Source organism: Hibiscus syriacus, unplaced genomic scaffold, assembly GCF_006381635.1.
Source record: "Hibiscus syriacus cultivar Baekdansim isolate YM2019G1 unplaced genomic scaffold, ASM638163v2 tig00110691_pilon, whole genome shotgun sequence".
NCBI lineage: Eukaryota > Viridiplantae > Streptophyta > Magnoliopsida > Malvales > Malvaceae > Hibiscus > Hibiscus syriacus.
In genome coordinates this window covers 395,766-467,854 of record NW_024062826.1, presented here as the reverse complement: position 1 = coordinate 467,854, position 72,089 = coordinate 395,766, and the positions used below count along the sequence as shown (strand labels likewise).

Sequence of the window (72,089 nt, the reverse complement as noted above, 5' to 3'; positions counted from 1 at the left end):
CGCAGGCCGGTGGGATAGTCAGTCATACACCTCAGGGTCCTTATTCTATGGAGGTGCTTCATCGTCATCAGCTCCTCATCAACCTAATGTAGCTGCTCAGGACGACGACGACGACGACGATGATGATGATGGTGATGGTGATGATGATGACAGGGAGGAGTCACAACTAGTGATACGAAGAAATCCTCCTCAAGACCGACAGCCACCGCCCTGCGGAACACATTCGCGTCGCAGGCATCGATAGATTTTTTTTTATATATTTGTATTTAGTTGTTTATTGGACTTTTTATTATTTATCATTTAATACTTACTTTATTTCATTAATTTGGTTGGATTTATTTTAATTTATTTTGTTAAATTTGTTGTAATTTTTGTTAATGTATTTTGGTTAATTTTGTTTATTACCATTTAATATCAGTTATTGTAATTTGATTATCATTTACCATTTAATACTTATTGTAAGTTTGTTTTATTTAAAATTATATTCAAATACCAAATTGTTATTAGTTTGATAAAATTTAATAATTGTGTTCGATAACTTTCTTCAGTTTGTCACTTATTATCTCTTTTATTATAATCACATATAACGCCAACGTCCAATCTCGTATTCTTGTATCGTTTTTTTAATCTTCATCAGCGGTTATGCAATTAAAGTACAAGAATTATTATTTGATAAACAACTACATCAGTTCCTCATCAATTGTTACTTGATGACAACAGAAGTGGACATGTTTTTCTAGTGTGTCTTGGGTTTCTACAATGCCCACATCTTCTGTCTTGTCTAGATCTTTCTCGAATATCCATATCACAATGAATTCGATTGGATTTTGGACGACCACGCTCCCTCAATATAGTCGGATTTGGTACAATCGAAAGCCAATCCTGAACTTCATCAGGGTTTTTATCATTACCTATGGGGGGAACTCAAATTCGTATACCTTAAAAACTTTAGATAGTAGGTTTACGGGATCCACAAAATAGTTATAGTCTTGACGTGTATGCGAGTAAGCTGCTATCACATGAGAGCATGGATACTTCAGAGCTTGAAAAAACCTACAGTCGCACATTCTATCCCTTATATTTACTCTTAACGACACAGCTTCAATCCCTTGAAGAGGTCGTGGCAACTCTGTGACATGAAACATTTCATGTCTTCTAGAGAAGCTTGTTACAGACATTCCATTTGATGCATCAATTTTTTTGTAGATCTGCAACTAATCTTGGGTGATAGACATGACCGCCTTGCATCAATGTTTGAGCTTGTCCCCCGAGCTTCGCAAAAAGTGCCCCTAAACAAAAATATGTAGTTTTTACCAAAGCCGCTACAGGTAAGTGACGTGCACCCTTTAAGGTTGAATTGATTGCCTCAGCCAAGTTGGTCTTCATGTGTCCATATCCATATTCACCATCATATGCGTTCGTCCATATTTCTTTATCGATGAGGTTGATGTAATCGTATACTTCCTCATTTTTCGCCCATAAATCTTGAAGCATTGATTCAAACATTTGAGGAAGTAGTTCGTAACCTGATAAAAAATGTATAACTTACTAACTTGCTTTCTTTGCAAAATTAAAATGATCGAAAGAAAACAAACTACATCAGTTTCACTTACCCATGCTTAATTGACGCTCATCATTCTTCTTGTATCTTCCATGGTAGTTCGCAACAATATGTCAGAGACAATACCTATGTTGGACAAAGGGTGGTTGCCACATTACATTGCTGCTTTGATCCCAGCTCCGCGATCTGAAATGACACAGATTTTTCCCCTCGTGATAACATGTGTACGTAAGTTTCGGAGGAATAAACCCAAGAATTTGTATATTCTCATTCAACAAGAGCAAAAGCAACTGGAAGAATGTTGCGATTTTCATCTTGGACAACTGCCAATAATAAAAATTGCTTGTATTTTCCATACAAGAAAGTCCTGTCGATATGAACCACAGACTTGCAATATTTGACAGCATTAACGCACTATAGGTAAGTCCAAAAAACCCGGTAGAATTGACATCTATCGCGAAGAAATCGATCACTATGGTATGCATAAGAGGTTTCGAAGTCAACAATTGTCTCAGGATTCAACCTCCGCACCAGCCTAAACCAGCCTGGAAGTTCGTTGTAAGATGCATCTCATTCGCCATGAAGTATGACAATAGCATTTTGTTTTGCCAACCAAGCTTTTTTTATAGGAGACAGTGTACCCATACTGCGATTGTATAGCTGGAATCAACACAGCAACAGCTATATGAGAGCTTGCTTTTACCATGGGCATGATGACTTGGCATATCACTTCAGAGTCTAAGTTGGGATGATCTTGGTTGACCCCTCCAGCACAATATGTGTGAGGACCGTTGTATACTGTTAGTTTTCATCTGTTGTTTTTCCTCTTCCTCTTCGATACGCGAACCATCCAATTACATCCGTTTGCGCGTCGGGCACAGTAGCATACATATTTTTCTATCGTTGAGCGGTCGACTCTCAATTGAACAGAATTACGAATATTGTAATTTTTTATAGCCATCATCGCTTCTTCTTTGCTTGAAAACTCCATGCCTAAAGATAACTCACTATTATTTATTGATGAGTAATATCCATAGTTACCGAGATGAGGCATATCCGCAAATTCTGGTTGTACATTGCACCATAATCAGCTTTATACATGTGTGTTGGAGAGTCAGTTTGTGCCACATTTAATGGAACTTCATCTACATTATCATCATCATCGGAGTTGAATTGCGGTGATTCTGGGTGAATGAATAGTCCAGTCTCAGCACCATCCGCACCAGGCTCACGAAGCGGTTCTTCTGGTGGAGATAATGGTTCCTCCATGCTCTCCACATTTAGGTCGAATAACCTACTACTTGCACTTCTTCCTCTTGAACTAGAAGGCATATCGATATTGAGATCGAAAAAGCTCGCAGTTGAATGCCTCTCCCTGGAGCTTGAAGTCATCGTGTCAAATGAAAACTGCACAGATTGTTGAGTAGATAGCATCTCCATATTAAGGTCAAAGAAATTTGCAGATGAATGCCTTCCCCTTGAACTGGACGCGATGTTATCATACGGATTGTTTGTAGACCCACCTCGGTACATATCGAAAGGAGTTACGGATGAATGTCTCCCCATTGAAGTTGATGAGACGGCACCATGATGAGGATTTCCCATTATGTTGTTCAAATCATTACACATTAATGTAGTCGGCCTGTCAACTTGTTCAGCCAGCCCATAGTGGGAGCTTAGTGACTGACCCCGAACAACACGCACTTGAACAAACTTTGCATACATCTCAATATCGTCATCTGAATAATTACTTTGAGAATCAACCATCATTTCAACATCATCATTGTTCAATAGTTCGAATGCTATATAAGTTAATGGCAACAATGATGTTGGAAATATGTACTGCAACGACAACATTCTTCTACTACTTTCAACATGAATCTTCCTCGAAATCTTCGTTATCAGCTCCTCAATAGTTATGTTTCTCTTGAATGATATTTTAACACGCTCATTTGATACGAAAACAACGTCGGTTTCATCTTCTCGAATTTCTCCATCATAATAAACAATACCTTAAGGTCGCACCATTCTTAGAGTTTAAAAGTGCGACAATATTATATCTGCAAAAAACAACTGAAACAAACCTAATTAAATAAATAATATATTAACGAAAATATAACACAATAAATGTTTTACACATAAACGTAAATAATTTAAATAATATAATTTTATATTATTACCTGCACCGCAAAAATATTTCGACGTATGCTCCCGCTTTCTCCTTGAACTGGCACAGAAATTAATTGAAAACAGTTACTATAATATTTTTCAAATAATTATAATAAACAATAAGTATAATAAAAAAATTATAACAAAATTACCTTATAACGAAAGATCGAACTAACTTCTGAATTAAATATAAGAGGATTGTCGGGTGTTATTTACTGGTTGAAATGATTGTTGTATTAATTTCTTGGTTGAGAGGGAATTGGGAGAGAGTTTAAGGGGAGAGGGTTATTTATAGCCAAGAGATGATGCTTTAAAGCCGAGAAGTGGGGGTAAATTATGCAAGGCGCGGTCCCTACACCGCGCCTTGCATTATGCATGTCTGATAATTGGGCATGTGATAATTGAAATGCTCGGCCCCTGCCTCGTGCTATAGCCCTACGTGGCGTAAGGTGTATCCCGGGGGCCGCGCTTTAGACACATGTGTCCATGTCAGCATAAGGCGCGTTGCAAGGGCGCGCCTTACCCCACGTGGCGCCAGATCAACGTAAAGCGTGTTGCAGGGAGTGCCTTACTGCAAAGGGTGTTAAATCAAAAAAAAATAGTCTGAAGGGTATCTGACAGAGAAAATTAATGCTAAAAGATGATATTTCGTGAAAAAGGCCCCGGGTAATATATATATATATATATATATATATATATATATATATATATATATATATATATATATATATCAATTAATTAACGAACTTGATCAGAACAAAATTTTTAGATTCATTAGTAGTCTTTTCGAGAGTCCCATTAAGGATTTATAGTCTTTAGTAAATAATTTTAATGTGTTAACGTATTGATATAGAATAATATTTTCGAAGATATAATATTTTTAAAAGTGTAACAATACTCTTATTGCAAACTTTAAATGGTTGTTTCTACTTGATTATGTTAATTTGCCGACAATATTTCAATTATTACAAATTAGTTCAAAATAAGTATCCACATATTTCATCACATATTAAAAATATTAGAATATTGTTATAAGGATCCACCCTAACAATAACCTTGAGTTCAGATTGTCACATGTGCGTACTACCACCCATAATAAAAGTTTTAAGAAAACTACATATGCAATTTTAGATTTAAAATATTTGACATTTATTAATTAATACTATCAGACTAGATAGTTTATTATTTGTATTATATGTATAAAATTTTATAGTATAATCGTATTTAAATTATTTTATTTCAATATAATTCAAATAAACTAACAGTATCATAGCACAGTTGATAGGAATGACGCTTAAAAAACCTAAGGGTGCGTTTGGATGGGGGAATGTGGGATTCTCCCAGGAATAGAATCTACATTCACCCGTTTGGTTGGCGGGGAATGTCATTCCGGTAATGTTTTATTACCAATAGTGAATTTTTTGGGTATATTATCAGAAATGTCATTACCTCCCTTCCCTTAGGTATTGTAACATTATCGACATTTTGGACTAAAATGTCCTTAATTTTTTTCTCAAAAATATCATTCTTCTGTCATTGAATAATAAAAATTCTATGAATGTTAAATTACAAATTTATACTTAAACAATTTTAGATTTACAAAAAGTCTATAATTAAAATTTTATATGAAGTTCAGGGGTTAAAATAAAATTTTACCATTTCATTAAACCATTTTTATATTTTTAATTTTGTAAAAAAAATATATAAATTTTATGAATTTAATTTTTTAAAGAAAATATATAAATATTTTTCAACTTGTAATATTATACAATTATATAATAAGGATAATAAGAACAATTTGGTCAAATTACATTTCAATAATCTTTTATTCCTTTAACCAAACACGGTAATCTTACATTCCTGCTAAATCAACCAAACACAAAATACAACATTCTCAGTTGGTAGAGCACAAGGTTCTTAACCTTGAGGTCGTGGGATCGAGTCCCATGGAGGGCATTTCATAATTTGGAGGTCTCCTACGGAAGTTGCTCTCAACTTAGTGTTGGGGGTAGCCTACTATCTTACATCCCCCTTACCCCATTACATATGGGAACAAGAGACAATCATTTTCAGTAATCCTATTCCCTGGTAATCTTTTATTCCCACTGGTAATCTTACATTCCGTGATCCAAACGCACCCTAAGGATCATGGGTTTAAATCTCTCCATGTGTCGCTGGGTGAGGGTGTTCAAAAAAAATTATAACCGTTAATCGATATAATCGTTATATCTAACATGTTTTCTATTTTTTTTTCTCTGATCTGCTGCTTTCTGCTTCTTTTTCATCTTCTTCTTCAGCAAGGTGTTTTTCTTTTTTAAAATGATTCGTGCAAGTTTTGGTGGAGAGGTATTGTCAAGGTAGGGAGCAAGCCTCTCGTATGTTCCTCATGCAAGTTAACTCTTACTTTTAAACTATTAAATTTCTTAACAGAACAAGTGACATGTAATTTGCATTATGTGCTCGGTGAGAACAATTAAACATTATCATCTTATATTTTATTAAATAAATCAAATAAGATAATACATATTCTTACAATAATATTAAATTATGATAATCTTATTTTGAAATATTTTCTTACATTCTATAAACTAATAGCGTTGTAATTAATTTGTATGATAACTTCTCTTGATTTTATAGGATGGAAATGGAAAATTATTGGTTCTAAAAGATGTTACTCAAAAGGTTTGATTTGATATATGATGATAGGATTGGTGTTTGGGCAAGATGTACTTCGGTTGCCAGTGCTCTGATGGATTTGATTTGCTTATCACAAGTGCCACTGATATTAGTTCTAATCAACCACCATTAACTGCTATCTAATTTTTTTTTATCGGTTTCAAAATTTTATATTAATTAATTTATATTAATCCGCGTCATACATATAATTTTAATAGATAAATCTCTCAGTATGAATTTTTTATATATATAAATACTCAAACTTAAAATCATACTTAAAAGATATCAACATACTTATAACTTAAGCCAATATCTGTTTATACTGCTGCACAATCTTCATTTACTCTTTTTTTCCCCTTTTTTTTCCACTTCTTTTCAGCTTTCACTTATTACCGCATCATGTCAAATGGCTAAGTTTGTGATAATTTCTTTTATGTAAATAGAACAGAAAAATTTAAAATTATAATTATAATATATAATCATAAGTATAAATTAAACACATAATTAAGATATTTTTATAATTATTAATATGAAATTAGTCACTCAAGATTATATAAGGATCACAGAAGAAAAATGTTAAGAATTCATCTAAAAGAACTCGAACAAAAAAATATGTTAATAGATCTGACTGCATCGGTAAATAAATCATAACAATGGATCAAACAATTGAAAGAACATCAACAATCACGAATCAGAGTCCAATGTCGTGAAAAAATTATCTTCGAACACAAATTGCATATTCGAATTCATCCAGGTTCAAAGCATAGAAGATTAGGAAGATAATAAATTAACATCATCTTGATCAGTCGAGGTGATGCCAAATCCAATCTTGAAAAAAAATTATTAAAATAAGGGTCAAATGATCAACAGTAAAAATCGAAAATATGCTAAAAGACATAAAAAAACAGGTCATAAAGATAGAAAAATCGTGTCATGAACGTAGAGTTATTAAAAATTAAAAAGAAAAATAGAATAAAGATGTGATATAAGAAAATAGATGAAGAACAAGAAATATCGACAATCGACAATCGACAATCAATATGACAAATCACAATTTATAGTTAGACGACGGTAGATCGATGTTTAAACTCTTTGTTTTCTATGAGGGAGGATGATATGTGGAGATGAAAAAGTCATCCCATTCTCTCTTAGAGAACTTATAGTAACCTTAATACAAGTGTCATACGTAGAATTATCATGGTTGTCAACATGTGAATAACATTTGTCGAATTACTCTCGTATGTTTCTATAAAAGTTAAGACTTATATTTTGAGTAGAGTCAAGTTTAAAAATTATATATTTTAAATTGTAGATTCTCAAGGCATATTCAAAGAATTTGACTTCAAATGATAATTTTCCACCTAATTATATTTCTTAATTTCATACAAATCTTGAATTCTAAGAAAGTATATGCATGAAAAACCAAATATAAAAGTAGGACACAATACGATACAATTAAACTATTTATAAATAAACTAAATAACATATAAATACAATCAAATATAATATATAATGTCAATAAAATCTTGATTTACTGATAAAATTGAAATCTTAACATTGACTGCTCGAATTTAAATCACATCATCATGTAAAAATGTATGTACGTGTAAATTTTGTCCCACCCTTTATACAATTTTTTATTAAATTATTTTGATTTAAGTTAAGATTTGCCTTTCCCTCTCCTTATGTAGAAATTATTAAATGGTTTCTTGTTATTTATTCTAATTTTCATAACTTGATTATGATCTTTGGAACTACACTCTATTATATTCAGCATAAATGAATAGTATGTCATTTAAAGTTTTAAATTTTTTAATACGTTACTAAGCTTATATTTAAAAAGTAAAAAATTACTAAGCATCATGTAATATACAAATTAGAGAAGTCTAAGATGCAGGGTTGAATATCCCATCAAATACAGCGAATGAAGATCAAGTGGGAAAGTTGGCATTTTCCCAAGAAGCCTTGACTATAGTCATTGTTAGGAAGAATTCATTTGTAGTCATTATCACACATAATAAATGCAATGATGTAACCTCTTATCCATAGATCAAGAATTACTTTCAAAGGGAGAGACCCTTAAGTGGACTACACACTTCTTTCTTTTCTTTTATTGCACTTTCAATTTTAAGGATTCGTTTTGATCAATCTAAATCGATCCACGTTATATATTTAATTTTGATGAATGAATCTCTCAGTAGAGATTTTTTATATATACAATGATTCGAACTCGAGACCTTTATTAAACAATATCAAACTACTTATAATTTGAACCAAACTCTATTGATATACACTTCTTTCTTTAGATCCCTAATTTAAACTATTAATTTTAAATATTCATATATTTTAAGTCAAGATAAGATTTAATTATACAATATAAAATTTGTTAATTTTATATAATTTTAGAACCGTTGAATGAATGGAAAGAGACTACTGAGACTACGAGTAAAAGATGATAAGATATTTACTGAAACAAATAATGAATTAATCTCAGTCTTCTATTTTCACTCATCCAATGATCCTAAATCTTTGCAAAATTAAAAAAAATTACACTTTATAAGTGAATCTTAAAGTCTTCTATTTTCACTCATTTAACGATCATAAATATTCACAGCACTAAAATAAAATTATTAATATTTAGAGGCTTTAGTAGTATAAATAAAGGTTATTCTCTATATATATATCTTAAATTCGAGTAGATGAGTCTACATGGTGTAGGTATAATCAATAAATTAAGAATATATAAAGCAAATATTGCTTTATAATCACATCCTAAAACTATTAAAAAAATATTCACATTTATTGTTTTCCCACTCAGCCCTTAAATATTACAATACTAAGCTTATTGATTTAGGGTTCTCAAAAATCTTGAGAAAATAATTTATAGTGAACAAATTTTGTTCTTCCTTTTGTCCTTTATTACTATCGATCCAATTTAAATATATTATATTAATTATTTTTTGAATGGTCTGAAGTGATTATAAAATAATATATATTAAAAAAATTAATTATTAATAATTTTATATATTTTGAAAATAAAATTATTCAAACTCAAAACTTAAAAAAAGACAATTATTTCTTTAATGATTGAGGTTCCCCTTAACCATTGGCCTCTAAGCGACGAGATTATCACTTGTATACTCCTGGTTGGAATTAAATGGAACTTATGACCTTAGTGGACCGTTACATCCTAATTATATTGGCCCAACTATTATTTTTGTGGTCCATATGCTAAAAATAATTTAATTGGATAAAAGTCTTATTTATATTAACATAGGCTTTATATTCATATTTAAAAGGTATAATATGAAAATTCTATTTGAATAGTCACTTTAATATCTATTTTTTAATTAGTCCTCATCATTTCAATTTTGGTCTAAATAACTCTTTTTTAAATTAAAATTGGTGATTGACAAACAAGCAATAATCGTTATTGACGTGAATACTCAAACAACGATATATACAAATATATATGAATGCATCAGCAAATGAACTACAAAAGGAATGAAAACTACTAAAAGACCATCGAAAAATCACATATTAAAATCAAGCGATGTGAGAAAATTATCCATGAACGCAACTGCGCATCTCAATCCAATATGAGGGTCCAAAGCAGGAAAGATCGTCATGATAACAAATAAGTGACATCTTGATCAATCGAGACATCATCAAATCCAATCCTAATAAAAAATTAAAAATAAAAAGAACGGCCAAACGACTGAAAGCGTGCCAAAAAACAGAAGAAACATGTCATAAAAGCAAAGAAAAACGTGTTATAAAGGTAAAGCTATTAAAAACTAGAAATCAAAAGGAAAACAAAGATGTAATGTAAGAAAATAAGTGGAAACAAGATTTTATTTTTCCTTCCTCTGTCACCTCAGTTATTGCAATGTATTTTTTATTTCATCGTAGAACTTTCATTGATGTCTCCCTATATCTTTGTTTCTAGAAAGAAAAAAATCAGAACTAAGAGAACGAGGATAACGATATCTAGATTTGATTTTTATTTGTTTCATATATGAGATGGAAATGAAGACGATGGACAATGAAATAAAATCAACAAAAAATAACTAATAAAGAAGAGTTTGGACAACATAGTTTGAAATGAGGAAAGAAGCAAACACTAAACCAACGACAATCGATGGACAAAACAACAATCACATCAGTGGTCGAGTGATGTCGAATGATGATAGTTGAGGGAAGAGAATGAATGACGATTGTTTTTTATATTGAAAATTAGGGTTTAGTGTTTTATAGTCAAGGCAAGAGAGTGAATGACGGATGGTTTAATGTGTCACGTCAATATTTTATTATTTTAATTATGGACGTTCATAATAAGTGATTGATTTGTTATAAAATGATAACGTTAGTAATCATTTTGTAACTGTTGAAATTTTAATAGGGAAAACAAAATTTATTCAAACTTTAGTGACCTTTTGTGTACTTTACCCTTTTTTAAATAGTTGAGATGATTATAAGTAGTTCCTAGTTAAAATCTTTCTTAATTATTAATAATGTACACATAGTCTACAAATATAAAAACTCAATCCCGAATCATTTAACACAAATAACACTTCTTACTATTACCAGTAAGGACACTTAATAATTTCAATTCATATATAATTTATATAAAATAAATATCAAACTTAACTATTCAAGAGTAAGGGGCTGCTTGTTTATTTCAGAATGATTAAGCTGAATTGAATGATTCAGAGGCTCTGTATGAATTAGCTCTGAATGTGACATGTTGTTTGATAATGGCTTTGAATCATTCAGAATGTACTTCTGTATTAAATCATTCAGCATTGTTTTGTTGAATCAGTCAACACTGAATCATTCAGAGGTACGAAACAAACACGCTGAATGCTGAACGGTTTAACATTCAATGCTGAATGATTATATTAAGAGACAAACAAACAGCCCCTAAGTCTTTTTTATTATAAATAGTTTAGAATGATTATGAGTACAAACCGTTCAAATTACACTATTGCTAATCTATTCTCTAAACGACGCCGTTTATTGGGGTAAGATTCCAATCTTATCCCTCTCACGATTCTAAATAGATGGTCAAACTTGTGTTTCCCTAAACTGATAATTGAAACTCGAGAAACCAGAAATGGAGAATCCAACTGTAATCAAGCTAAAGCCAATAGAAGCAACCCCAGAAAGCTTCAAAGAATTCGGACAAGTCATTGAAGCATCCCCTGATGGAGAAGAGTGTGGTCCAAACGATGCTCAATTAGACCTTTCCAAAGGAATTCCCAGGTCTAATTCAACACTAATCCTTCATTTCTGTATGTAATCCGTGTTACAAATTTGTGTATTTGTCTTATATTTTCTGGGTTCTGTTTCATGCTTGGGGTGTAGAGGAAAAGTAAGATGAAATTGGAAGCTTAAAGTTTTATGGATTTCAAGATTGGGTTTTCAACCCCCCTTTTTTGGGTAGAAATTAGATGAGAATCCATACAAAATGAATTTTTCAAGTCAATCATTTGAACATATTTTTGAAACTCTTTTCAATTAGAAAAGCTGAAGAATCGGGATAACATAAGAAATTGAGTGTACTAATTATCTAGTTGTTTACTTTTGCATGGAGAAGTTGCCCACAGTTTGATTGGATCGTGTACTGGAATCCATCATTTTCCATAGATTGGTATTTTAGCTTAAATGTTGGACTCGTCACATTCTTTTCATTACAATGACCTGACAATGCAATTGTAATAGGTTTTACATCATGAACCTTCGGAACCGACCGCATAGGTTTTCGACGATTACGCATCATGCGAGTGTGACACAATGCCTTGGATCTATCGGAGGTCATGTTTGGTATCTCGGAGTTGCTAAGCCATCCTTGGTGGATTCGAAAGAAGTTGAGAAAGAAAAGGGGAAGATGGCGGTGCAATCTCGTTTTGGTCATTACTACGTGCCTCCAGCCATTGATGATGTTCATGTTTTCAGAATTGCAGGTCCTAAGTTTATTAAACTTAATTGCGGAACATGGCATGCCGGGCCTTTGTTTAAAGCAGATGCAATGGACTTCTACAACTTAGAGCTACACGATACCAATGTGAGTTCTTTCTGTCTTAAACTATTTTTTCTTTCTTCGATATTTTCAGCTAAAACTTATGCTTCTTTTAGCATTCATTACAAGTCAAAGACAGGAAACTAACACTTGAAACTCTGGCTTGCTTCACAAAGTCTTGAATTTCTCTAATAAAATTAGTTTTTTTTAATTCATTGAATAAATAACTTAATCATCATTGGTGGAAATAAATTCGAGTCATAAAAGAATGATCTATGGCTGCAAAAAAAATTTCATTTTTCCGGTTTATCCATTGAGTCGGATTACTTGTTTATTAACATTGGACATGAACGATGTTATCCAGACAGGGTAACTGTAGGATATATGTAATCACATATGCTTTGTTATGCCAATTTTTTTTCTTCATTTTTCCAGTTTATACATGGAGTCGGATTACTTGTTTATTAACATTGGACATGAACGATGTTACCCAGACAGGGTAACTGTAGGATATATGTAATCACATATGCTATGTTATGCCAATTTTTTTTTTTTTTATTGAAATGCCCTTGCCTAACATCTAAGTCGAACACATTCGGACATCGTAATGGGGATTTGACTTTCCAAGGAAGGACCCTCTAATTTCTAAATTCCCTTGAAAGACGTATCTATATATCTGATACTTGAGTAAGTCAAGTTTTGTACCAGGTGTGTATACATATATATATATCACTGAAAAATATTACTAAAACATGATGCAATATGGAAAAATAATATGAATAACACTTTATGCACAATTATAACACAAACCCGATATACAAGTGCATCGATTGACAGGCTATTTGAAGATATTTTTCTGGTTATAATAGGTAGTGGATCATACAAATCACTCCTTCAAGGAAAATGGAGTCATGTTTTCATTTGAAGACTAGCCGTACCTTTCTTCATTGTTGAGCTCATCATCAATGGAAACGAACTGGTTCGAAAGGAATTGCAGATGCCAGAGATGTCTGAAAATTGTCATTCATCATTGGAAGCTAGTTCTGAAGGAATTGGAAATGTCCGATCATTTTCAGAGTTGTGAAAACTTTCCATATTATTTTATAATTTATAAACACGTGTGGATTTTGTTCTTGTTCGAGTTTCATCCTATGTAAACCGTTCTTCGGACTTATTTTGGTTTAAGTTCTATTATGTGTGGGCGGGTGGGTCTATTGGTGTTAATAAATTCTCTGCTTGTTTGGTTTGTTCATCTGCCTGTTGTTTCATGCTTTCATGGGCCTCTGATAGGGGTATACATGAACAGAGCGTTCAGTGAATTATTTATTTATGTTTATTTATTAAGCTAAATAAACGAATATGAATAAAAATTTTAAACTATTGTGAGAGAGAAAACTCTTTGGAGAATTCTTTAAGCTATTGTGGGAGGTAACTCAACACCCTTAAAGAATCACTAAAAAATGATCGAAGGCATCTCGACACTCTCAAGAGAAATGCTTCTAAAAGGGGTGGATGTATCTCAACGCTTTGTGACCAGCAATGGTGAAACTCATATTGTTAAAGTGGAGGCATCTCGACTCTCTCTTGACTTCAGTGGGGAAATTCCTTTAGTTAAAGTGGAGCGGAAGTATCTCGACACTCTTAGCCAGAGACGATACATTTGTCTGGATTTACGTTGTCAGTTACTAGATTAACATGAAGTCAATATATGTTATTTCTTCTTGTCTTTCCACCATTCGAATTGAACATTAAGGACATATGACTTTGAAAATCAAAGGGACCCCCGCCCATATATTTGATTTCTCTAAGTCAAATATAGGAGCAAAAATTTTAAAAAAAATATAATAAAAGAATCTCATTTCTAGCTTCTAAAATTTTGATGGACGAGTAATCATGTCGAAAGGCGACAAAATTACTTTCGACAAGAGGAATAAAATACTTTTATTTCAAAACCATCCAACAATATATAATGTGAATTTGTTAGAGTTTGACTTGAATTTAGAGTGACATAAATTATTTAATGTACAAATATGGTAAAATAAGAAATCCAGTTTAATTAAAAGTAGAAAATTTTATTAAAGTAGATTTATATTTTATATTGTTTCCTTTGTAATCAAATATATATATATATACATCCTGTAAATATATACTAAGGATTAGAGTTAGAGATTAGGTTGTCCATGAGGATTCCGCTTGTATTCTTTTTCTCTTGTCATTAGTGATTTTTTCCCTCTTCTGCTAGTAATTTTTTTCGAAAGGTTTTTTCATGCAAAATCTTGGTATCTATTTTATTGAGCGATCATTATGCATATCGTTATCTTCTAATAAACTGGTATCAGCATCCGAGTTGTTTGACTTGATCACAATAATGCCATTTTTGAAATATGAAATTTCACCGTTGGGTCGCAACACTAGATTAAAGTTGTGGAAGGTAGAGGTACAAAAATTTCTAAGAGCTCTCTTATTCTGATGAAAGGGAGAGAAAGACTGTCAAATTTTATATTCTGCAGGATTCAACAATTATAGAAGATAAACTGCTATTTTTTTCTTTCGTGGCAGAGGAGGATTTTGTGTTGAACAAAACAATCGTTGGCACAATTTTGAGAGCAAAAAAATTGTTATATTCCATGAGCATAACAAATTTGAGAAGAAAACGAAAGTTCAGTTCTATGGGCATAACAGATTCAAGAAGAAGAAAATTCAATTCTATGAGCATAATAGAAAAATTAGAATTACCATTAATGATTGAGATGATGTTGTGCATGATATTGCTCGTAATGAACAAGGTTTGAGAAAAATTAGCACTTAGGATTTCCTTACCGATGTGAAGACTAAATTCAAGTTTGAGCAAACTTTGGATTCAATTGGTAATCATTGTTGAAAAATACCCCTCTAAGGGATTTCATGGAAGAAGTGGAAAATATGTTATCAAGGTGGAGAACTTGTTCGTTGAAGTGAAGAATTGTTTTTGTTGAGTTTGGTTGTCTTGTCAAATTTGAGTGTTTTGTCTCAAAACCTTTGTACTTTCAAAATTTGCGTCAAAGTGGATATTTTTTAGAGTTTGACTCGAATTAAAAGTAACACAAATTAATTAATATATAAATTTGAGAAAATAAGAAACCAAATTTGATTAAAAATAGATTTATACTTTATATATATTTAGTAATCAAGTATATATCCCTATAAATAGATATTAAAGATTAGGGTTAGAGATTAGATTGTCTATGAGGGCTCCTCTTGTATTCTTCTTCTCTTGACATTAGTGAATTTTCTCCTCTTCTGCCCGTGATTTTTTTTGAATGGGTTTTCTTCGTAAAATCTTGGTGTTTATTTTATTGAGCGATCATTATGCATGTCATTATCTTCTAACAAGATTTACTTTGTACTTTGTTTCATGATTTTTGAAAAGCTTCTTGAAGAACTCGAGTAATAGAAAAAAAGATGGTGAATGTAGATTATTGTGTTTGGTGGTCGAATAAAGTGTTTAAACTATGATCATAAAAGGTAGCTTCTTTAGATTTTTTTGATTAAATTAATATTTTAATTAAAGTTTTGATAAAATTGATACTTTGACTAAATTTTAAGGGTAAAATTAGAAATTATTATTTTAATATGTTATACACTACTTTAACGAGAGTTAATGTTAAAGTAATATTTTTGTGATAAATCAATAACATATATGATTAAATTATAAATGACCATCTAGCTCAGTTGGTAGAGCACAAGGTTCTTAACCTTGAGGTCGTGGGATCGAGTCCCACGGAGGGCATTTCATAATTCGGAGGTCTCTAACGGAAGCTGCTCTCAACCTGGTGTTGGGGGTAGCCTACTATCTTACCTCCCCCTTACCCCATACATATGGGAAAAAGGGACAGCCATTTTTATTAAAATATAATTTTAAAAATTGAGTGGTCTGAATCAGAAAAAACAGAACAAAGGTTACCACTAGCCTGTAATTTACCAAAAGTAAAATTATTTCTACTTATGGTCAATTTGTTTCACTGAAAATATTTTTCGAAAAATAAAATATGAAAAATGAATTACATTTCTAGAAAATATTTTACAGAAAATATTTTTCAGTGTTTGGATGGTACATTGTAAAATGTTTTACACTGTTTGTTTAATTTTTCTAAAAACAGTTTTCAAAATTTATTTTTAATAAAGAAACATACATATTCGATATGTTTTTATTCTTTACCTTTTAGTTTTATTAAAGGTTCATTTTATTTTTTATATAATTATATTTTATAAAAATTGTATTTTTATAAGTACATCAAACTAAATATTTAGATAATATTAATAATTTATGTTGATTGTGTTATAAATATACTATTTTAGGTTTAAAATCTTCATGATGCTTATTTATTCATATTTTTAGAAATGAATTTCAGCGTATAATTAATATTATGTAAGTTTATTTGATATAATATTAATAATTTATTAAAAATATATTATAAAAGTTTATAAATATTATGTAGGGTTAATTAATAGTACACCACATTAAAACAACAATAGTACATAACATTGTAATAATAATAATAGAATCAAAATGTATAATTAAAGGGTTTATCACATTAAAACAATAATATCCAATCATAATAATACAAAGTCTAATTCATAATTAGTGCTACAACACATCAAACCCCCTTCATAACAAGAAAATATACTAGTAAAGCAACTCTTAAATCGACCAAAAACCCAGAAACAGACACTGGGGAAAACCCACAATAGTTATTCATGCTACGACATAATTTTTTTTTATAAGAATAGTAGGCCTCGTTATCGAACTACTAGAGTATCTCAACGGACATTTGAAAGAGAAAAAGAGATACTCAAGAAACCAAATACACCAAGGGTTCAATAATACCAATTACAACCAGAACAACTAAAAAACTAACGACAAAACCATTATAACAGCATGCACAAACTATTTAACCTATCCCTATCTTAGCAGTTCATCCGTTTCCCAATTAGCTGCTCTCATTACATGCCTATCAGTAACACCTTTCTCCACTACAAAGGAGACAATGTCTTTCACCACTGAGTTGAACAGCGGGGTGCAGGAAGTAGGGCTCTTAATCCACTCCAAAGCCATCAAACAGTCGAATTCTAAAATGAGCTTACAACACGCTGAACTCCCCCACTCCAATGAAGAGCAGAAACCTCTTTTCATTGCCAATAGTTCTGCCAAAACTGGAGGATCTGGACCAACACTCTCGGAAAAAGAACCCAACACCACACCTTTCTATTACCTCACTTAAAAGCTACGACAGAAATATGATAAAATGTAATGACAACAGCTCAGTTAAAAGCTTTTGTTCAACAGTTGAAATTACAGATAACACAAGTTTCCTTTGCTATAACCTCACTCTGAAAATTAGTGAGGAATGAATTTCAATAAGGATATAGAGTGAAGAAGCTAGAAGAATCCAAGATTGGTTCACACTAAGCTCTTCATATGACCTTTCAGGTTATAGCCTTATAGGAAATAGCACCTTGGAAGACGAGACATTTAAACACTGCCGAGGAAACATGAGCAACTAACTTGGCCATTGGAAAAGCATTCAGTAACTAGAAATTCTAATTTGAAAGGATAAAATTGATATCTTCAATATAAATAAGAAGGTAATGAGGAGAGAAAGAGTCAATCTATAAGGAAGGCAGAAAATCAGGCCAACTACAGCCTACAGCAGCATTATAAGAATAACAGCCATAACGATCCTTTACCTTGACAAAAATGTTGTATCTTTTACACGAACCCTACTATTTCTGATGCGGCCAAGTATGGGAAACTCTGCTATTCCCAACGTTTGTTCTCTCTGTTAACCAGAAAATTAAATGAAGGAAGATTCAATCACACAAGTACAAACCAAATAAAAGGAAACCCAACATAATAAACTAAACAGAAACCTTTACCGCAGCAACATTCATGGAGAATAAAACAGAAGTTAGTTTTTCATTTACCTCAATAAGATAGGGCAAATCAAACTTGCAAATGTTATATCCAATTATAATATCAGGGTCCACTTCACGAATAAACTCCTGCAAGGAAAACCTTCCTATTTAAAAAAAGGTGCGGTGACAGAAAGATTTTCTTTTCATGTAAGACTAATGTGAGATTACCTATGGTATTCAAGGAACTGGTTTTGTAAAATGGAAATTGATCTTAATATTAGCTTAAGAGCCACTGAGAAAGAAAAGTAGATTGCTGGATGTAAACTTAGGCTTACTGGTAATTTTCAATGATTTCTTCAAGGCACTTATGTAAATTGCAGAAAAGCCTTATATTTGGCTTGAGAAAGCATGTGTTTTCAAGTTTTCGCATTTTCGGAAGTTTCTCAATTCAATACAAATGATTTTAACAAATGGAATAGAAGAAGACAACATACAGGTAGAACAAGGGTGAACCGGGAAGTTGCTTAATAAATCTATTAAAAGGTTTAGAACATGTTTTGAACAACTAAAATAAGAAAGAAAAAAAGAAACACTTATCGAGAATTTTAATAATACACACAAATGGATACCTTCTTTTTTATGCCCAAGTATTAAAGTAAAACAGAAGTTTTAAGAACAAAACCAGTACCCTCCTTGCAAAGTAACTAGATTTGCTATCTGGTAAGAAATAAAAGAAATTCTTCAGAACTAGCGAAAGAAAATGATCAAATAGTTTTCGATCAATCCTTCATCAACGTGAAGTCAGGATCCAAAGAACCAACATACATTTTTCCCGAAATCAAAAGGGTCGATTGCAGATATGAGAAATTTTTGACTGAAATTAGCAAATGGGTTTTCCATTACAGATCTATCTCAAACAAGAAGAACCTAGAAGATAAAAAGAGAGATTTACCTGAGAAGATGACCTGGATCGCGAATGATTTTGGGACAATAATTGCCGGTGAGAAGGAGGCCACTGGATCGCCGGTGAGAAGGAAGGGAAAATGACGAGCGTATGTTAAGGGAAAATGACTTCTCGTTTTCTAAGGTCCCGTACGGAATATCCAAATGGGTGGAATGTTTTTTTCCCGGAATTAAGATACTTACGTTTGGATGTGTAACATTCCCAAATACCAGTAAAACACCAATATCAATAATGCTATTTTTTTTGTTTTTCCGGGAATCTTAATCCCCATCTCCATTTATTTATTCCCGTTCCAGATGTCTAAATTATCCTTCTCTCTGTTTGTTTGTGATTGAAATAAAATCTTCTTTTCTTCGATTTGGCGAGAGTTGTTACAAGGAGATTCCATCACTTGTCCAACGAACTTCTTCTTCTGTAGTGCTCCACGAAGACATCGCAGCTAATGACGATGAGAACGTGAAGCAGCTGAAGGAATGCTCTGCTCTGTACTTACCCTTGCAAGTTAATAAAATCCCCCCTCTTTTTATTTTTTGAATCATACTCTAAACCTTAGTTATACCTCAACTTTTTTTTCTCCTTTTTGTAGGATTATCTTGTTAAGAGCAACATAAATTGGAAATCTTGTCAAATGGGTATGCTTTTAATCCTTTTATTCTCTCGTTTCTATTAAAAACTACTTAATTAACTTGGCTCTTTGACCAATTTTCTATTTTTTCCCCTTAATTTTTTTATTTTGCAGAGGTTCAGGCTTTGAAGGCATGCCCTGAGAGGAGAAAGAAAGAAGTGTGAAGTGAATTTTTTATGTTGTAAGAATGATGAAAATTACCTCAACAACTCACAATTTCATAACAATTTTGTATTTGTTTTTGTTTTAAATTTGATTTGGCCGAGTAATGTAATGCAACAACCATTAATAGACTTCATTGTTTCTTGATCTTGAACAAAAGACCCTACTGAATAATGCTTAATTCTTCCACAGTATTTGTCTTGCTTTAGAATATTAAAAATTCTCAGTGAAAATCAACACTTCAAAGATAATAGAGATAATGAAAATATGCACAACTTTGATCTCTATATATCCATCATTAGGGAATTACTTGACATGTGCAAGTGAGACTACTACAATATATACTGCATTATCTCAACTTTTCTATGTACAAACTTATCTTTTTGTTTAATTGTGATTCGTCTTTTTCCCTTATATAAGAGTTTTATTATAGACAAGTAAGATTTTGCAGTCTACGTCAATGGGGCAAACCTCGTCCTTGCTCCAAAGGAAAATTATCTTCTCTTCCAGCAGTTAAAAGATGCAACAACTCTAGCTAGTGTGGAAATATTCTTCTTGCTTATCTCCCATGTTGCAATCCTTTATATATGAAAAGGTTGAATTACAAGTGATCTAATGATCAATGAGAAAAAATGTTGTCATACTAGGAGGGGTCTCTTACTAAATGGACAGCGTAAAGAGCGACAGTTATCGCTTTGTTCTATGAAGAAATGCAAGGTATTCATGGAGCATAACACCTTGCAGCATGATTCTTGAATACCTTGCATAGTGACATTCCTTTCATAGTCAGGTGAAACTTGGGAATCTCCCGATTTTTTATTCTAGAAGTGTGATGATGGCTGCTAATTTTCATTTGCCGCATACGGATGACGGACTGCAGGGGATGAGGCGAGTCTGTAGAAACTTGAAGAAATGACTTATGTTACTGAAAGAAAAATTACTAAATTATTGTAAACTTGTATGCATCATCAAATTGAATGTTTGCCTAGACCTAGTCCAATTATTAACTTCGTTAACACCCTCTGCTCTGAATCTGTAAGTTGTTTTTGCCGATCTTCTATTTGCTTCAGGTTAAAGCTGTTGGGTGATGAGGTTTACTGATGTTCTTACTTGATGTGATTGAAACAATATGGTTTATCATTAAGGTCACCTTCTTCATTGATTAGTAATCATGGATATTTTTCATTAATTTGCTACTTATTTAAAGCTTAAAATAATTATTAGTATGAACACTCATTTTTCTTTTTCTAGCTCTTTAGTATTAGATGTTGTTTTACTGTTTTCAGAGAGTTGGTTGCTTTTTGTGTTATTAGCAACAATTAGTATAGTCAGATATTATGGAATATTAGACTACTGGCTTTGATAAATTACACTGTTTATTTTTCAGATTAATCAAAATATCTTTTTAGGTTCTAATTTTACTTTAGAACACCTCAAAATCTGCCAGAGTTTGGAGGTACACGGAATAAGAACTCCTGACGATGTTTGTTTGTTCATACGTTGCGTAGGGGTTGGTTGAATTGATTAGTCCTCTTTCACATCTATTTTTAAGTTCAGGTTTATAATCGATCCATTGCCATAGTTAAATTGTCATGGCTGATAGTATTCTTATGTTGTTGTCTTAAGGTGCATTCATGAACTATCTTACTTGGGTTCGGGTGTGAGTTTCATAAATGGATGATGTGTCCAATTCATAATGTTTGATATATTTAAGTATTCATATGTATTTGGGGTACTTGGAGTGTCGCATCCCTGTACATATGAGAAAAATAAAGAACCAAAGCAGAATAATTCTTGAATGTGGTTTTGGATACCACTATTTTGACTCCAAATTTTTTCAGAATCTCAAAATGGTACCGATACCATTGTCTGGTATCGATACGACTATATATAGAAGTATCGATACTCCTTGGATGTTATCGATACCGTTGCTTTCCAACGGTCAAAATATTTTAATTAAAATTAAAATAATACATTATATATTTAAATACTCAAGTAATGTATTATCAACAAATAGAATTTTTATATAAATAATTTTTATTTAAATATTTAAAATTTCAATTGTTAAAAAATATAGAACAAGGACAATTTGGTAAAATATACATTCCAGTAATATTTTATTATTTCAACCAAACACTGTAATCTTACATTCCTGCCAAACCAACCAAACACAGTAATGTAACATTCCCAATAATCCTATTCTCTGGTAATATTTTATTCCCACTGATAATCTTACATTCCGTGAACCAAACGCACCCTAAATGGTAAGTTGTTTTACGGTGAGAATGAAAGATTTTTACGTTGACCGTAAAATAGAATACAGTTGGCTTCCCTGTTTACTGGAACAAAATAAAATGTTTTCACTCCAAACAAACAGACCCTTAATTCGGTACATTAGAAACTACTACGTGGCTAATAAAGCTTTGATTTGTCACATTTTAAAATCACCTCAATTCTACAGGTGTCGATGAAATAAAAGACATTCACATAAATTTCAACACCAATTAATGACGATTATCATTTCCCTTATTCAATGATCTTTGTTTCACAATCACATACATTGTTTTGAAAATTGGACCGGACCGACCGGTTCAATCGAGAACCGCTGTCTTATCCGATCCATTATATTCCGGTTGAACCGATGCTAGTGAACCGCTTTGAACCGTTCGAACCGGTTTTGAACCGTTCGAACCAGACCGGACCGTGAACCGATTTAAGTTAAATTTTTTATTTTTATTTAATTTTTTAAATAATTATGACATCATTCGATTCTTATAATTAGTCTGACCGATTCGACCGATTAAATCAATAAACCGATAACACGATCGGTTTGCTGATCGGTCCGATTTTGAAAACCATGATCACATATATAAAACACAAACCCCAGCCTCTGGTCTCCGCTCCTATTGAAGATTTAATGAAAAAAAAAACATCTTAGAAATCTCAATTTTCAAATTTCTCCAAATCTTGAACCCTAATCCCCTTATTTCTTCCCCAAATGTCTGTCTCCATTCTCCAACCGTAGTAATACCCAGGTAAGGACTCTTTCATTTCCTTTTCCGATTTGTTCCCTTATTGAACATGAAAGATGGTGGCTTGGAGAATAAAAAGGAACTAGAAAATTCAAAAAAACAATCAAAGTCTTCCAAATTTCGTAGCAAAAGTGATGATTTTGCCCTTGCAATTGCTAAGGTTGCCGTCGCGCAAGTATGCGAAAGCGTAGGTTTTCAGAGTTTCCAACACTCTGCTTTAGAAACATTGTCAGACGTTACTGCTCGATACATTTATACCCTAGGAAAAACTACGAATTTTAATGCTAATTTGGCCGGGAGACTGGAATCGAATGTCTTTGATGTTATTCAAGGGTTGGAAGAGTTAGAATCAGGTTTAGGGTTTGCCGGTGCATCCGATATTAATCGATGTCTTGCTAAGTCGGGGTTTGTTAGGGATATTGTTCACTTTGTTGGTGATGCGGCGGATGTGCGGTTTGCTTATGATGTTCCGCGGTTTCCGGTTGTTAAAGAGCGGAAGGGAATGGGGAGCTTTCAAGAAAAAGGAGAAGAACCTCATGGGGAACATATACCTAGTTGGTTGCCAGCCTTTCCTGATCCTGAGGCTTATGCTACTGAATCGACTGTAGGGAATGGAACGACCAGTGGCTCCGATGGAGTGAAGACTGGGTTAGTGAGGATTGAAAGGAAGATAGAGTGGCCGTTGTTGAACTTCCAGCAGCAGTTTGCTCGTAATGGGAATGTAGGAGATTCTTCTTGTGTTGGTGGAGATTCTGGTAAAGCCTGGGAAGTTTCTAACAGCAATCCATATCTTGCTGCACCTCTGCATTTTGGGGAAAAGGAAGTGGATGTGTCACCTGTTGTTCTTCCAACTAAGCTTTCAAATGAAGTGGCTTCGAGAGATCCGGTTTCAGAAAATCGTTTCGTGGGAAATCATGTCTCTGTGCTAGAGACATTTGCTCCTGCTATTGAAGGAATAAAGAGTGGGATGTGTGAATATAGCAGCAAACAGAAAAATGTCCTCTATAACCAGAGGCCCACGGTTCATTTTAAGATTGGAATAGGGAAGAAGTCTTTAAACACTGCACCAGATTTCATTTCCAAGAACAAAGATCTCCAGAAGATTGCATACTGGTTTGAAAATGATAATGAGAAAGATGACAGGAAAAGAAGAGCAGAGAATTTTATGAAAGAATCTATGGAATGTTCTCAAGAACCAGGTCAGTTGTAAAATAGGGTTGTTACCATTTTTATGGATTTTTCTAAGATGGCCCCTAGAAATGGACAATGAAAGCTACCAGATAGAAGTCCTCTACTTTGACATCTTTCTTAAGGATTCTTTTTAATTGAAATTCTTGTTTCTTCTTTGGTGGTCTTAAACTGATCATGGATTCATCAGTTTCTGTTTCAGCCTGAATTTTATTTGTACACTACCTTGAAGCTTTACACGGTATTGTATTAGCATTTGTTATTAGTGAATGCAGTTTAATTTTACATCACTTGCTTTCTGCATAATTTGGAGAACAAACATGATTTGCTGTAATCTATCTTTAACACACATGAATAATATTTTAGACTTATCAAACTATTAAATAAATAAAGGTGGATAATAGGGTTGTATAACACAGATTATTCAGATACCAAAAGCTAGTGGACCTCATCATTTTAATGATCGAAATTCTACTAATTGTGAACGACTTTGCCGATTTGAATTTCCTCAACAATTTATCTTCCAGAGTTAGGATATTGCTTCTGACACTAGAGTTTGTTATGTTCAACTTCATCTTATAATTAGTAAATCCCCAAAGACGAAAGGTATCTTGTTTAGTATATTCATTCTATAACTTAATTTGAATTATCATCGAACTTAGACTGATGCTTTATTCAACAAAATCTGATATATATATATATATATAATGCAAAGGATAAAGTTAGATAAATGACGTAATGTACTCAACACACTTTAAAGCCCGAGGGACAATCTTGGGAATGAAATTGTCACCATCAACAATACAAGCCTTAAACATCCTGGCTGGTGGGATTGCAGTAATAATCTCAGATTCATAAGTGAAAATTCCCATGGTTATATTCTAGTGATTTTGAGAAGTGTTTAAAGAGGTTTTTGGGCCGTTGACATGTAAATCGGAAGATGATGTATTTATAGACTCTGAGAATAGTGAAGAGAGCTTGCAACTTCGATCCTGGTTTGCATAAGGATCTTACGATTTCCTTGATTTGAAGCTCAAGGTTCTTGAATGCAGTCAATATCAGAAGAAAGATCATAAAGAAAGATCTCAAATATTTAAAATACATATGTAAGACCTTAAATTCAAATGCTTGGACTATTAGGAATGTGGTAAATTCTAAATATAGGTTTGCATTTGATATATAAGTTACTGCTATCATTTCTGGTTTCATCCTTGTATGTCAGTTCGTGCTCTCTGCTTGGCTTTGAAGTAAGATATACGTGTAGTTGTGGTTCTTTTATTTCTCTGATTAAGCACGCAACAAAGAGTAACTTGCTTGATATTCTTGTTTTGTATGGACACCATCTTTAGCAATCCTTAAGTTCGTATATGTTCTGCTTCTCACATGTATGTCGTGATTACTAGTAAAGAACAAATAAAGTGACTGTTTGTTCGGTTATTAAAGTGGTACTGCCGAGTCATCGATAGCTTCACTACAGAGTTTTGTCCTTCAAAGATTCAAAAGATTTGCCCACCATATCGTTATTAGAACTGATCAATGCTCTCTATGCCCGAAAGTAGTGAAGAAGAAATGACAGTGGTGCTTTTCAAGCCAAGAACAAAGAATAATGGTTTCATACAGCACGTGATCAAATCCAATTTAATCCTTACTCTTCTACATTATTGGAGTCCTAGTCCCTATAATGGTGATTATTGGATCAGACTGTGTGAGTGAGTGTTATGTTGTAGCAGAGTTCGAGGACAAGGATTTTTTCTTCAGGCTTTAAATGTTTGAAGATCATGTTAAAATTAGCTAAATGTTAGGTGTTGGGTTTGTAATGGACAGCAACCAATGCATGGAGTACAAGCAAACAATATCTGAAGTTTCTAAAACATGATTATCTGCTCTTATCTCGTTCTCCTCTTTATATCTCTTAATTCCATCGTCGTTGTCTTCATTTATTTAATGTTTGTGATGATATACAAGAATGGGAGAAACAAGGGACAAGTACGAAGTACGAAGTGGAAGCCCCTCACTCTATCACTTCTGATGACTGGGTAGGTTTTATTTCATGTTCAATGTGAATATTCTGTCTACTCTACTGAACTCCTAAACTGTTGTAATATATATGGAGAAAACACACCATGTGAAATTAGGGTTTATTTTGATATGCTTGTTGTTGAAGAAAATGCTTACCAAGTTCGAATTGGCAGAAGCAGGATAACAAATGGGATGATTTAGAAGACCACATGTTCACCACTGAGGCTTCTATTAGAGAGTGATTCCACCAATCAAGACGAGAGTAAGGCACCATGCTGCATTGCTTGAAGCCAAATCAGGAGTTTGATAAAAAAAATACGGTTGAATCTAGGGATGATACTAAAAGTTTTGCTCAACCGCAGTCGGGAGAGGATGAATTGATGGAGGCCAACGAAACAGTGATCCACTTCGGTCGGATGATGTCGAGTCGACAGAAAGCGCAAATCAGCTTCCGCGGTTAGAAGATGTTGAGTCAACAGAAAGCTCAACCAAAAATCGAGTAGACGGAGATGGTATCCATTGAAGATGAGTTGTGAAAGCTTGAACCTGAGTAGTTTACTAAAGATTGTGTTGAAAGAGAAGCAACTTGAAGGACTGGAACATTGTGAGGAAAGACCGGAAGAACTCAAAAGGGAAGAGAAACAATTGGAAGAAGTGGAGACACAATATGAACACCCGTTCAAAGAAACGGAATTGAAAATGCAGAAATATCATCAACTGTCCCTCTCTGGTACCAACACCAACTCTTCCAGGAATTCCACATGTTCAGGAACCCCAAATCAATCCTATATCGACTTCTCTATTAACTTTGCTTGTGCAGCTTGGATTGCGGAACCCCCCCAATCTATCATATATCAACTTCTCAAATACATCAGCTTGGACAGGCACAGCAGTCAACTTCTCATACACATACAGCAACTCTTCCAGGAGTTCCGCATGTTCAACATCCATTACAGAAACCCACAGTCAATCGTATATCTAGTTCTCAGTTAAGTTCGCTTGACTAGTTTGGATTGCTGAACTGCCCAATCCACCATATATCAAGTTCTCAAATACGTCCATTGGCGCAGCTTGATCCAGCACAGCAGTCAACTTCCACAACAAATGTACGGATATTGGCGCATGCTATGAACGTAGCGCAGCCTGGACTGGCAGCAGTAAATTTCCCCCCTTCAAATGTTCATATATTTCCGAGTGTCAAGTACAGAATATGTCTCTGGCTGTTATTACAAGTCAGTTGAGTTAGCGGTTACCGTAGTGAAACTTTCCTGTAAATAGCCATGCATTATACACTGTAAATAAGCATGAAAATGTGAGATTTCTGTATAAATTAACTTCAGAAATTATTAATACATGATTAGAAATCCTACTTCAGAAACAGTTGCCTGCTGTTGTAGATTTGCTACTTCACTACTGATAACTTCACATAGTAAGTCTTTGAAGATCAACCTCTCCATATCTAATACTAACCATGGAATTTTGCTCCGAAAATCTGTCCAATCATTCAAATTCTTTTTCCAAGTACAAATCGATTTACCTATTCTTAGGCATAGCATCTAACATGTTAAGAATATCGATGTTGTCCTTAATGATTTGACACTCGAACTCTTTCAAGATGTTTCCAATACAATTTTAAAAAAAACGGAATAACATAATTGTAACTCTTAGACGTTATGGCCATATCTTGAAATTCACATTAACATATATATTGACAGAAAATATAAACTTTTCGAACTTCTCAATAAACATCGTGTCAAGTAACTGAAATCAGAGTATAATAATATCCCAAAACAGTTTCAGATTTATAATATGTAGTGGCAGAAAATTAGTGTAATCTCATAAATAAAACCAAATGTTCATAAAATAATTTATGCCAATTATAAAGTCCAAAACCCCATAAAAACATAACATCTCAAAACTGGCACAAATACATAAAACAATCAACTCTGATTGAAGAATTTATTAAAAAATAAGTCAGAAAATGTTCTACGGTATCTAGAGAAATATACTATTTGTCGATCCTCCAAGTACCAGTCGAAGTCTTATAAGTTGAACGAATCTGAAAAACTAGAGACTAAAAGAGTGAGCTATAAAGCTTAGTGTATCTTCTAAGTGTAATATATATTAATATTAAAATATAGATAATTCAGTCATGATGTAATACACAACATAATAGTCATGAACAGTAAAACCAATTATTCATCATCAAAATATCATAACAAAAGTTCTCACAGCCTTGCCTTTCACAATAAATACACAAGATAGGGACATTACCCTCTGAAGAGGCACTCAGGACCTCTATAGATGGACCTGAAATAGAAAATAAAAATCAGAATGGGGACCTTACTCTCCGAGAAGGCACCTGAGTTAACTTTCGAAGAGGAACTCAAAACAGAAATAAAAAAATATGATGAAAATCTTCCCTTCCAAAGAGGCACTCAAGACTTCCGTAAATAGTCTCAATACAAAAATTTACACCATTATATAGATCATACATAATACAACGTTAATCGGGAACTAGATATACTTGTGTAATATATAACAGAAAAACAGAACATGCTCACAGTCATAACCATACAACATAGTGTAATTATGAACTGTCACGCACTCTAGGTGATCTAATAACAAGTGCATCAACTAAACACATCATGAAAAAAATAAACATATAGTACAATTCAAGGGACACACTTATATCGGCTAAACGATACTAGCTAAGCTTTACGCTTTCCACGTTTGATAGTACTAGGTCTTACAGAATGAAAATATAATAACAATGTAGTACTATATGAGTACAAAAATAATACATACTTAAATGAAAACGATTAGTAATTCGCCGTTAACAACATTTATGTGTATCTCGAGTTGAACGTGTGAAATCGAGCTGAGTCAGACGGAGGTGATCTGGGTCTACTAGAAAGCGGTACAGAGACATATGATTACCTTTAGAATATAATATTAGAGAGTAAGACCATTAGTTCTAAAATTTAACATAAATGTACTATAAAGCAACGTAAGAAACAAAACGAGACTTTTGAGTTAGAATTTGACAAAACATACCGTAAAAATAGATTCGGAAAGTAGAAAAACATAATGTCAATGATCAACAGAAAAAGCTAATGATAAACGACTAAAGTGAACAGTTAATAGGCCAACAATCAATGGGTCATATCAGTTTAAGTTATTAGTTTAGGTCTTTTCGAGTCCGTTCAGGTTTGGGTCAGATTGGTGTAACTCCCCAAATTGGTTTGACCGGTTTGCTGGAATCCACTCCTACACGGGCAGCGACGATGCTTGTGGCGCGTAGAATGACCTCTGATGACCGGAATCACACCAAACTTTCTAGATTTGCATTTTAAAGTGTGGAGAGTCCCTTACCTAGGTTGTTTCGCGGCGAAGTACAACAGAGATGCACTATTTTGGAAAACTCAAAACTACACCTCCTCCCAAAATGGTGACAACGAAGATTTGGAGAAAGGAAGGATACCCGTTGGAGACAATAAGATGAACCGAACGGTACAAGCAATGATACTCACAACAACTTGATCGATGACGAAACGACAAGCAACCTAAACTTCAAAGTGAGGGGTATGAGAGAGTTTTAGGCAGCTGGAGAATAAAATAAGGGAAAAAAGAGAAGAAAGAAAATGAAGAATATGATATTTAAACACCCTAACCCTAGGTACAATTACATAGTCAGTCTTCCATATTTTTGAAAATTTGAAAATAAACACCAAATTGGTTAACACTTCAAATTTAATTCCCACTTTGGGGTGTGACAATAATGGTTCCATAAAATCATACATTTCAAGCATCACCATGTTGTCCACATGAGACATATAAAAAAAAACTTACCTTATTAACAGTGTATTGAAGATTAGGTGAATTTACCATGAATTCACTATGGTGCAAAGATGTCTTTGTAAAAAAAATCATAAAAATATTAGCATGTTAATTATTTTTATTTTCAAACTATAAACACTATTCTCGTGGTCTTCTTACCCGACTAGGTACTATCTTCAACAAAAGAGTCGCCATACATACAAAACTTTAAAATAATAATGGCAGAAACATAGGTTTTTTTATCGAAATATCACCCGTACACATGATAATACATGTCAGGCACCCTCTTTTAATATTACCGATCTAGCATCATTTCTGACAAAGCGCGGATCGCCATCCGCGCTTTCACGGGGTTCTGTCCGAACTGACACCACGTAAAGAAACGTGCAGATTCGCCATACAAGGTAAGGCGCGGATGACACGTACGTAAGGCGCGAATAATGATCCGCTCCTTACACGTTGAATTATTAGTACTCTATTATTACTTGAGCAGCTCGGCTTTTAAACCCCCTCCCTATAAATAAGAATTCTCTCTTAATGCAAACGTCACCACACCAAAATTACTTGCTTGTTTTTGCTTTTATAAATTACTTCTATTTTTGTTGTAAGGTAAAACTATTTTATATTTTATTATATTTATTTTATATATGATTATTTGAATAAATTTTATTGTACTAATTATTTTATATTATTTTTTGCTGTTGCAAAATTAGAAAGTGGGATCATACATCGAGATATTTTTACGGATACTGTAACATTATGAAATTATGTTATTTAAATTATTGTGATTTTTTTAAAAATTCGATTAGTTTATATTTAGTTTATATTTTAATTCATATACTATTTATTATGTTATTTAAATTATTGTGAATTTTTTTAAATTTTTAATTTTTTTACGGATACGGACATAAAAAGGGCATGCGATACCACGCTCAAGACTGGAGAAGAAGGAGACATACGTCGATAGCATTTTTTTCGATAGTCAGTAGCTCAACACATTTCCCTATATATAAATGTCAAAACTGCAGAGCCCCAACTGAGTGTGTCAGTTCTGCGAGGTGACGCAATTACATACAATGAACTTGGTTGAGTGATTTATCGGGCATCAAGATCCCTCCTATGAGCTGTAATATGCAAGTCCGTTCATATATTTTAACCTGCTCTTCGGAGGCATCGCGACTCAAATGTTGGAAAGTTGTATCCAACCAATTTAACGGTATTCAACTACCGTTGAAATTAAGCGGGACACCTCCAAGATACTCCTCGCACAAGGAATGTCAATCACGTCTGTCACCCCAAAAATCACATCCCCACCTAGGGGTGTAAACGAGCCGAGTCGAGCTCAAGTATTGCCGAGCTTGACTCGAACTCAAAAACTTTAAATGTAAACTCGACTCAACTCGAAAACTCGCAAGCTTAAATTTTTCAAGCTCGACTCGAACTTGAAATAGAATATTGAAACTCGACTCGAACTCAAAAAAGCTCGAAAAAACTCAAACTCAAAAAAAATTCATGAGCTCAATTAAAGCTCGTTTTTGAGCTCGATTCAAGCTCGTTTTTTAGCTCGATTCAAGCTCGAAGGGTTTTGTTTTATTATACACTCCACTTTACCCCTTATTCCCAAGAACCACCGATGTGGGATATAATTCACATGACCAACTCAAGTTCAACCATGCTGAAAAGGCAAACGTGCGTATTTTTCCATTCCCGGTTGCTCATCATATGGCCTCTCCATTACTTTAAGCATCCTCCGGACTTCTTCGAAATCACCCATTTCAGCTGCATCAATAGCACTCTGACATAGGTAGTTCCTGGAACATATTTAGGGTTCACCGAGTCCATAGAAGCTTTCCTCTCCTCATCCGAGATGCCACTTGCAACAAGCTGAAGGGAAAAAAGATCTTGTGAGATTTCAGCTATAATCAAGGTTATCACTTGAATAAGGGCATATTCGTATGACCAAAAACCAATTATACCTCTTGAATGTAGAATTGTACCGCACAAGAGTAGCAGAGAACACAGAATCAAGGACATGGACAAGGAGGGGAGTAATGGGAGAGACAAAGAGAAGGAATGTGAACGAGGTAGGAGAGAAAGTGATCGTGAGAGGGATAGGGAGATAGAGCCGTCTACTAGAAGCAGGAGTCGACCAGAAAGAGAACGTGAGAAGAGTCGGGACCGTGAGTTTAGAGAAAGAGAAAAAGAGAGAGAGCCAAGGGAACGGGACAGAGAAAGCAGGTATCCTTTCATTTCGTTATCATTTACATTTGTTCAGCTTTTGGCTTTTTTATGCATGTTTGTCTTCTTACATTTGGCTTGAGAATTGTTGTAATAGTTAACTGTAAATATTAGTTTGGTGTATATAATTAGTTTATTTAAATTTAGTCATTAGTTTAATATGTATATGCATTTTAATAAATTTATAGTTTGGTATGTTATATTTTAATTTTTGTATTTCAATCACATTTGTTTAAATTTTCTTATTTGTTTTAAATGTTCAGGTGTCATTTATGTTATTTTCCATATTATTTTATCTTAAACCGAATAGGATCAATTGCATATAAGACCGTATAGTTTATGCGCATTTTGTATTTAATTCATTGGTTTAATTCCAATTTTGTATATTTATTTTAATCCCTGTTTATGATTGTTTTCTTTAATTAGTTGTGTATATTTATTTTGCATGTTGATATGTTTATGTATAAGTATGCAAATGATTTATTTAGGAGTCACATAATATCATTTTGCATAATTTGTATGTTACCTTCATGTGCATAACTTAAACCCTAAACTCTAAACCTTAAATTCTAAACCCTAACTCCTAACACATAAACCTTAAACCCTAATATCTAAACCTTAATACCTATCACATAAACCCTAAACCCTAAACCTTAACACATAATTAGAAGGAATGAGATGACTTAGTGAAATGAGAGAGAGTATACTTGTTTTGATATTTTTAAATTATTAATATTTAAATTGAATCATTTTTTTATTATATTATATTTATTATCAAATAAAAAATTAGTTATGAGGTAAGTACAATATAGTATCTTGATATTAAATGCTCAAACCCTTGATATTTATGATATTTGAACTCGAAACCTCAAAATATAATAACAATTTAAAAAATTAGCTATTACAAATATTATCATTAGAAATATATTAAATATTTATTATTAGATAAATAATTTTTTTATTAATTTAAAATAAATATAAGAAAATTTATTCAAAAATAATTTTTAACCATTTTCAATTCAAGAATATTTATTCATCAATAATGTATTTTTAATATATTTTTAATAATGTAATTTTAAAAAATCTAAAATTATAATATAACATTTTTTTTCGAGCTGCTCACGAGCTTTTCGAGTCGAGTATCGAGTAGCTCGTTTCGGCTCGTTAAGAACTCGAGTTGAGTTCGAGCTCGAGTCGAGTCCATTCGATCCGAGTATTTATCGAGCCAAGATCGAGTCGATCTCGAGTAGCTCGCGATCTGTCTCGTCTCATTTACAGCCCTATCCCCACCTACCAGAAGCCCCAAATGCATGGAAACATCCTCAACGTAATTGTGCACTCTCTATACGGAAGATGAAACGTGTATGTCTTTGGTCTCCACATCTCAACCAATGTAAAAATAAGGTTGGATTTAAGGTTACAGTGTAATTCATATTTTACTACGTAACCGAATCCAACATCGACTAAATACGATCATACGCCAGTAGGTATCTCTAGCTTAAGTTACGAATGAATGGGTCTAATATATTGTATCTCTTCTAATTTAATAAATATTATAGAAATTAAAATATAAACTAACACTAAAAAATTAAATAAATAAAATATTAATAATAATTAAAATTACAACATAATTTAAAATTATTATCGTATCGGCAAAATGCCTCGAGATATGATTCTCATCTAAACGTAGCAAACCACATTCCATTTTATAACTACAAAAATTAATATAATAAAATTTAATAAAATAATAAATTATTGATTCATTATAATACAATAAAATATTTTACCTTCTTAATAGAAAAATTGATACTCAGATGAATGAGAGATTTTGAGATTTGAATGTGGTTTGGAGGTTGTGTTTGGGTATTGTATTTATAAAAAGAGGGGGGAGGTAGAAGAGTTTTCATAAATGTGGGAGGTGAACGGTTGGGGTATTAAAGGAAAGACGTGGATCATTATTCGTGTCTTACGCACGTGTCAGAAATACCATCTGCACCTTACCTTACGTGGCGACAGCTCAGGCAGAAACAATAAGGCGCGGATCGTCATCTGTGACTTTCTTTACATGATGCCAGCTTGGACAGAACCCCACGAAAGCGCAAATGATAATTCGTGCTTTATCAAAAAAGGTGCTAAATCGATAATATTATGAGAGAGTGTGTCATAATTATTAAATGTAGGAGTGACATTTTGATTAAAAAAATATAAAAGGCAATAATAGAAAAGAAAATAACCTCAGTGACCGAAAATTCCTTATAATATACGATTTTAACCAACTTTTTTACGATTTGCCAAAATGACCAACAAAATCGCAATGCGATCTCTAAATCGCAATGCGATCTCCATTATCGCAATTCAGTTTCCAGATTTGCAACGCGATTTTGACCTTCACATTGCGATTTTCAAATCTGCGTTGCGATTTTAGATAATCGCAATGCGAATATGTAAATCGCAATGCGAATATGTAAATCGCAACGCGATAACACGTGATCGCAACGCAATTCTGACTATCGTAACACGATTCAGACCATCACAACGCGATATACGTGATCGCAATGCGATTCTGACTATCGCAACGAGATTCTGACAATCGCAATGTGATTCTGACTATCGCAAAACGATTCTGACTAACGCATCACTGAATTTCAAATTCGCAACAGGTTTTAGTTTCGCAACACAAATGGGTATATAACTACTACGCAGCAGCATCAACTCATAACCTAAATCCCTAAATCACAACTCATTCCATCTCCATCTATCACTCTCTCCGGCGACATCCGTTCCTATATCCAACGACATCCTTCCCCATCCGGCAACATGTTTTAGTTTCGCAGCTCGTTTGTTTAGTAAATTAATTTACAATAATGAAATCATCTAATGTTGATCATGTTTGGATAGATTTGTGTTTTGGAGGGTCATGGGAGAATGTTCATGGTGTTTTACAATATATGCCTTTACCCATGAATCTTCAACTAAAACTGTCATTAAAAAAGTTAACTTATGAAACTCTAATGTTACGTGTTGCAAATAAATTGAATTTAGAGCTCTTAAGTGGATTTAGGCTATCTTATCAGAGAAAATGTAAAGTTTATTTGTTAACCGACAATGAAGATGTTGAACGATTCATTGCTTACATTAGTGTTTCGCAAGATGATGTTACATTGTATGTTGTTGAACCTAGAAGTAGTGATGTTAGGTCAGTAGCGAGTAGTAATCAACTAAGTTTTTCAACCCCAGTTTATGGTGCTCAAAATTTAATGGTTCCACCATAATTTTATCACCAAGCAAATTTTGTTTCACCACATTTCCAATACCAAACACAATCTCAAAACCCACAACCTTTCCCTAATCCAAATCCCAATCAACTTTCAGTACCAAATTCCGGTTTTCGTATTAACCAGTTAGACGATGATGAGCCAACAGAAAAAATTGTGAGTACTAGTCGGTATTCGAAATTTGATCTTGGTCAATACCCGGACTTTGATCTTGGTAATACTCAGATTTTGATGATGTTTCAGAAGAAGAAACAGACCTTACATGTAATGATTTTGATATTGGTCAATACCCAAATTTTGATGATGAAACAGCCGCTGTCAAGGAAGATGTTGTTGTTGATAATGAGGAGGAAGTATAAATGCCCGAAGAAAAGTTCCCAAGAAAATGCCACGGGAGTATAACTAGAATATGCTAGAATTACTTCAGATACCGGAAGAAGAGTGGTAAAAATAGCAGTTGATTGTTACACAAAAATTATTCGTATCAAGAAAGATGATTGTTTTGATACAAAGGAAGACCTGAAGATAGCTTTGTATACGAAATGTGTGGAAGATGGCTATCAACTAAAAGTTAACAAATCAAGCAAAGATCGTTTCGAAACAAGGTGTATGATTGACAAAAACTGTACGTGGCGTATGATTGCAAAGAGGATAAAAGATTGCGAAATGTTTCAAGTTAGGACTTTTATTGATAAACATACATGTTCAAGAACCCAAGTTTTTCCTCACCATAGACAGGCAAACAAAAAAGGTGTTGGGTGGTTTTCTGGCTGAGTTAATGTTTTTGAATGGCAGGGTATATCGGGGACATGAAATTATGACTGACATGAATGCTCAGTTCAAGATTAGTATCTCATATTCTCAAGCTTGGAGAGCCAAATGTTATGCATTGGAATTGTTGAGGGGGTCGCCAGAAGCATCGTTTGCCTAATTGCCGGCTTATTGTCACAATTTAAAGCTGAAAAATCCTGGGTCGGTAACTCATATCAAAACAGATAGAGATGGATGATTTGAGTTGCTGTTTATCGCCATTGGAGCTGCGGTTAGTAAATCAATATAATTGTGTTGACTCATTTTTGTTAGTTACATGCATTTCACATTTAAATGATTATATTTCTTGTGTATATGATTTTGTAGATTCGTTCGTTTATTACTTGCATGCGCCCAGTTATTATAGTTGACGGAGCACATTTAAAAGGTCGATACCTTGGAGTAAACTTATTAGCAGTAGCCATGGATGCTAACAATGGGATACTACCAATAGCTTACGGGGTTGGCAAATCTGAAACCTCTGATTCATGGACATGGTTTATGGGGCATCTTAGGGATTGCATAGGTCCTATTAGCAATCTGACAATCATATCTGATAGGGCAAACTTAATTGACAACGCTGTTATAAGGTGTTTCCCAGATGTTTTTCATGGACTTTGTGGTGTTCATTTATATAGAAATCTAAAATCAAGGTCTGCTGGTATAAAAAATCACAAATGGGCATACTGTAAGGCTGTAAAAGCTTATCGGGAAGTGGATTTTAATAAGCATATAAATTGTTTAAGACATGTTTTGCCTCAGTGTGCTCAAACACTAGAAGATATCGGGTTTGAAAGATGGTTAAGAGTACACCAACTTGGAGCAAGATATGGTTTCATGACGTCTAATAGTGCAGAATCAATCAACGCTCTATGTCGTCATTCCCGAAAATTACCCATTACTATGTTAATGGAGTTTTTTCGAGCCTCTATTCAACAGTGGTACTACAAGAAAAGAAACCATGCAGGTATTATTTCTTTAAATTCGTAACTTATCATATAATTTACTAAGTATTATTTATTTAAATTTACAGGAACATTGGAACATCGTGTTACACCATGGACAGAAAAAAGATAACGAAACGTGTTATGAAGTCAAAGTCATGGAGAGTTGAACCATGTTCAAACACTTTGTTTGAAGTACTGGATAATAACTTAAATGGGCTTGTCGATCTAAATGCAAAGACGTGTAGTTGTATGAAATGGAAAACATCTGGTTATCCGTGTGGCCATGTTATAAAAGTTGCTCTTCATCTAAACCAAGATGATTCAAGCGCATATGCTATGGATTGCTACACTACAGAAGTATATCGACAGACTTATGTCGAGATTATCTACCCTATTCCACATCCTTCTGAGTGGGACATACCAGATGACTTACAAACAGTTTTTCCACCAGCCATGGACAGAAGGCTACCTGGCCGACCAAAAAGTCACGATCGTATACCGTCTAAGGGTGAAAAGAAGAAGAGATCGACATGTAGTCGGTGCAAGGAAAGTGGTCATACAAGGTTGACATGTGGATCACCAGTGCCATCACAATCATCTTTTCCTCTACCAAAATATGGATCATCATCAAAATCCAAAGCTCATATGGTGTCAAGCAAAAGGCAATCAAAATCGCAATCAAAATCAAAATCTCAATCACAACCGGCTTCACCTTTTGAGACTATTAACTTAGGTGATTTTTAAATGCAAACGTTGTATTATGTGTATTTTATGTGTAAACTTTTAACATTTTCAGTTAGGCCCATGTATATTAGTAACTTGAGTTTGAACATTACTATGATTTGTTCAGTTGTTATCACTTATTACACATTCATTTGATAATCGCAACGCGAATATGACTATCGCAATGCGAATATGACTATCGCAACGTGAATTTGAATATCGCAACGGGATAATCAATGCAAAAATGACTATCACAACGCGAATTTGTCTATCGCAATGGGATAATCGCAATGCGAAAATGACTATCGCACCGCAAATTTACTATCGCAATGAGATAATCGCAACGCGAAATGACTATCACAACGCGAATTTGATTATCGCAACGGGAATTTGACTATCGCAACGGGAATTTGACTATCGCAACGAGAAAATCGCAAAGTGTATTAGACTATCGCAACACGAATATGATGCAGATTGAAATCAATAAATCAACTTTTACATTTCAATCAATTAAACAAGCACAAATAAGAATTATTTACACATCAATAATCAACTTTTAATCAATTAAACAAGCACAAATAATAATTATTTACACATCAATTAAACAAATAAGAATTATTTACACATCAATTAAACAAATCAACTCTTACTATATTATTTTTCTCATCAATTAAACAAGTAAGACTTTTAAGAATCAATTACAATAAAAAAAAGTGTACCCCAGACAGTTGTTTATCACATCAATTTCACGCAGCTCACTTCAGGATTAACCTGCAGAAACCAAAAATTTGCTCAAACAACACTTTCTACACATCTAAAACCAACAAACATCAATTATATTGAATTCTAGGTACTTAACAACACTTGCATTTGACTTACCAATTGTTTATGGAAACTTTCATAACGCGGATGCAGGTAGGCAACGTCTCGCATATATCGTTCTAGCCATAAAATGCCGAAACCACAAGCCTACTGCACCTCTATCTCTATCGGTGGGAGGTAGAAACTCTGTACTTCCTGTCGTCAAACACTCCAAGCACATGCATACGAGAGGACCACAATCCCCTCTGGCTTCTTGTGTTTGTTGTGGCGTGGTCTCGTCTCTGATAACTGTAATATTGAACTTCTTTGGCTTCTTGTTTCCAGAATAAGTTCAATAATTAATCGCATCCAAGAATTTAGCCAAATGAGAGCTCCATCCCTTAATAATATCTCTCAAATCAGATAATGATATGTAATTTATCATGCTGTCATATACTATTGTCTTCAGGGATGGAAGCTGAAGCTCGACGAGAAGCCAATGAGTACGTTCCAAAACAGGATAAACACCTACAATCATAAGTAATAATTCAATTGCGCACTTATTTATAAACACCTTTAAAATATTTAAAAAATAAATACTAACCTTATCGACCTCCCACAATGCAGGATAAAGTTTAGCTTGTCCATTAGCCAACACATATGATTCCTGTCGTTGATTCTTCATGTGAACTATGTGAAAAGACGTCGGTATAATTGTATATCGCGTATTTTTTATTTTTCTTATTATTAGAAGACGTGACACCCATGCATCAATATGCTGTTTACAAAAAAAGACATATATTAGTGAATTACATAAATTTAAAAAAAATTAATCAAAATGAAATATAAGAAGAAAAATATAAGACTTACCCCCCATCGAAATAGCCATTGTCTTCAACCCCTAATGACACACCCCACCAAGACCGATCAATCAACAAATGCATATCATCGTTGAGTTTGTATATGTCAGCGTAACACCCCTGGCTCCGCTCATGTAGATAAAAATCAACTGCGGTCTTAGCCCAAAGGGTATTATCCAGAATTGTTTCCGGTAGTTTTTTCCTCTCCACTTCATCTGCCGGAATGGCACTGGCCGGTAACTTATACGAAAGCCAACAGTCATCTATCATGTCTGGCACGAGAGGGATGATAGGGGCCTCTTGAACGATGAAAGGTGAGTCGGGCTTCTTCTTACGGAGTATTTGCACTATTGGGGTGAACGGAGACTTAATGGCACATGCACACCTTCTGATGCGTGAACCCCGTCGTGCAAGAAAAATCCGACTTCTTCTTACGGAGTATTTGCACTATTGGGGTGAACGGAGACTTAATGGCACGTGCACACCGTCTGATGCGTGAACCCCGTCGTGCAAGAAAAACCCGACGTAAAGCATCCACCTTATCGGGCCGCTAAAAATAAATTAATACATAAAATCAGTAAATAAATAGACATGATATTAAACAGTGAAAACAAAGACAAATATGTTTCAAACTTGCACGGTATTCACCCAAGTCATTATTCTATCATAGTTCACAAAATGCATCAGATAACATTCCGGAAGTAAGCACTTATATAAACATTTAAAAGGACAACATATAGGTTTAGTGCATGTTCAAGGACAACATAAAGGGTAGTAGTTTATTCTTCAAACTTAAATTTGCAACACTGTGAAGTTAGTATTTGTCTTTGTCTTTTGGTTGAAGTAATGCAATCCATTCAAGTTTCAATTTGCAGAAGAAGAATAGTTTTTGAAACTTAAAATCGCAACACGAAACTTAAAATCGCAACATGAAAATGATTATCGCAACGCGAATTTGACTATCGCAACGAGATAATCGCAACGCGAAATGACTATCGCAACGAGAAAATTGCAACACGAAACTAAATTTGCGTTGCGATAGTCATTTTTGCATTGCGATTATCCCGTTGCGATAGTCAAATTCGCGTTGCGATAGTCATTTCCCCGTTGCGATAGTCATTTTCGCATTGCGATTATCCCGTTGCGATAGTCAAATTCGCGTTGCGATAATCATTTTCGTGTTGCTATTATTCTTCTTCTGCAAATTGAAACTTGAATGGATTGCATTACTTCAACCAAAAGACAAAGATAAATACTAACTTCACAGTGTTGCAAATTTAAGTTTGAAGAATAAACTACTATCGAATGAATTTACTAAGCAATCCAAAAGACAAATATGAATTTACTGACTTCAACCAAAAGACAAAACAAAGACAAATACTAAGTTATTTTAGAACTGTTTAGCAGTATTGGCAGCAACCGAATGAATTTACTAAGCAATCCAAGTGAAATGGTTAATCTAAGTGAAATTACGAGTAAATCAAGTTAAATGAAAAATCTTAAACTTACCTCGTTGCATAGAGTATGAACCTCATTCTGCAACGATGCTACCATCTCACGTAGAGCCGCTACCTCACTACGTAAAGTAGATACCTCCTTATGCCATTCACCATTGTCATCGCGTAAAGTACTGACCTCCTCACGCAATGCATTGACCTCATCACGTAACTCCCCTAACTCATCCCGTGGAGGTGGAGAACATGGAGATAAATATCGTGGCATCTTTGCCGGTCGCCTATCATGAGGTGATGGTGGAGAAGAGGCTCGATGATGTGACAAAATAGTTGATGGCTCTCGTTGTAGAGGTGTATAGTGTGGTCGATCAGGTGATGGCTCTGGGTGAGGTGATGGCTCTCGAAGTGGAGGCTGCTCATCATCCGTGCCATCAAAAAAACGCTTACTAGCTTGCCACCAATCAGTGGCAAGCTCAGCCTCCGTGGGTGTCAGCCTCTGTAATGGAGTGTTGGCCTCCTAACAATATAAAAGCTCAAATAAAGTTAAACGTGTACTAGTAATAACTTGTTTATATATGGTAGTATTTGTGTTAACTTACATCATTTATTGTCGTATACCGTAGTAACTATTCCCAAATCAACAGCCGCCGTTTCCTCTTCCAGGAAATAGCCCTAGGAATATCATTTGAAGTTTTGAATGCATATGTCTGCATGTCGGGAAAAGCCTCAAATATCCAAATCTACAAACAATATAATACACAAACATTAGTAATTGTTAAAATAATTAATTATAATTTTGGAAACATTATATAGAAATTCTTACCTTAAAGGCCCAAATAAAACCTGACAAAGTGTATTTGGAACCATCCCCACGCAAACTTTTGCGGTCATCAAAGGCAGACGACAACTTATTCCAGGCATCTTTCCATAGATACGAACCCCACGGAAATAGGTTCCATGCATTTAGGTCATCTACCAATAATATTAGGTCCTTAGGAATAGGTTGTCTGCCCTCTCTGCCTAAAAAGCCGGCATGCAAAAGTACTAAAAGGCATACTCGGACAACATCAACGTCATCCATCCGAGTAAAACTATCTTTCTTATTAAATAATCTCGTCAAGTCGTCGTCGTGTAAATTCGGCTTCTCCATTGACAGCTCAAGAAAAACCCGGGATAACAATGATGGGCGGGGTAATATGACTAGTGTATCGACCTACATCATCGTGTCCGAAGCGTAGACCAATGATTAAGCAAAACTCCTCCCTCCCAAAACACGTATACGCCGGTGGAAAATGAAACCATATCTCTTCATTACCACGTTCTATACTCTCGGGTAGATCGCGTGTCATGGTCTGAAGCCACAAATGGGTCAACATAACATCTCCACCCGGATGTTGTACTTTCAGCCATGGCCCGAAGCAAGTATCCTCAAACAATTATCTTTGTACAAGTGAAAGCTTTGACGCAATTGTAGTGACTAGGCTTATTTTATTCCTTAAGGTCAATTGAGCCGAAAAAAAGTTCTACAAAAATAATAAACATACCAAGTTAGATATACCAAAAACTACACTGTGAAGATATATCAAAAACAATAATAAACATAAAGCGTAGTAGTTTATTCTTTCAAACTTAATTTTGCAACACTGTGAATTTCGTATTTGTCTTTGTTTTTTGGTTGAAGTAATGCAATTCATTCAAGTTTCAATTTGCAGAAGAAGAATAGTTTCTGAAACTTAAAATCGCAACATGAAAATGAAAATCGCAACACGAAAATAATTATCGCAACGCGAATTTAACTATCGCAACGAGATAATCGCAATGCGAAATGGCTATCGCAACGAGATAATTGCAACGCGAATTTTGTCGTTGCGATTTTCATTTCGCGTTGCGATTCTCGGTTTCAAATGGTCATTGTCTAAAATTGAAACTTGAATGAATTGCATTACTTCAACCAAAAGACAAAACAAAGACAAATACTAACTTCACAGGGTTAAAGACTAAACAGTAGCAGTATTGGCAGCAATCTATTATTGAAATTACCAGTAAACTTATCATTAATTTCAATATGAAAAACCTAATAATAATGCAAAAATTTTAAAATAAAAATAATTAAAAAAACTAACCCTCGGTGGTTGATTTGGTTGATTTTCCATTTCTGATCGTGAATGATTGTGAGGGTGGCTCTGAGAGATGGAGATAGACGGATTTCGCTGGAGATGGGGACGGATGTCGCCGTAGAGAGTGAGAGATGAAGATGAGACTGAGTTGTGATTTAGGGTTTTAGGTTAAGAGTTGCGATTACGGGTAAATATTCGTGTTTGGAATTTGAAAATAAAATACGCGTTGCGATACTACTTTGAAAATCATTGCGATTTTATATTATCGCAACGCGATAGTCAGAATCTCGTTGCGATAGTCAGAATCGCGTTGCGATAGTCAGAATCGCGTTGCGATCACGTGTTATCGCGTTGCGATTTACATATTCGCATTGCGATTTACATATTCGCATTGCGATTTACATATTCGCTTTGCGATTATGTAAAATCGCAACGCGAATTTCGAAAATCGCAATGCGATGGTCAAAATCGCGTTGCGAATCTGGAAACTGAATTGCGATAATGGAGATCGCGTTGCGATTTAGAGATCGCATTGCGATTTTGTTGGTCATTTTGGCAAATCGTAAAATAGTTGGTTAAAATCGTATATTATAAGGAATTTTCGATTACTGAAGTTATTTTCTCATAATAGAATGATAGTAAATGGACCACTATTCACATGCGAACTATAAAATAATATTTTTAAAAAATAAAGTTGGATCACCATTGATAACAACTTCAAAGCATAAACGTTTATATCGTATATACTAACAAATATTGTTACTCACATAAAAAAATGTAAAAAAAATCATGTTTTGTCATGCAGTGCTTTCACTCGACATGTTACGAGTATTAAAGATATATATATTTTTTCTTTCATTAAGATATTTTTCTCTAAAATTTTTATTCTAATAAAAATTTTACGAGACATATTATTTTCATATACATGTTATGAATATTTATTTAGGTTGATGTCTTAGTATAAGTGAAATTTTATGTATAAAATAAGATTTTGAAGTATTTTATTATCAAGTTTTTTATATTTATATTTATTAGAATTGTATATTAAATTTATTATGATTATAAATATAGAAATTGACTTTCTGTGTACTTCATATTGAAAAACAATACTAGTATATTTTTCTCTTTTATTCTTGTTTACTTTCTTTATTTTACATCACAACTAAATTAACAAAAACTACTAACCAGAACAGCTAGGGTTCTCATTGTTTTTCTCTCTCTCCGCTCGGCTGCTTCAACCAATTCGAAACTAGGGTTTAGCAGAGAGATTTTAAAACTACGATGACGACAGTCGTTCCCACCTCCGAAGAAGATCCCGTGCTCCCCGTGGTCCGATTCACGGCCGAACTCTCTTGGGCCGATGCCGGGCCGGAGGTGAGCTCAACTCTATCCTCCCAAAACACTTTGAAATCGGATTTTTCAGTTTTTTATTATATTTTTTCGTGTAATTATGGTGAAAAAGGTTGCGGAGCCGCAAGTGACAAGGCTTTGTATGGAAGCGCAACAGTGTATGGTGATGGAAAGATGGTTGGATTTGGCTTCTTTAATGCTTACTTCTGCTGAGATAGTCTTTTCTAAGGTCTCCGATAAAGGTATTATTTAAATAGAATTCGGAGATTTATGAATTGAGATAATTTCTTAGTTCATTCCATTTTTCGATTGAGATTTTGAAATATTAATTTAAGGTGTAATTAGTTAATTGGCAAAGGATTTAGGTACTGTTTTGTTGTTGCGTTTGATAAATACGTTTTTGACTATAAAAACAAAGAATGCTTTGAAGAATTTACAAATTAATGATGTGAAATTATTTGGAGAATGAATGGTTGATTTTTGTTTTAAAAGTGGAAAAATTAGTCTGAACTGGATTTGTGGTATAAGTCATTTGTTCCTCTTTAATAAATTAGTTAGGATTTTTCTTTTCTTTCTTTTTTCGGGTTACTTTTAGGAAAGCATGTGAAAAGAGAGTAGCAAAAGCAACCGTCGAAAATGGAGTCTTCTTACATGGTGATGTTTGTTCTGAGATTATAGATACTTTGGAAATTATGATTCTGTAACAGTTAGTATTTCTGCAACTTATTTTCTTGACAGAAGAGTTTAGATTTTGTTGTTCAATACAGCATTTAGACCCTGTGAATAGAATTTGTGTAATTAGTGTAGATAAGACAGATTGAATGTTCTTTAGAATTCCCTTGTTTTCTTTTTTAGAAATTTCTATTTGAGCTGCAATGGCAAATTGTAAGTGAATTGAGTTGATACTATTAACATTCTGTGAGGATACCCAGGACCGGACTTGTATGAATTCTACTATGCATTTTTTTGTTCAGTTATGATTTCTACAATGCTGTGATAGATAATTCATAAATTCGCATTGAAGTTCTAGTTTTGCAAGTGATAGATAATTCATAAATTCGCATTGAAGTTCTAGTTTTGCAAGTAAGTAATTTCTTTTATTATATTTATTCAGATCTTGAGTGTATCTTCACTGTCATCTGCAACCTTGTCTCAAAACTCGAAAATGCAAATGAAGAACTTGAGGGGGCAAAACTCATATCTACAAAAATCACTCAACAACCAACTGACAAGCCTGCAATGCGCTTAAAGATGTAATGTCCATTGATGTCCATATTTCTAGCTTATTGAAGTTTTAATGTCTTTCTCTCTCATGTTTCTTATTTTTTCTTTCCAGCTTGTTTAATCTCTATAATTTGTTGGAGGGCCCGAATAGCCGGTTCTTTGTGTACATGCAAGCCTTAAATTTGGCCTTGAATGGGACAGTCACTGATCATATTGTACCATCTTTCAAAAAGATTGATAGTTTCTTGAAGGAGTGGAATATTGGGGTGAAGGATCAAAGGAACCTCTTTCTTACCGTTGCAAATGTACTTAAAGAAAACAAAAGGTATATAACAACCCCAAAGCATACAGTTAGATGCCCTTACCTATATGCGATTATTCCTAATATTTTGGTTGCACTCTAACATATACTTCAAATCCAGCTCAGGAAAGGATTCTTTCAAATTCTTGGCCAAGTATTTGGCAACTTTCTCTGTTGAGGACTCGTATGTAATGACGGAAGCCAAGGAGGAAGCTGTGCGTGCCATTATAGAATTTGTGAAGGCAGCGGATATGTTTCAGGTATTTTAATCTTTCTAATGTTGCAGATCCTAGCTGATCTATATTTATATAAATGCACATATTTTCTTTTTTAACCTTTTTTTGCTCCCGCCAACAGCCCCCCTCCCCTCTCCCCACCACCTTTCCATTCTGGCTTTTATACTATTTCTCGGCAACCCCCTAAAGCTTTGGTTGTCTTGTTCCTACATTGCAGCTGAGCATTCGTATAAATTTTTGTTGCCCATAGATTAATTTTTGTTTCTTTTTTTCTTTTCTTTTGCAGTGTGATTTACTAGATATGCCTGCTGTTGGGCAATTGGAAAAAGATGGTAAATATGTGTTGGTCTATCAACTTCTGAAGATATTTTTGACTCAGCGATTGGATGCCTACCTGGAATTTCAGGCTACAAATTCTACCTTATTGAAAAGTTATGGTAATGCTTTGCCTTCCATTTTACCTATTGTACAGGCTTTTTTACGTGGGGCTAAAGTTCATCAGTAATTTGTTGAATTTCAATATTGCCGCTCTCCATGGTTCAGGTCTTGTTCATGAAGATTGTATAACAAAGATGAGGTTGATGTCATTGGTCGATCTGGGGTGTAATGAATCTGGACAAATTCCATATGCCCTCATCAAGGATACTCTTAGGGTAAAGTTGCTTAGCTTCCTGTTTATCACATTTGATTCATAATATAGGTTTTGTTGTCAGGGAAAAGATATTCACCAGTTATCGAGCCATTCATCTGTTTGAATGTTGGACTTTTCTTTGATTTGATTGAGCAGGGGAATGTGGCAAGCCTCATCAGCACCATTGAAGCAAACAAGGTTGTTGAAGAAGGCTCACAGGCGATGCAAGGGCTGGCAAATCGGTAGAGCATTTTTGTTATACCTATTCATTTATGTTTGTTTATCCCAACAGTATACATGAGATTTAAGTTATGGTTTTAGTTTAATAATGAAATGGAAATTTTGAGTGTGCATTTCTTGATTCTATCTTGTCAAAGAGTCTAGCTATATAAATAATTACAGGAAGCTTCAAGAATGATTAATTTGGATAACAGCAAGTAATGTGTTTTGGTATGTCAAAAAATGGTTCGAGGAGGTGGGATTATGTGTTCCACCAATGATTAAAATCAGAAGCAAATGACAGAAGCTTGATGATGACCTAATTTATCTTTTAAATCCTAATTTCAATTCCTTTGCCATCGTCGGCCGTCCCTAACGCCGTCAATCAACCGAACACCCAATGACGTATGACTGACCAATCAACCACGGCCAAAACCTCTTACTTTTACAACCGGCCGAACACCCAACGACGTTGAAAATCAATACTTTGTGATTCGTCGATTTTCATCGCTATTGTCGATTTTTGCTGCAATTAGAGATTGGATTAGGGGATTTTGGCCTTGGGTGTTACACGCTATTGGAATTTTGGCTGGTTAGTGACAACGACAATGGCAAAGTGATTAAAATAAGGGTTTTTAAAGTTTTTGGATTCTTTTATAATTTTAGGAAAAAAATGAGTTTTTTTAAAAATATTTTTAAGTTTTTTTTATAGAATAAAAATTTTAAAATTTTATAAAATCAACACATGTCATTTAACAGTAGAATTTAACGATCGTGACGATCCAAACACTTAAAAGTGTAACATTTGAAACGTTAAATATCTAAATTGACCAAAAAAATAATTTAGACACCTAAATAGTAAAAAATATAGTTTGGACACTTTTTTTTATATTAAGCCTATATTTTTTTTTTCTATCAAACTAATCTTAATTTAAAATAATTTAATAAATTCTTAAATTTTAAAAACATTATCAATTTAGTCCTTGTCACTGTTGTCGCAACCACCACCTTGACCATTGGAATCTACCATGGTGCTAAAGGTGACCTTCAGTGTTGGCCCTGCAGGTTAAAAAAGTACTCTCCAAATTTCCTTGAGTTTCTGTTCTTGAATTCTTATAATTTATATGTTGTTTTAAAATATTTTTATGTTTGTTTAACTTTATAAATTAAAATTTGATTAAGGATTTTACGAATAAAAGATACAATATCATTTATGATGAGGAGACCAAAACAATGACGATTAAGGTTGTATGTTGCGATCCTTTGAAGCACGGGGATAAGTTATGATGCAATGTGGCGGATCCATCAAGAGCACTGAGATCAAACGACCTCTGAAACCAGCTGCACCAAAACCGAACACTAACACCGAAACCAACACCGACACCAGCACCAATACCAACACCGTCACCAAAACCCACACCATCAGCAACACCGGCTCCAACACATATACCACACCAAAGCCTTGTCTTCCACCGCTAATTGCATATCCACCCATGGTATGTTGTTGCACGAAATATTATACAGGAGAAGAACGATCCCTTCATTCATCACTTGCATTAAGAAATAATAGTTACTAAATATATTGCTACTAGCATGCAAAAACATAGCTCTATAACATCATAAGATGCCAGGCAAACAAATAGCAGGTAAAGTGATCATCAAAACAAAAGTAAAAAAACGAGAAATTTGGCTGTAAAAACCAAGTAGAAATGTGTTGCTTTAGAGCCCATCAAGTGGACTCAGTGGTTAAAGGGAGTGTTGTTCTCCTATAAAATCTTGAGTTCAAGTAGTTACATCTACATGGTGTGTGCATTATCAATGATTAACCACATGTTATTAGCTCATAAACTCCATTTTAACAAGTAAAAATGCTTACCAGGGAAAGCAAATACATCGACCCATACAAGGCATAATTATCCAAGCACTTGCAACTCTTATCAATTGTTAATTCTCTGGGATACTTTGTTTCCTTATACAATATTTATTGTACAATCTCAACAGTCTTCAACCAATGTAATTGATTCCCTCTTATAAAAGCTCTAGACAAACATTTTTCTTAGAGTTTGAAAACAAATGTGTATACATAATATATATATATATATATATATATATCCAAAACATATACATATAATAATTAATAACATTTTTAAGTATCATGGGATTGTCGAAGTTGTTGCCGATGTTGTGTGGCTCAAGACTCTACTAATAGATATGGGAATTTCATGCTCTAGTTCTCCTGTTATTCGGAGCGACAATATAAGTGCCATAGCTATGAGCGTCAACCCTGTGTTTCATTCACGCTCGAAACATATTGAGTTGGATCTCCATTCCATTCGGGAAAAGGTTGCTGCTGGTGGTGTCAATATTAATTATGTTCCTTCCCGACATCAGTGTGCAGATGGTCTCACTCACCAAACCATTGTCGAGGGCTTACTTCTCCATGTTTCGTGACAGGCTGCATGTGTCTGGGGGTGCTGTTGAAACCGTGGAAAGCAGGGAGCATGTTAGCTATTAGATAATTTTAAAATATTGTTGGCTGTTGGCTAATAGATAATATCAAATGTTGTTAGACGATTTCAAATATTAGCTGGCGTAACCAACTAGGACTCTTCTAGTAGGTACCTGTAGAAGGATAAATAGAGGTTTCAATGGAATAAAAAAGCATTGCTTTTTCTCAGTTTACAAAGTCTAACATTTTGTAGCAACGACAACACTGAAGGTCCATCTTCAGTATCATGGTAGATTCTAGTGGCGGTAGTAATGACAATAATTAAATTGATAAAATATTTAAATATTGATGATTTGTTAAATTATTTTTTGAATTAAGACAAATTTAATATGATATATAAATTTTAAAAACTAAAATTATTATTATATCATGTCACACTACTGTTTCGTGAAGTGAAGGGTTAAATTTAATGATGAGTGACCAAAACAAAAATAAAACATAATGTTAAGTATGATTTTAAGAGAAAAAAAAATAAATGATTAAAATAGAAATATAAGAATATGACCAAACAAGTAATTTACCCTTATTTTAAAAAGAGAGGGTAATATGTCTATCTATATTAAAGGGTTTGTTTACTTAGAATGATTAAGTGTTAAATGATTCAAATACTGAATAATTCAGAGACTTCATAATGAATTAGTTCTGAATCTGACATTCTGTTTGATAATGACTCTGAATTATTTAGAATGTACTTCTGTGCTGAATTATTTCGTACTGTTTTATTAAATCAGTCGTATTAAATTATTTAAAAATACGAAATAAACGCGCTCACCTCCGAAGAAGATCCCGTGCTCCCTGTTGTCCGATTCACGGCCGAACTCTCTGGCTGATGCCGGTCCTGAGGTGAGCTCAATTTTAGCTTCCCTAAACCCTGATTTAAACTCGGACTTTTCAGTTTTTCATTTAAGATTTTTTTTTGTAGTTATGGTTAAAAGGTTGCTGAGCCGCAAGTGACGAGGCTTTGTATGGAAGCGCAACAGTGTATGGTGATGGGAAGATGGTTGGATTTGGCTTCTTTAATGCTTACGTCCGCTGAGATAGTCTTTTCCAAGGTCTCCGATAAAGGTATTATTTGAATAGTTTGTGAGATTTATGAATTGAGAAAATTATACTTTTCTTAGCTCATTACTTGCATCGATAGTGCTTTCGAAATCTTAAGTTAGAATTAGTTAATTGGAAAAGGAATTTTAGGAACTGCCCTGTTGTCGCGTGTGCTAACAATGCGTTTGGATATAAAAGCAATAAATACTTGGAAGAATATACAAATTAGTGATTGAACTTTTTTGGAGGATGATGGTGTTGATTTTAGTTTTACAATGGAAAATTACATTGGAGTTGGATTTACGGATTGATTCATTTTTCTCCTTTAATTGATTAGGATTCTTCTTTTTTTCCCTCTCTTTTATTTATTTTGGATTAGTTAGTATGTGAAAAGAGAGTAGCAACAGCAACAGTGGAAAATGGAGTCTTATTATGTTGTCATGTTTAGTTCCAAGATTATCAATATTTTGGAAATTATGATCTTGTAACTGTTAGTATTTCTGCAATTTATTTTCTTGACAAAATAGTTGAGATTCCCTTATTTTGGTTTTTAGAATTTTTGCACTTGAGTTGCAATGGTAAATTGGAAATGAGTTGAGATGATACTGTTTACATTCTGTGAGGTTACCCAGGACTAATATGATTTCTACAATGCTGCCATAGAAGATTAAAAAATTTGCATTGAAGTCCTGCTTTTCTAGTAACGAATTTATTTTATTATATTTCTTCAGATCTTGAGTGTATCTTCACTGTCATCTGCAATCTAATCTCGAAGCTCGAAAATCCAAGTGAAGAACTTGAGTTGGGAAAACTCATATCAACTAAATCACTCAACAACCAATTGATAAGCCTGCAATGCGATTAAAGATGTAACATCCAATGATGGTCCATAATTCTAGCTTATAGAATTTTCAATGTTTCTCTCTCTCATGTTTCTTATTTTTTCTTTCCAGTTTGTTTAATCTCTATAATTTGTTAGAGGGCCCAGATAGCCGGTTCTTTGTGTACATGCAAGCCTTAAATTTGGCATTGAATGGGAAAGTCCTGATCATATTGTACCATCTTTCAACAAGATTGATAGTTTCTTAAAGGAGTGGAATATTGGGGTCAAGGATCAAAGGAACCTCTTTCTTACTGTTGCAAATGTCCTGAAGGAAAACAGAAGGTATACAATAACCCAAAGACATACATTTAAGTGCTCTTAGCTATATGTGATTATGAGTTATATTTTTTTGGTTACACTCTTGCATATACTTCAAATCCAGCTCAGGAAAGGATTCTTTCAAATTCTTGACGAAGTATTTGGCAACTTTCTCTGGTGAGGATTCATATGTAATGAGTGAAGCCAAGGAGGAAGCTGTGCATGCTATCGTATTGTGAAGGCTCCAGACACGTTTCAGGTATCTTAATCTTACTAATGTTGCAGATCCTAGCTGATGTATATATATAAAAGTTCATGTATTTTTGTTTTAAGCTTATTTTATTGTAGTCATTTCTTTGCTTTCTCGAGGCTTGGACAGCCCCCCCCCTCAATTCTGGCTTTTACATTTTTTGGCATCCCCATAAAGCTTTTTAAATATTTGGATTGTCTTGTTCCTACATTGCAGCTGATTATATGTACAAGTGTTGGATATAGTTAATTATGCTACTTTTGGTTTTTTTCATGTTTTAATACATGAGTTAACAATAAAATAGCTTCACGGGGTAATTTTTAGCCACTCACATGGCATATTTTGAACAAAGAGAAGGAATATATATTGCTTATTATGGAGAGGTATTGTTTTTTACATGAGTTTTACTCATCTTTCTAAATTCAAGTTTAAATTTGAACTAATTTTTCTTTATGTTAGACAAACCATTTGAAAACTCAATGTAATAATTAAGCTTTTTCCTTGTTATTACCTACGTACCAAACGTGATATTAATGGTCTTTTTTTTTTTTGTAGTGTGATCTATTAGATATGCCTGCTGTTGCGCAATTGGAAAAGATGGATGCTAAAATATGCGTTGGTCTATCAGCTTCTGAAGATTTTTTTGACTCGGCGATTGGATGCCTACCTGGAATTTCAGGCTGCAAATTCTACCTTATTGAAAAGTTATGGTAATACATCGTCTTCCGTTTTAACTATTGTACCGGCTTTTACATGAGCTAAAGTTCCTTGGTAATTTGTTTAAATTCAATACTGCCACTCTCCATGGTTCAGGTCTTGTTCATGAAGATTGTATGACAAAGATGAGGTTGATGTCATTGGTTGATCTTGGGTGTAATGAAACTGGACAAATTCCATATGCCCTCATCAAGGAGAATCTTAGGGTATAGTTGCTTAGATTCCTGTTTATCACATTTGACGCATAATATGGGTTTTTTAATTGCTTTATTTCTTTTTGCAGATCAATGACGATGAGGTGGAATTGTGGGTTGTCAAGGCAATAACTGCTAAGTTAATCGAGTGTAAAATGGATCAGGTTGTGATTGTGAGGTAAGCCGTTAGCTCACTCTCTCACTCTCATATGATGCATGTGCAATTCAAGTTTATTTGATTTCATTCCTTTGTCCATTAAATTAATATGGGGGCTCCTTCTTCTAATTGAGAAAGAAATCGAACTCTTTGTTTAACATGCAGCCGCTGTACCGAGCGCCTTTTCGGACAGCAACAATGGCATTCCTTTAGATTGAAACTAGCAACATGGAGGGTAAGGAATTAAAGTACTTAATTTAAGATATTCACTAGTTATCTAGCCATTCATCTGTTTGAATGTTGGACTTTGGTTTGATTTGATTGAGCAGGTGAATGTTGCAAGCTTCATCAGCACCATTGAAGCAAACAAGGTTGTTGAAGAAGGCTCACAGGCGATGCAAGGGTTGGCAATTCGGTAGAGCATTTTTGTTATACCTATTCATTTATGTTTGTTTATCCCAACAGTATACATGAGATTTAAGTTATGGTTTTGGTTGGTTAATGAAATGGAAATTTTGACCGTGCATTTCTGGATTCAAGAAGTTACGATTCTTGTCCACGAAAAATAATTACAGCAAAGCTTCAATGTAGGTGTTTAATGTTACAATTGTTACCATTTGAAGTGTTTGATTCGTGATGATTGTTAAAAGATTTCATTAAAAATCAGTTGATTAATTTGTATTTGACATGTGACTTAATTTAAAAAAAATAAAAACTCATAATTTTTTAATAAAAAAAATCTATTTTTTCAGAAAATATCACAAAATTCATAAAAGCTCCATACAGTTCTACGCACCGTCGAGCCACACATCCGCCGGCCACCATCCATACTTTCGTGGATTGCAAATTGCAATCTGCAAATTACGGTGAACTTTGTGAAGAGCTGCTCTTTAGGTTATAAAATCTAATGGGATATAAAAATTATGATGAATGAAATGCTTGTTTAGTTTTCTTTGCCGCCGTTCTCTTCTTTTATTGTTCTTGTACTGTTTCTTCTTTCTGCTATTGCTTTCTTATTTCGTTTAGTTTTCTGTTTTAATCTGTTATAGGATATTGGGATTTAAGGTTTAAATTTAGGGATTTGGGGCAATGACGAGATATCTGACGATAGAGATCCGACAATGAGTGGGTAGACGGCTGACGACAGCTTCGTCGCAGGCCAGCCAATGGGAGATTGATGCTTTGGGATTAAGGATTTTAGTATATTTTTTTAAGATTTTAGATAAATTGTAGAGTTATTTTAAATAATAATAATAATTTAATTTTTAAATAATAATTCCATACTTTCGTGGATTGCAAATTGCAATCTGCAAATTACGGTGAACTTTGTGAAGAGCTGCTCTTTAGGTTATAAAATCTAATGGGATATAAAAATTATGATGAATGAAATGCTTGGTTAGTTTTCTTTGCCGCCGTTCTCTCTTTTATTGTTCTTGTACTGTTTCTTCTTTCTGCTATTGCTTTCTTATTTCGTTTAGTTTTCTGTTTAATCTGTTATAGGATATTGGGATTTAAGGTTTAAATTTAGGGATTTGGGGCAATGACGAGATATCTGACGATAGAGATCCGACAATGAGTGGGTAGACGGCTGACGACAGCTTCGTCGCAGGCCAGCCAATGGGAGATTGATGCTTTGGGATTAAGGATTTTAGTATATTTTTTTAAGATTTTAGATAAATTGTAGAGTTATTTTAAATAATAATAATAATTTTAATTTTTAAAATAATAATACTAATTTTAAATTTTAAAATAATGTCTGATACATCGACCAAGAAAAAAATGCATAGTTTTATTTTTGTATTAAGTCAAATATTTTTAAACTGGAAACACTTTTGAACAAAAGAAAAAAATGGAAACACTCTAGTCTGTAGGGAAGGGAGGTTGAAATTTCAATCGTTTGTATTGCAAATAATGAATCAGAAACTCAGATTTGTATAGAAAAGGTCCATCAAAATGTGAGGTGAAGGTGGTGATGGAACCCCTAGACTTTTATCACATTCAAATGTTAGATATGAACAAAAACCAAATCAAATAAATAACATGAGGTCCCTTCTTCTCTAACTTTTTTTTTTCATTTAATTTAATTTTATATCTCTAATAATTTAAATAGTAATCAAATCAAGTCTTTCTTTAGTAACTTTTAGGTTGTACAGAATGTTGGCATATTATTTTTATGCATACTAGCTACTTGTAAAGCTCAAATCTTAACCCCATGCCCGGTTTTTGTACCGGAAGGTCGGAGTTCAAGCAATGAACATGTTCTCAGCTTCAGAAGAGTTGATTACTTTCTAAATACATATAAAGTTTCTATCCAAATCAAGTGGTCCTGTGATTTGTTTCTTGGAATTGTAGGAAACTACTCTTACTTTAACATGTATGCTGCAGATATTTGACATTCTTGTACTTGGATATTGTTTACCATTTTGGAACTATACTTTGGTGCTTGGACCTTGTAGTTGCCTCCTTACCAGTGCCGTGTAGATTCCATTCTCCCGGAGAAGATCTTCATGGGTTCCCCTTTCAGCTATCTCTCCCTCAGATATTACGGCTACGGTGTCTGCACTTTGGACTGTTGATAGTCTGTGTGCTATGACCAGAACAGTCCTTCCCCTCATTAATGAATCCATGGCATCCTATCCACAGAAAAAAAAAGATTGTTAGGATTTTATTCGGATAGAGAGCAGGATCGAATAGACAGATAAATCCAGCAACTTCCGTCTCACCTGGACAAGGTATTCACTTTCGGCATCCAGAGCACTCGTGGCTTCATCCAATAGCAAAACTTTCGGATTCATCAATAGTGCTCTCGCAATGGCAATTCTTTGCTTCTGGCCTCCCGAGAGCCTCAAACCACGTTCTCCGACCATTGTTTGATACTTCTCCGGAAATTTGTCTATGAAGTCATGAGCATTAGCCATTTTCTGCACCATTGTAGTTTATCAGATTACACGTATAAAAACAATGAAATCCGCGAAGACGGCTTACAGATATCAATCAAAGAGGAAGAAGTTAGAACATGATCAAGACTCACAGCTACAGATTCTATTTCTGAACTGCTCGCTTTTCCACAGAACCCATAGGCAATGTTCTCCTCTATAGAACAATTGAAAAGAACAGGCTCCTGGCTAACTATACTTACCTGCATTCCATAAGGCCAGAAGAGTCAGGGTGTTCAAGAAATCTCAGGACATCGAAATAATCAAGTTTTTCTTTTTAAAGCCATAGATAATGTGATTGAGCACCAGAATGGGAGATAAAAATGTTAAAAGCATTTATATGAAGAATTCATGCAATTATTGTATCTGCAACATGAATCCAAAAGGGTGAAATGACAACATGGTAGTCTGTTCATGAAAGCGATGTAGATATTGAAAGATGTCAGAAACACAGATTCCTACCTGTTTGTGAAGATATTCATGTGATATTTCCACTAAAGGAACCCCATTTAACAAAATCTCTCCCTTCAAAGGATCGTAAAATCTCTCGATTAAGTTTGCAATTGTGGTCTGCAACAGATAAGAAATTTAGGACATCAACTGTTGAAATACTCCAACAGAGAAAAATGGAAAAACAGTAAGGGGAAAAGGGATGATAATGTTACTTTTCCACCACCACTTGGTCCAACAAGTGCAACTTTGGAACCAGGCTTTAGTTTCAATGATATTCCCTGAAACTCAGAGTGTCAACCGATTCAAATCATGAAGTACAAAAATCGATAAATCATAATTGAAGAAGTTGACTTGAGCAATGCCAGTCTATGTACTTCCATTTGGCCCTTGTTTTACCCTGATCTTCAATTTTATCATGCTGCAAATCCTAAAAGAGCGGGCCAACTGAACCAAATCCAGAGCCATGGTATAACAAGGAAAATCATTACCTTTAGTATCATATGACTTGGTCGAGAAGGATATGCAAACCAGACATCTTTCAACTCTACATCTCCATCAGGATTTCTGTCATCGACAATATAACATCATGAACCATAAGCAATCAAAGTCTACACAAAAATGGTAATATGAGGTAAGTGATTCTTGATTTTCATTTTTATGAGAATTGTCATAAAACTTCGACTTTTTCAAGTATACTGTAATATAACTTACCCTTCTGGGCGTTTCTCTCCAGATTTCGGCATGCTTGACACCCGATCTAGGAGCTGGAAAACTCTCCTACTTGCCCCTGCAGCTTTCATGGCAGTTGAATACAATCCAGATAAAGAGGAAACTGCGGATCCAACTGCAGGTGGAGAGAGATACTACATGAAAATTTGAGTGGAAAAATCCTGCCAATGAAGGCAATCCATTTATAAACTACCGGATCAGTTAAGCTTTGAATGTTGTTTAGAATATATCAGCAATAATGAGATGAAATGCTTTAACCATCATAAATGACCAGAAACTGAGCAAAACTTGAACATTGGGGAAGTACCTGTGAGGCTATAAAGGATGAAGGATGTGAGAGAACCCACAGTCATAGATCCTATTATTGTCAAGTAGGCACCGTAGGTCACGACGACCATAACCAGAACATGTGAATGCAGCATTTACTCCTCCAAAGAATAGACCGACTACTTTCTGTTGAATAGAGCAGTAGAAATTATGCAACGTTTAGCTTCCGACCATGTGTGTGTGACAGGAATATATATAAGAGTGAGAGAGAGCAAGTGTTAGCATCCTCAAACTCACAGCTTGTTTTAGTCCAAGCTTCAGTGTCTCGTCAACTTTTTCAGAGTAGTTTGATATCGCAAAACCTTCTTGAGCAAATGACCTAACTGTCCGAATGGCTCCAAAAGATTCCTAAATATTAAAGTAACTCATGAAGGGATAGACTATCAAATAAACGATAATGATATTACCAAATATAGAGGAAACCAGATATATTTGATACAGACCTCAGCAATTGATGCTGCTACAGCAGCTGCGGCTTGTGTTGAGTGGGAGAGTTCCTTCAGGTAGCGTCCAAATTGTCGTATAGCAACGGAAATAACAGGTACTACAGCCAAGGATAGTACTAAGAGAAACAAAAAGCTACTATGAGTGTGCTAAGCTCATTTGATAAGAGGGTATTGAACAACAACAAAAAAATCACATACAAGTTAATTTCCAAGATGACGAAAACATGAAGAAAACACCAATACAAGCTGTCGTTAGATTACGGAGTGCCTCAGAGAGATTGGTTGTTGCTGCATTTTTTATATAACCTGGGTGTCCTCAGATAGCCTGCTGAGGAGTTCCCCTGTTCGAGTAACATCAAAGAAGGCTATTTCCTGTCGAACAATTTTAGAATCAATATTTCTGAAAATTGAATTTCGAGAGAAGGCTGATATGAGCTATGAGCAGAATAACAGTCAAATCATTGGCTGCATGAACCATGAATTTTAAAATCCGGTGCAGTAATCATTATAACTTGGGATAGTGTATAACTAGTTGCTGTCTAATTGGCTTGACCTGCTGAATAAGATGACTGAATAAGTCTCTCCTAAGGCGAGCTACAACCCTTTCGCTGGCAGAATTAAAGAGCCATGACCGAAGTGTTGTGCACAAAGACCTAAACAGATGAGAGAAAAAGAACTTTAGTGTCAAACTTTTGAAGCTAAAAGAGCAATTACATAGATTTTAACTTTGATGCAAGAATAAGGACACAAGAGGTTAAGGAAATATAGATATGGAAATTCCTAAAACAGAACATATCTTCAACTAAATTACATCATCATAAACTCATTCTTTACTTGAGACTATTTTGAGGTTCAGTATATGTTTGGCATACACCAAAAAGTATTTTGTAAATCTTAAAAGGAAAAAAAATTAAGTTTCAAATTCTGAATTGGTGAAACATTTGACATGTGGGCAGAAGTATCATCAAGCATGATGTAATATATTACAGCCCTCTAGAAGTATTTGGTATCTAATTTCTTACTAGGTCATCACACATTCTTGATATGTAAAAACTAGTTAAGATTGTAGTAGGAACTTCGCTATAAGATCAACATTTGCAATATAGCAAGCGAAAAAGTATGAAGACAAGGTAAGATAATTTGATATTGTTTTTAAGATAACCTATCGCTATACCCCGACTTGTTTTTTCTTGCAGCATTTCAACAGACAAGTTTGTATTATGGAAACATCAGAAATCTCAAAAAAAATGCATGGATAAGGGAACAGTCTTGATTTATCTCTAGCGGTAAAGGAAGGAGCATGTGCAATTCTATAAGAAAAAGATTTGTTCTTTCCAAATTACGTAAAACTAGATAAACACATCTAATCATTACCAGGTCTAAATATATCACAAATCAATGAATGTCCAATTATTAATAAATATATAACTAGAAATAAAAGGAAATTATTAGAACACTAGAACCTGAAAATCAAAAAAGGAAAAGGAATACCCTACTACAACGATCACCACAATGTAAATTACAGTGTTCTTGACAGCCTGCAGGGCATCTGATTGCTGTTCTGGTGTCCTTATATCTTTTGAAACAATGTCTATGATCATTCCACCATATTTAGGCTGCAATATAAGCATTTTAACATTATGCAAAAATGAGGAAACGAATGAGTAACGGCAGGATTGAAACTTATTTCAAAGTTAAATTCTGCTCTAGATTTCTGAAATTGTCTCATATGAACATTTCCAGTTGAGCTTCCGGGAAAATACAGTTTGAAGTAAAAGAATTCCTTTTTCAGGCAATTTATGCTTTCATAATATTTGGCAGAAAGGAAAAAAAAAAGAGAATGTCTGACAGAACAACTCATAATCTTGCACTACATTACATTTCTTTCACTTTTCAGAAGGCAATGCAATATACTTGTGTAAAAAACGGACACTGAACCTCTAAGACATTCTCTGTAAAATAGGTTACCATTAAACAAAATTCCTACTTCCTATTGGATTTCATAGGTGAAAAGCTAGGAGAAATTAGGGCAGCTAGTGGTTCTAAGGGGGAAATAGTTAAGTTTACATACATCATGATGAGTTTTGCATTTTGTAGTTTTAGTTCAAATTTGGGTTTATTTCTACAGCAGAAGTAGAGGTACTCCGAGTGATGGAAATACAAATTCAAGGAAACATAAATAAAACGCTCAACTATAAACAAAATGAACCAGAAAATGAATTTTTTAAGCACAAATAGTCAACGATGAGCCAATCCTACTCCTAAAATGTGTCTTTTGGTTAACAGCAATGAGTTTTTACTCATTTTTCATCTCAAATAATTATTGATTATGATCACAGTAGAATATAAAGAACTGAGTTTGAAGAACAAAAAAAGAAGAATTGGGACATAAAGAGACTAAAGTTTGATGTAAGAAACAACATACAATCAAGAGACTTGTGACGGATCCAATCAATAATGCAATGGTGGCAATGGTTATCGTCCCAGCTTCTGGCTTTGCCTGAAAATTAAGAGGGGGGGGGGGATTGTCGCTTAGGTGGTCTTAGAACACCATGCTCAGAAATGATGAGAAACAAATTCATCACTAACCAGTGCAAATACTCTGAAAAATCCAACATTGGCTGCCTGAAAAGGTCAAAATAAAAATAGTCTTTAGTTCCCAACAAAATAAGCTAATTAGGAAATAAAAAAGTAGGAAAAATAGCTTCAACTATCACCTCCACTGCATTGCCATGCTCAAGGTCTGACAGAGGACTGTCAGCTGGCTGTTGGCCATTTGTTTGCTTATTATCTGCCTGGACAAAATAAAGTGAATTCTTTCCATTTAACCAGTGTTACTTTTTCTACCAAAATGAAAAAGCCTTCTAAATAATGTGACTTGCTTATATTAAATTTCAAAATAAAAAAAATAATAATAGTACTCTTCTAATATTATTTTAGCAAATTTTTTCCTTTCAAGCACCCCACCCCCCAAATAATAAAAAAAGCACAGATTACAACTTATTTTAGGTATTTTTTAGCTTCCGTGAAATAATCTCAATTCCAATTTTTCTTACTTTAGCTATGCTTTTTCTTTTCCACTTAATGCTTCAAATTTGTAAATTGTAACTAAAATGAAATAGTATGATTACAAAAACCAATCTTCTAAATTCTGTCAAAATTTCTAATAAAAATCTAAGAGGATTTTCAATCTGAAAGAAAAAGGAACCAAATAGTCACTAATTTAAGCCTAAACGAACTAAAGAGGTTGATGTCATACACCACTAGAGAGAGAGAGAGAGAGAGAGAACACAATCAAAGTCAGACTCAAAAGGTTATGCTAATAAGTGTGAGACATCATTATATATTTGAAGCTATATGTTTTCATATTCATATCTGAATACCAATAGTTCCCAACAAATGAAAAAAAAAATCTGGTAACATAGCTGAAAAACCTACTAGATATGTAGAGAAAACGATAAAATATTTCAAGAACAACCCTTTCCAGGTTGCAGTCTAACACTGCAATACACAAAATTCAGGTGTTTCAACATATCCTCCCCCCCCCCCCCAAAAAAAATTATTTCAGAAACCAACTGATTAAAAGAATGCATAATTGTGAACAAGACTGATCAATAAACGAACCCAGAAAATCAAATCAAATTATAAAAAAAGAAAGAAAAGAAAGATGAGACAAGAGAAAAAACGAACCTCCTTGTCCAAAAGCGGCACTCTTTCACTTCCAGAATTAGAAATGGGCTTTGAAGTCTCATCTAAATTCCGTTCCTTCCCCATGAAAACAATCACCACAGTAAAAACTGATTAAACCCCAAAGCGGAAATTGGAAAACTGGAGTTCCTTTGTGTATTTGTGAAGTCAATGCTTGAAGATTAGTTATCCCTAGACTTTCTTATAGGAAGTAATCACAGACACAATTTTTTTTATTGGATGGTATTAAGTTCCAGGTTTTCTTCCACACCAAGCATTGTATTTTATTGTTATTTACAGACTTATTGATAATTGTCAACTTTCTATCGCGCGACGTACATACTTTTAAATTATTTATGAATTTAGAATAATTTTGTGGGTTAAGTTAAAAGGAACATGGTAAAATAATTTGATTAAATTACCTATTTATTATCTTAATTATTTTTATTTTTTTATTTTAATTATTTATTATAAAAAATATATCTAATTTTATGTTTTATTTTTATCTTGGTCACTATTCATTAACAGATGATAATATGTCACTGTATAATACTCCAATCGTCTCATAATTTGTGTCTCATGTTGAATATGCACATAGTTTTAGGAGATATATTTGACAAAGAAAAATGACAAAATTATCCATAAAATAATTGATAGATTTAATAGATTTATTTTGATAGGTGTAAAAGATTGTAACATACAAGGATAAACAAGGAAATATAAGTATTGTTGTTTGTTGACTTTTCTAATAGGACATTCTGAATGAGACAATTCTAAAAATCAAAAGAGCTACAATTAGTGAGATGAAGAGTAACAATTTTAATTTTAAAACTTATGTTATTCCATGTAGTTATTTTCATTGAATTTTGATAGAAGCTTAATGGTCACTAATCAAAATAGAAATGGAATAGGTTTAATATAAAAACAAGTACTCAAACTATACCTCAAGTTAATTTTCAATTATTTATGAATTTAGAATAATTTTGTGGGCTGAGTTTAGGGATGGGCATGGGTCGAACCCGACCTACCCCGAGAACAAGGAATCTTCCACCCGAGATCCGACCCGATCGAAACAATATTTCACTGACCCGAACTTGACCCGACCCGAAATAATAATAAAAACATTATTTTTATTCAATAAAAATAGTTACTTAATTGAAAAAATAAAATATAGAGGGGTATAATTGTAATTATTCCTAAATATATAAGGTAAAAATTATTTTTTTCGGGTAGGGTCGGGTCATGTATCTTTCACCCTAAACCTGAACCCAACCCGACTTGAACATCATATTAAAAACTGACCCGACCCAAACCTGATTTTTTTTTAAAAAAAACCCGACCCGATCAGGTCAGGTTCGGATCTCATGCCCATCCCTAGCTAAGTTAGAGGAAAATGATAAAATAATTTGATTAAATTGCCTTTTATTATTTTATTATTCTAATTTTTTATATTTTTATTTTAATTATTCTTTTATATGATTATATTATATTTTATGTTTTATCTTTATCTTGATCAGGTCGGTTGGGTTTTGGTTGAGAGTGTTTTCAAGAGGGTTTTTTTGGGTAAGATTATATAAAATGATTTTTTTAAGGATTTAGGGATATTTATAAGGGGATCATCTTGTAATTATAAGACTTTTAAATTATTTTTGCAGTCTCTTTTATTTTGATGTATAATTCATTTTGGTCAATTGTTGTAAATTTTCCATTGAATTTTGAATTAATTCAATTCAATCCCTGTTATATTTTTATATTTTTACAATTTGACCCCCTAACTTTTATTTTTCTCCTTATAGCTTCCAAATAACTTCAATTTGACCTTTAATTTCAAATGTTTTTAAATTTAATCCTTCTTTAATATTTATTTTAATTTATTATTTATTTATTTTTCATTTTCGTTTTATCCTATTTTATTATTTAATATCAATTTGGTGTTTTAGGACAATTTTCATTGGTCAAAGGTAGATAATTTAGTTAGAACTTTTAAATTTCAATTTAGCTTTTATTTTAGTAATTAAGACAACCGAGAAATTGAATTGGTACCGAAAGGGCACTACAGGGGTGCTAATCTTTCCCTGGCTGTAATCGATTCCCGAATCCAATAAATTTCTGGTAAAATGCAGATCAGATAAGTGTAAGTTATGGTATCCGATCGACCAAATTAAAATGATCGATGGTGGCTCCAACACATCACAATTAAGTCAAAACCCGATTTTGGGTCCATCCGATGGACGGTTACGACAGATTGGCAACTCCGCTGGGGATTGGTAAATGAGTCAAGCCAAAATTAATTTCCGGTTGTTTTCTTAAGCGAAAATTGTAAGTATAAATTATAATTTATCCTTTCAGCCTTTATTATTTACCTTTGATTATTATTATTTTGAATAAATAGTTGTACTGATGTTTTTTCAATGATTTCAGTTTTTTTCAAAATTCAACCTCAGACTCTATTCCGAGCTCCAAACCTTTTTTAAGTGGAGGTGAAAGTGACGCCTTCATGAGAATTTATTCTCCGTATAGGCCTAGCAAGTAACCTTCGGGATTCATATATCTTATGTCTTCGTGTGAATTTTATCTCCATACAGACATAAGGGAATGCATCCTATCGAGTTTAACTCGGTCCACATGAGCTTGTAATGGGCTTAAGACTAAGACTCTAGCAGGCCCAAGGGGGCACCGGCAAGGATAACTATGGTACCTTTTTTAGAATCAAACTATGACGTTGCAAGGAATTAGAGTCCACCCCAAAAACCCATTTCAAAACCTAGGATATTTGATTTATTTCCTGCTTTATTTTATGTTCAAAGCATGCGAATTAGAAATTTATGTGGTTAGGATTTGTTTAAGAAAATAACATGCGAGATAGAGATTACGCCTGGGTAGGAATAAAAGCACGGGGGTAAATATCATATAGGGTAGGAATTTTATTTTTATTTTTGTCTTACAAACTTGTTTCATTTCATTTTCTTCATTTTATTCTTATGATTTGCATCATTTAAAGGGGTATTGATCCGCAAAAAGTGTTCGTTAAAACTTAAAAAGTATGCATTAATGGACAAAGGGGTTATAATGCAAGAGGTTAAAATTGCAAAAGTTCGACTATGGTCAGAAAAGACTCAGAAGGAAAAGGGGGACATTCTGCATGACAACTATGTGTAAACCTGGCTGGTTATGCTTATGTCAGCCTTAAACAGAATGATACACATGAAGTGCGAAATATTTGGGATAGTTGGAAAATTGACAGAAAACAGAAGTTTTGTCAGCGATACGGTGATATTGAACACCTTCTCTATGTCAAGGTAGATGAACCTTTAATCTCAGCTTTGGTTCAATTTTAGAATCCAGGGTACAACTGTTTTACTTTCAACCAAGAAGACATGGTTCCTACAATTGATGAGTATACCACATTGTTACACTGCGAAGAAATCAGAATGGACTGAGTCTTCATCAAATATATCAAGAGTCAGTCTTTCAAGAATGGGTTGGCAAAAGTTACAGGGGTTAATGAAAATGGGTAACAGAACGAATTCAACAAAATAAAAAAGGGAGAAGGAATTACTTCGACTCACATCAAGTAGTTAATGAAGAATCACCCTGATGAGTGGAAGGCGATTGATCTTTTTGCACTGAGTATCTATGGCCTGGTTATTTTACCTAAAAGTTTGGGATATATTGAGGCAACCGTGGGGGAACTATTTGAACAACTTCCCAAGAGAGTAAATCATGTTCCAACAATTCTATTTGAGACATTCCGTTCACTAAGTCATTGCAGAAAGACTGGCGAATGACGTTTTATAAGGTGCACACCACTACATCAGGTTTTGATCCATTGACATTTTCGGAAAACAGACGGGATTTTCTACCACCGATTCAGTACCTTACTCTCATTTGGAGGAATTCCTACAAAAAAATGACGAGAAGGTATTCCAAATGATAAATGGGTAAAAGTATTCACGCACCTCCAGGACAAGGACATCGTATGGAGAGCCCCTTGGTTGACTCATAGCAACATTCTTTATCGGTGTGGAGACTCAGGAATAGTAATGTTACTTGGGTTATGGGGAGGTGTTGGTTATTCTCTACTTTTAGTGCTTCGGCAATTTAGGGCACGTCAGTTTGTTCTAGTCACACATGTGATATATGGATCTGAGTTTGCATACCATGAGGACAACTACAAGAAGAATGTTAAAGAGGTAGCTGAGTCATGGAAGAAGATATTCCATACAGAGGTTGTGGTTACGAAAGATATACTTACTCCAGATTATAGCCAGTCCCCTCTGAATTGGAGATAGCAAGAAAAGAATTTGAAGCTAAAAAAGAAGAACTGAAACAAATATTGAGAGAGTTAGAAGATGAAAAATTCCAATGGAAGATGGATGCTGATGCTCAAAAGAACCGAGCGGACATGTTAGAAAATGGACAGAAGAAAGTATGCTTTGAGTTGGAAGATTTGAGAAAAGGGTATCAAAAGCAAGTTCAGAACATTTCGAGTTTAAAAAGGTCTTTTGAGTACTGGAAATGTGAAGCTAGCAGCTTGAAAAGGAAGTTTGAGAGACAAGATGAAAGAGAGACATTGAAAGAGTAGTTAAAGACTTCTCAAATACGTTTGTTAGAAAGTCAACACCAGAACAAGCGATTGAAGACCAATGTAACTAATTTGGAGATCTCTCTCCAAAAACAACAAGAATAGGATGATAAAACTATAGCTGAGTTGGAGGCCATTGTGGATAAATTCAAGAAGCATGTAAATGAACTCCAAATCGTTATTTTTTATGGAGGACTCCAATGGTGTTTTCGTTGGGAACAGGCTCAGTAAAGGGTGAAGGCTAGAGATGCAGTTATTCAAGACTTCTTAGAGCAGGTACAGAAAGTGGCATGCCACTTGCATGGTTTGGTGAGAGAAGTCGGGGTGGTTCGACAATGTATTTAGCCAGTAACAGAAGAAGCAAGAAGACTTGTCAACCAATTAAAAGTTGTTTAGAGTCTAGAGGACCTAGCTAGAATGTACATTTGAATTGTTTTTGGTCTCTTAGAAGTAACACTTTTGTCCCAATAAAGACTATTTATAATAATAGACAAGTTTTGGATCAATGCCTCAAAAAAATTTCTTTGCATTTTTCATTTCTTTACATTCAAATTAACTAATGGAAAATGTCTCATCGAAAAAAGGAACAAACAATTGACAACCTCATCAAGCACTGAACACACCTCATCCTCACAATACCCGTTCAAAGAAGAAGAAGATTAAAGCTAAAATTGCTCAGCTTGAGGAAAATATGCTAAAACTGCAAAAAGAACTTGAGAAGAAAATGAGTTAAAATAATCAAAATACCTTGGATTCTATTACCAGGAACCAAGAGTCATTGGTTGATCAGATCGTTGCAAAGTTGTTTGGTCTAAATCAAATGAGTGCCCCTAGGGCAGGGGCATCTGACCTACCCCGCAACTAGTTATCTTACCTGGAACCCTACCAGGACTTCAAGGGGACTCATATGTTGCAAAAGAACAAGCTTTATCTTCTGCAAAGACACAAGTTTCGTCTACGACAAAAGCACAAGCTTCTGTAACTAACCCTCAAAATAATCCGGACAATAATCATATTTTAGATTTTGATGAAGAGGAAAAAAAGAAGATTGAGGAGAAAATTAAGTTGTTGGAAGATAAAATGAAGACAATTAAGGGAAAATAATTATTACGAAGTTGATGCTCTGGAACTAAGTTTGTTCCCAGATTTAATTCTTCCTCCTAAGTTTAAAGTCCCATATTTTGAGAAATACAATGGGAACAGTTGCCCTTCAGCTCACATTACATGTTCTATCAAAAGATGATAGGATATGTGGGAAATGATCAGCTCCTAATTCACTACTTCCAGGAGAGTCTGTCAGATTTAGCCATTCGGTGGTACAATCAACTGAACCGTTCACACATGAGAACACAGAAAGATCTTGCCAAGTCTTTATTAGAATAATACAAGCATGTAAAAGACATGAGGCCAGATCGTGTCATGCTGTAAAATATGGAGAAGAATAATAATGAAAGCTTCAGATAGTATGCATAACGATTGAGGGACTTAGTTGTTCAGGTTCATCATCCGTTGGATGAAAAAGAGACAATAAAACTCTTCGTACATACTTTAGAGGCTCCTTTATTCGGGCATCTGGTTACAATTACATTTGAGAATTTCTCTGATTTGGTTATGTCCAGAGAGATGATTGAGATGGCTATTAAACAATGAAAGATAGAAGGAGGTAAGTTAAGCAGAATACCTCCCATGAAGAAGAAAGAATTTTATTTCAACAACTCAAAAATATCTAACGTTGCGCAGAACCCTCTGCCTAACCACTAAGAAAGTAGGGTTAATGCAATCATCGAGGAGAGAGCCAAGATGGTCAAGACAAGTGTTTCAGAAGTGAGGTCTCCTCTTGCTTGGGTATGGAGACAAATGGTAAAGACATGATTTCTTGCGTCACAGTCTAGTACATCAGAATACGAAGGTGGTAACCATTACTATTATAACACTACAATAAATTTGTCAATTTATGACGAAATTTCTATATGACATTGCATATAACGTCACAAAATATACTATAATGTGACTTTTTTTCTTTTCGTCTTATTTATTGATTAATGGTATACTTTTTATGACAATTTCAAAAATGGTCATTGATTTTCATCACTATATGCTTGGTGCCAAAATCTTCCCACCAATATTTTTAGTGGAAACCTTTTAATGACATTTAGATAAAACAATGACATTGTAAAATCGTCTCCAATGAAAAAAAGGTATTAGTGACAATTTATTATAATGCGATTCGATTTCAATTAGCGAACACATCAAATAAGTTTTATTATTCGTGACAATTTAATTTGTCATATTTTATAGACTTAAAATGACGTTTTATTATAGTCACAAAAAATAGTTTTAGCATGATGAAATCAATATTTGTCACTTATTGCTATCTCTATTTTTATATGATGATTTTAAAAGACATCATGAAGTTACTCACTTAATGTTAAAAAATAAGATAATCTAAAAACATTATTAAACAATGCAATTTACAGAGATTTTTTTTGTTTTTAATTTTATTGATATTATTCTGTATTGGATTATCTCACATTCAAATATTTCTTTACAGAAAAACTTAAAATAATAAATTGTAAAAAAGAAATAACCAGATGATTTTTTATATATTATTATACTTCTATTATTTCCATGATGTTACATCAAAGTGTTCGGGGAAAATTTGATATTTATATTTTATCATAGAAATACCCATAAAGCTCCAATATATTTAGATACATATAACAACAACAATCTTAAAATATAAAATATTATTCTTGCAATAAAAATAAAACAAAAGAAAAAATTGTGTGTTACTTTTAAGCTTACTCGTAATGGCACAATCAAACATAATATTTCGTATTCTACATATTTTATTAAATAATTTAATAAATTTAATAAGCTCAAAATACATTTTATACACTAAAAATAGATAAAGCTATCCTACAATGACTCTTAAAAACATTAAATCAAAATTGACCCTTCAAAGTATGTTTTACCGTTGTATCGACTTTCCAACAATCTTATATAACCAATTATATTAACTAGGTCACAAAAAAATATTGTTACATATTACAACAACTTAAAAGTAGCTTGATCATGACAAGACCAATGAAGTATTTCATGAACATAAGTCGTATTTATGCTCGTATAGAAAAAGTCAAATATTTATGTCAAATTATTTTTAAAAATTAAAAACAATATTTTTTATTATTTTAAATTTATTAATTTTTAATAATTATTTTGTTTTTTACAATTTTATTTTTTTATTAAAATATTATAGTGACATACCTACGTTTAAAATTGGAAACAAATTTTCATCTTCCTATAAAAATTCCCTCCAAGCAAAATTCCACATTCCTTATTCATAGCAAGAAATTCTACCTTTTCATAATAAATTATTTATTTCCTTAGTTAAGACTTTCCATTACATAAAGTAATCTGCATATTTGATTTGATTTAGGTTTAATAAGATTATCAAGTAATTGAAATAAAAATATTATTCTCTTTATTTTACTTTTGAGTGATCTTGTTTTAGAATTCTATTTTTTACAATTATTTTTTTGTTTTGCTCCAGATTATTGTAGAAGCGGTTTGCCAATTTCAATATTCAGGTAATTAAGTTTTTTTTAATTTTTTTTATTTTACTGATAAATATAATTGAATATTTTATAAAAGATTTGATTTAGGGTTAAAAAGATTATCAAGAAAGTGAAATAGAAATATTCTTCTATGTATTTTACTTTTGAAATAATCTTGTTTTAGAGTTATATTATTTTGCAATTTTTTTTATTTTGCACCAGATTATAGTACTAGAAGCGGTTCATCAATTTCAATATCCAGGTAATTAGTATATTTTTAATATTTTATTTTACTATTAAATATAATCGATTTTTTGGTATAGTTTAGATGGTTTCGTCATTTTTATTTTAAACTTTACTTTAGCATTTTTACATAGTTGTATTTGCTATGGTTTTAGTTTTAGGGTCTTTTTGTTCTTACCCAAAGTAGTTGCATTTTTACATAATTGAATATTTTATATAGTTGAGATAGTTTCGTCAAACTCAAATGGAGATTATGAGATCTGCTTTGTTAGCGGTCGGAATTCTTATGCTCTCACTTTAATTTTCAGGTAAACAATATTTTAAATAAATAAAATAAATTATATAATTTTAATTGTGATAATTAAACTGCTAATTATTTTTGTAGCTTCAAATGATACCACAAACTCATCATCAACAGACTCGCAGCCGACACAAGATTTGGATTGAGATTCTCGCAAAAAGTTATTCCACAAGTCATATTATGGTCATATTTTTTTTATTTTCTTTAAACATTTAAGTGTTTTTATATTTATAAAAATGGCATTATTATGCTTTCTAGTGAAATATTCATATAAATTTTATTATTTCACAATAAGTAAACTATGTTAATTTTTCTTTAGATTAATATAAGTATTTTCATTTTAATATATATTGTCATATTATGGTGACAATCTTTATTTTGTCACTATATTGGAGAAAATTGTATAAGGTTACACTTAGGGATGGCAACTCAACCCGAATCCGACGGGTTCCGACCTGACCTGACCCGATCGGATTTTTTTAAAAAATTTTGGGTTCGGGTCGGGTCGGGTTTTTTTAAATGCACTGTTCGGGTCGGGTCGGGTCGGGTTTAGGGTAAAAAAAATCCGACCCAACCCGACCCGAAAATATATATAATTTTATCTTATATATTTAGGGATAATTACAATAATATCCCTCCATATATAATTTTTTTCAATTAAGTCACTGTTTTCATTGAATTAAATTTTTTTTTATTATTTCGGGTCAGGTCGGGTCGGGTTTCTAAGTCATATATTCGGGTCGGGTCGGGTCGGGTGAAACATTAATTTTGTCGGGTCGGGTCGGGTCACGGGTGGAGAACCCTTTCTTCTCGGGTCGGGTCGGGTGTCCCAAAAACCCGACCCGACCCGACCCATTGCCATCCCTAGTTACATTATGCATAATCATCATTCAAAATACTATTACATAACATTATATTATGTCACTAAAAATTTGACAATATCTTTTTTGTAACATATAGGTTGATTTTATTGTAGTATTTGTGACGATATAAATTATTAATAAAAATATTATATAATTTAGTGATGTAACTAACTGTCATACAATATAAGTTATAAAATGACGTTATGCATAAGTGTCGTTCATAATACTATTAGGTAACGTTATATTACGTCACTGGAAATGTGAGAATATCTCTTTCATCACATATAGATTGATTTTAATGTATTATTCGTGATGATGTGAATTATTAATAACAAAATTTTATATATTTAATGACAAAACTAGTTGTCATTGAGTATCAATTATAAAGTGACATTATGTATAAACGCCATTTATACTACTAATAGGTGACCATGTATTGCATCACTAATATTGTGATAACTTTTTCTTTCGTCATGTATACAAAGAAATTATTGAGTTATTGGTGACGATATGGTTTATCAATGATGAAAATGTGCATTATTTGTTGACATAATTAATTGTCACTGAGTGCAAATTATAATGTGACATTATTCATTAACGTCATTATATGTGAT

The 72,089-nt window shown here is 33.5% G+C and overlaps 3 protein-coding genes, 1 long non-coding RNA gene and 1 pseudogene across 5 annotated transcripts; 4 read left to right on the top strand and 1 right to left on the bottom strand.

The window, feature by feature from the left end:
- Nucleotides 1–11,391: 11,391 nt before the first annotated feature.
- Nucleotides 11,392–13,680, top strand: LOC120138386. 2 transcript variants are annotated; one of them, XM_039153864.1, is made up of 3 exons: nucleotides 11,392–11,671; nucleotides 12,131–12,473; nucleotides 13,298–13,680. In XM_039153864.1, the coding sequence occupies exons 1-3, from the start codon at nucleotides 11,523–11,525 to the stop codon at nucleotides 13,358–13,360; spliced, it is 555 nt and encodes a 184-aa protein (XP_039009795.1). In that variant the 5' UTR covers nucleotides 11,392–11,522; the 3' UTR covers nucleotides 13,361–13,680. The 2 variants fall into 2 exon arrangements, with proteins under 2 accessions (XP_039009795.1, XP_039009796.1); XM_039153865.1 differs by having other exon boundaries at nucleotides 11,393–11,671; nucleotides 13,277–13,321.
- A 9,475-nt stretch (nucleotides 13,681–23,155) lies between these two features.
- Nucleotides 23,156–24,316, top strand: LOC120138399 (transcription initiation factor TFIID subunit 8-like). The gene has a single exon (XM_039153872.1). The coding sequence runs from the start codon at nucleotides 23,156–23,158 to the stop codon at nucleotides 24,314–24,316; it is 1,161 nt and encodes a 386-aa protein (XP_039009803.1).
- Nucleotides 24,317–25,037: 721 nt separating this feature from the next.
- On the top strand, nucleotides 25,038–42,824 carry LOC120138443. Its single transcript, XR_005517538.1, has 3 exons — nucleotides 25,038–25,477; nucleotides 27,521–27,525; nucleotides 42,814–42,824. It is a non-coding gene; the product is annotated as an uncharacterized LOC120138443 (long non-coding RNA).
- A 1,736-nt stretch (nucleotides 42,825–44,560) lies between these two features.
- LOC120138442 (eukaryotic translation initiation factor 3 subunit M-like) lies at nucleotides 44,561–53,812 on the top strand. Its single transcript, XM_039153903.1, has 10 exons — nucleotides 44,561–44,752; nucleotides 44,841–44,970; nucleotides 45,843–45,981; nucleotides 46,065–46,277; nucleotides 46,375–46,513; nucleotides 46,776–46,926; nucleotides 47,033–47,142; nucleotides 53,281–53,369; nucleotides 53,514–53,583; nucleotides 53,678–53,812. Exons 1-10 carry the CDS (start codon nucleotides 44,660–44,662, stop codon nucleotides 53,765–53,767), a joined length of 1,224 nt encoding a protein of 407 aa, XP_039009834.1. The 5' UTR covers nucleotides 44,561–44,659; the 3' UTR covers nucleotides 53,768–53,812.
- Nucleotides 53,813–55,493: 1,681 nt separating this feature from the next.
- LOC120138379 lies at nucleotides 55,494–62,168 on the bottom strand (annotated as a pseudogene).
- Between the last annotated feature and the right edge of the window lie 9,921 nt (nucleotides 62,169–72,089).

Excerpts from the sequence above, each read along its gene's own strand:
- LOC120138386 (XM_039153864.1), top strand. The coding sequence starts at position 11,523 with ATGGAGAATCCAACTGTAATCAAGCTAAAGCCAATAGAAGCAACCCCA. Across the intron at positions 11,672-12,130 it reads CTTTCCAAAGGAATTCCCAG|GTTTTACATCATGAACCTTC; the intron begins GTCTAATTCAAC and ends CAATTGTAATAG. Across the intron at positions 12,474-13,297 it reads TAGAGCTACACGATACCAAT|GTAGTGGATCATACAAATCA; the intron begins GTGAGTTCTTTC and ends TGGTTATAATAG.
- LOC120138399 (XM_039153872.1), top strand. The coding sequence starts at position 23,156 with ATGAAAGATGGTGGCTTGGAGAATAAAAAGGAACTAGAAAATTCAAAA.
- LOC120138442 (XM_039153903.1), top strand. The coding sequence starts at position 44,660 with ATGACGACAGTCGTTCCCACCTCCGAAGAAGATCCCGTGCTCCCCGTG. Across the intron at positions 47,143-53,280 it reads TCATCAAGGATACTCTTAGG|ATCAATGACGATGAGGTGGA; the intron begins GTAAAGTTGCTT and ends TTCTTTTTGCAG. Across the intron at positions 53,370-53,513 it reads GATCAGGTTGTGATTGTGAG|CCGCTGTACCGAGCGCCTTT; the intron begins GTAAGCCGTTAG and ends TTTAACATGCAG.